This window comes from Myodes glareolus, chromosome 16 (assembly GCF_982192425.1).
Source record: "Myodes glareolus chromosome 16, mMyoGla1.1, whole genome shotgun sequence".
NCBI classification, from domain to species: Eukaryota; Metazoa; Chordata; class Mammalia; order Rodentia; family Cricetidae; genus Myodes; species Myodes glareolus.
This window is the reverse complement of record NC_142041.1, coordinates 26,569,577-26,641,665: the sequence shown is the minus strand read 5'-3', so window position 1 is coordinate 26,641,665 and position 72,089 is coordinate 26,569,577. Positions and strand designations below refer to the sequence as shown.

At 41.1% G+C, this 72,089-nt stretch overlaps 1 pseudogene; it reads right to left on the bottom strand.

Moving 5' to 3' along the window:
- Positions 1–30,930: 30,930 nt before the first annotated feature.
- LOC125391232 (replication factor C subunit 5 pseudogene) lies at positions 30,931–31,743 on the bottom strand (annotated as a pseudogene).
- Between the last annotated feature and the right edge of the window lie 40,346 nt (positions 31,744–72,089).

Below are 72,089 nucleotides of genomic sequence, written 5' to 3'. Positions count from 1 at the left end.
GAGCTCAACACAGGAGGAGCACAGGGAGACAGCAGGAGGCGGTGGGGGGCTATGGGAGAAACCAGGCTCCCTCAGGAAGGAGATAAGGCGATTCTACACCAGGAAACTTGAGCTACAGGCAGGCACAAAGGCAATATTATTAGACTTACCCTAAAGGAAGCCTGAAAATGAAGACTTTGGACAAAGATGTGCCTGGTATGTGTTTAGCAACAATGTTTGTGTGTACATCTTTATTCATATATGTAGCACATACATTTAACTGATACAAAGGGTTCATAGTATAATTACTTTAAAAAGAGCCAATACCCGGTGTGAGATAACATTCTTAGGTGCACTGTTAGTTTATATATTATTTATATAACTATATATATATATATACACTGTTAGTTTACATATATTTATATAACTATATATATATACATAAATATATATAGTTTTTATAGTTCTGTCACCAACAATAGGGCTGCATAACCCATTGTGAACAAAAGCTTGAATGTAGCTGTAGCTCCAACACAGGCCTCTGGTTGTTCAGCTTTCTTTTGATGAATGAAAGCGCCCAGCAACCTTCATGTAACTACACTCAGTTATGAACGACCCAGGCAGCCTCTTTTCTCCTGAGATGGATGATAGCTTTCAAACACCGGAAGTTCAACACACCTCTGAGTTTAGTAGGCATTGCTGACATCTCTCCCACTGCTTTCTTAAATCTGGACAGCCAAGCCAACAAGTGAGGGGCTGGAGAGGTGGCTAAGATGTTGGGAGAGCTTACTGTTCTTGCGCAGGACCTACGTTCAGTTCCTAGCACCCACATGGTGGCTTATAACCATCTATAACTCCAGTTCCAGGGGACCTGATGCCCTTTTCTGGCCTCTGTGGGTGCCAGGCATGCAAGTGTTACATATACAGATAACCAGGAAAATATTCACACACGTAAAACAACACTCCCCCACCCCCAGTAGTGACTCAACCCTTGATTTGGTAATGTTTATCTATTTCTGTGCTGTCTACTTCTCACCAGTAGGATATTATGTGGACAGAGAAGTACAGCAACCTTCTACTAGAGCAGGGTTTCTCAACTTTTCTAATGCTGCAACCCCTTAATACAGTTCCTCATGTTGTGCTGACCCCCAACCATACAATTATTTCATTGTCACTTTATAGTCATAATTTTGCTACTGTTATGAAATGTAATGCAAATGTATCACATGTAGGATATCTACTATGTGACCTCCAAAAAGTCGAGAACCATAGCTTGAGAACCAACGCACTAGACGGTATTTACAGTCAGACCACAATAGAAGTAAATGACTGCATAGTAATCACTAAAGAAATAACTAAGAAATACATTAAAACTGTGAGTTTTCTTGAGATACAATTTAGTATGTTGCAAATTTTACCCTTCATGCAGTCTCACTGAGTAGTTCAATAAATTTTGTTTATTTACCCAGTTGTATAATCATTGTTGGAATCTAATTATAACCTCTGTTTTAACAGAATTCATGTATTCTTTATGTCTGTAAAACATATGAAGTATATAAGACATGCAAGTTAACAGAACTTATACAATTCAAACTTTAATAATAGCTTTATCTAATATTCACTTACAAAATTTTTGAAGAGTTTGATATGTGGCTTTTGGAATCGATTCTTCAGCACATCAGTGATTTGATACGAAATCTAATTTAGAATGTTGAATTGATGTTAGAAAACAAAACAATAGAGACTGGAGAGATGGCTCAGAGGTTAAGAGCACTGACTGTTCTTCCACAGGTCCTGAGTTCAATTCCCAGTAGCCACATGATCCTCACAACCATCTCTAATGAGATCTGGTGCCCTCTTATGGCCTGTAGACATACATGCAGGCAGAAAATGATATATAATAAACAAATAAAGTCTTCTTTAAAATAGCATGATGAAGCAAACACAAAAAACAATACTCCCTTAACATGGTGAGCCTGGGAAATATCTGCTACGTGGATCTCATACATAGTACCAACCACCAACTTGAAACCTTGCTTGGCTGTGATTTTGTGGTCCTCCAAATAGCAACAGAGAACAACTGAGAAGACAAGATTTTGGAAGGAAGGCTTCTTGGGGTACTTGGCTTTGCTTCTGTCTAAGGCACAAGGAGATGTATGGGATTTTCCTTCTGTATGCAGAACAAGTGTCGATGCTGCCTTATGCTGTCTCAGTGCAGCACCCACAGGTGGTATCCTTAGAGATGGAGGCGGCTTCCAACAGAGACTTTGGTGCTATTATCAGCAGGATACCAGCTTCCAAGATTGGCTGACACTGTGTGATATTACAACTGGGAATCTCAAAATAGTTGGGGAGTTTTTGTTAGGAAGATCCTAGCAGTTCTTTAATCCTCAGTGAAGATGTGTTGAAGTTAGAGAAACTCTGAGAAGGATTGTATATGGGGTGACCACGAGACTTACATCCCAAGCTAGGGCACTCTGAGAGGGAAAGAAGAAGGGAGTAATTAAATAGCCAGGGTTTGATGCAAATTGGGTCCGTCCTGAGCAAACTAGATGCAGATTCCTCTGTTTAACAAGAATCTAAGCTGGTGGTTCAGTGTGTGTGTGGAGGGGAACAGGCCATGTCCGGGGAGGGTCTGTTTCAGAATAAGCATGCAGCTTCTGGGGTAGGTATTGAGAGTCACGTGAACAGGCTGCTGTGGAACTAAATGATAAGCCAGGGATTTAGTGTATTTCTCTATTGAGTGCCAAGAGGCCACCTAGTCTCACGTTGGCAGAGGCCAACTAAGGTGATGACTAGGTACTACTTAAAAGACTGCCTGGATGTCTTTCGGGGGGGGGGGTCTGTCAGTTTTGGGGACAAAGCAGTTGGAAACTTTTGTGTGCGTGTGTGTGTGTGTTTTATGTACACATAATCAACATACACATACACATATATTGTTTGAAATTGGTCTCCATTCCCTCTGCTTAGATGTTATATTGTTATGCTTCTGTACACACACACACACACACACACACACACACACACACACACACACACACACCAGAGAGAGGAAGAATGAGAGAAAGAATAGACATGGTTAAGAATAGACAGGGAGCAGGAAGATTCACTTCCAACAGCGACAAAATCTAATCTTGAGATGAATTGGTCTCTTATAAAACAACAGCTGGACTTAGCAGTCATAAAGAAAGGACTCCCGCTCCATAGATCAATCTGGAAAGGGCTTCATTCCAAAACAGCCCAGAGACATCAATCTCAGTTTTCAGGATTGATTGCATCTGATTCAAGCCACAGAATCATTACAGTGGCCCTGAAATTAGACTCCACCCCCTCTGATAGGTGTTATGTTTCTGTGTTTGCACACACACACACACACACACACACACAGAGACATACAAATGAGGGGGGGAGGGAACACTTGAAGAACTCTAAACTAGTGCCTTCCAGTCACAGCCTAATGGTCCACGTGATGCAGGGCAGTTTGCGATTCAGGGGCCATATTTTCTGGGTCTACTCTGTCAGTAAATAATATGACACAGATGTTGCTGAATATTTTATGATGAGTTTGCCCCAGGAGTCCCTAAATGTTTTATGATTTCTGGGGAAAGCAAGCAAGCAGCCAGAGCTGTGCACACTTAGTAGCAAGCTCCAAATCTTTAGTGTGTCTGAGGTAGGAGGGCTTCCTTTTTCTCACTTTTGAAAGAAGACGAAGGCTAAAAGTCCCAGATCATGTGACCAGGGCAAACAGGGGAACATAACACCTAGCAGGGTGGGGGGTAGTGGGGAGTGCTGGAGGTTGGAGTCTAATTTCAGGGCCACTGTAATGATCCTGTGGCTTGAATCAGATGCAATCAATCCTGAGAACTGAGATTGATGTCTCTGGGCTGTTTTGGAATGCAGTTCTTTCCAGATTGATCTGTGGAGCGGGAGTCCTTTCTTTAGAACTGTTAAACCCAGCTGTTGGCTTATAAGGGACCAATTCATCTCAAGATTAGATTTTGTCACTATTGGAAGTGAATCATCCTGTCTCCTCCTAACCATGACTGCCTTTTCTTAGACAGCAGAGGGCGCCCTGCGGACAGCAAATTAAACCCCCTTTCCCCCGCCCAGGTATTTCTTTACCTCCCTCTTTGCTTTTGCTACAGCATTTAGTGGGCTCAGTGAATAGGCTTGACTGATTGTACACTGATTTCTCCTTTATTTTCAAGGTGTAACTAAGTTTCTATATCTAGATGCAATGGTGTGAAACTCTAAACACAGGCATGAGAGAACTCCGCGCTACTCCAGGGAGAAGCTGGGCACACTTGATAAAATATAGTAAAGGAAGAGAGCTACGAACTACTTGGGGGGGCAATTTTCCAACTTTGCTTCAGATTTTAGTTTCCAAAAATACAAAGGAAGCTATTGCTTCTTTGTTCTTCCTCACTTTCGATGATCGGAGCTTCTTGATACTCAGAAGATGGAAAGGGCTTCTGGATAGTACACTTGCTTCCCTTGCTAGACTTGCCGGTGGTGGAGGCAGAAACTAACCGTTAGACAGTTGTTTGGGGGTGTTCCTGCCCCTGTCTCTGCTAAACACAACCTCAGGTCCAGTGATGTTCTTGCCTGGGACAAGGAAGGAGCAACAGAATCCCCAGCACACTTTCCTCCTGGCTCTCAGCCAGTTTGCAATGGAACCTTAGCTTCAACATCTGATTTACAGAATCTCTCTGCCAGTGTGTGAAATTGGCCCCTTAAGGATTTCTAAAATCCCAACTTCTTTTCCAGAAGAAAAGCGTTTGTTCACTCAGAACAAAACCACACACTGCAATGTTCAAATTGGCTTCCTACGTGGCAGAGATAGAGGGAACCATTTTCTCTGGTCTGGTAGATAGTGGCTGGACTGACTGGGTTCCCACAGCATCCTCGTTATGTTCGAGAGGGTTTTGTTCTGCCACATGGCCTCCCTGGGCCACTGGCCTTCTTTGGGAGTTGTGGTCCAACTTAAGGTGCAGAAGGGCACATGGTGCTGCTTTGAACTCCTCTGAACAGAGATGCTGCCAACTTCTGCTTCCTCTACACCTCAGACAGAGGGAAAGATAGCTTGCTGACTTCCTAAACAAGGCGCCTGCTGTTACAGGTAGAGGAAAGAATCACACAGGGCAGCCATCAATAGGAACAGGAAGGAGCTGACTCAAAAGCGAGGGTAGAAGGGGCGCGTGGTGTGTGGAAAAGCTTTACAGGCTTGAATTGAGCACCAGCAGAGCTAGCAGTGAGGGCCGTCTGCTGTTTGTTGAGATGACTTCTTCCTGTCCCCAGGAATAAAGCAGTGAACCTTGGATGGGAGATTTCCCATTTAGGCCCTGGACACTATGCATTCCTATCTTGGGTACCACAGATTTTTTTGAGATGCAGGCAATATCACTGACCAGTGCTGCTGAGCGGCTAAGCATGTCTCCTTCCCTGCTTTGGTCTCAGACAATGCAATCTTTGCAAAACAGGCAAACTTCAGTTTAAGGCAAACTCTGTAATTATTGCTTTCTCATTTTGAAAGAAAAAAAATTGAAGATGTAAAAAATATCTACAATAAAAAAGATGAAAACAATGCTGGAAAAACAGATGGTTATCTTTTTCTTACTTTGTAAAGGGAAGGATAGTTTATTTTAAAAGTTTACAAGTGTGTGTGTGTGTGTGTGTGTGTGTGTGTGTGCGTGTGTGTAAATCCAGAGAACAATTTGAGGTTGTTTTTTTCCTTTCCCCATGTAGGTTCTGGGATTGAACTCAGGTCCCTCAGACTTGGCCTCAAGTGCCTTTATCTGTTGAGCCATAACTCCTGTCCTATAGGCTTATTTTAAATAACACCTCCAGTAAGTTAGTAGGCAGCTTTGTGAGATACAATATTGTTATACACATCATCTATACTCTTTTAATAGTTCATTTTGGATACAAGCACACAAGGAGATACACAGTGGCCTAAGCTATTCTCAAAGATGAGAAGGTTTATCTTATGAAGACCTTCGTGCCAACCTTTCCTTGTGATAAAACATCTCACTCGAGCTTCTGTAGAGAAAAGAGTTCACTTTTGCTCAGTTTTGGCCATGGTCAACTGTCTCCATTGCTTCAGGACCACGCTGAGGAAAAAAAGTCATGGCAGGTAGGATGTGACAGAGCAGAGTGGTTCGTGGTGGTCAGGCAGCAGCAGAAGAGAAGGGACTGGGGACAGCAGTTTCTTTTGCAGGGCATCTCATGGTGACCCACATCCTCTAAGCTAGCTCCTATGTCCTTGGTTCTGCCACTTCCCAGTAATGCTACCAGATCCTGAATCCATCAGTGGACTTGCCTAGTGATGTGACAGAGTTCTCACGATCCAGTCTCTTCCTCAGATCCAATCAGCTGTTAACAACCTGCAAAGTATGATCTAAGGAGGACACTTCCGGTTCACATCATATCTACCTTAATTTCTAATTCGATCTCATGGTTTTCACAATAAGGGCTAAACTGAAATTTGTTATTTTGTGAGGCTCACAAATTTGGCTTGGATTTTCAGCTTACTAAATTAACATTGATATGCAGTACATTATGTCATGGTATGTCCTTGCGTTTTGGGCACTCTGGCACTGACCATCCATGAAGGGAGTACTGGAGATTCACTCTTCTTTAAGACATTGTACATAAGAAGTGAGCCTATTAAACACTCTGAAAGGAACATCATCTCTCTTGGGTATTTCTATGTTTGTGATGGTCTCTAAAATATACAGCTTTTCTTTGGCAATGTCATTTTGACTGTGGATGTTCACCCCATTGTAACATGAGGGGCTGGCTTGTTGGGGTTTCTGTCCCGCCCGGTACCCCACAGCCAGCAAGTCCCAGAGAAAATCAATCACACAGAGATCTCTATAAGTTATAAAGCTGATTGGCCCATTAGGTCAGGCTACTTATTAGTTCTTATAACTTATGTTACCCCATTATCCTTATCTACGTTAGCCACATGGCTCAGTACCTTTCTCAGCTGGGCAACTTACATCTTTCCTCTCCGGTGGTCTGGGCAGAACTGCGGAGGGAGCTTCCTGTTTTCCCAGAATACTCCCAGTCTCTTTGCTCCACCCCTACTTCCTGTCTGGCTTTCCCGCCTATACTGCCTGCCTGGCCAATCAGCATTTTATTAAAATATGATTGACAGAATACAGACAATTCTCCCACACCAGCTTTAGTGTGTGTGTGTGTGTGTGTGTGTGTGTGTGCTGGGGATGGAACTAGGTTCCTCATGGTTGCACAGCATGAACTTTAGAGATGGAGCCATTCCCAATCCTCTGGTAAACCTCCTAAATGTGTAAATCTTACACATTAAGTTAAGAGTTAAGGAATTTCTGCTTGCATTCATATGTTTGGGATTATTATTTGAGCACTCTGATACTGTGTTTCAGCCTGGATTTCCAATTACAAGCCTCCTGCTGACCGGAATGAAGCCACAACTGAGACTATTATTGCAGGCAATAGTCTTGTTCATTTCCTATCTTTGGTCCCACACAGCACCTGACATCTTACTGGCAGCCCTGGTATTCTATTAAGCTTTCATGATTGTTAAAACCCTTACTATAATCCTCCAAAGTCTGTATGATTCACATTTCACCAGAGATTAGTATAAGCTTACATTTAAGGTATAGAAAGAATTAAAATCAAAAGTCATTTGATCTGCTGTTTAAAATACACGTGCTTTTTCCTTCTGCCACACCTCCCATAGGAATGTGATGGTGGTTAGGAGTCAGGCCAGCTTATTTGCTGTCTTGGGTCTGCCACTCCCAGGCTAGTGTTCCTAAATAGGTTGGCTGTATAACTTTCTTCACCAGTAATAAGAACCCCCAACGCACGATGCTGTAACTATTGGTCAAGAAGGTCCAGAAAGCAAATGATACATAGTAACTTTTAACCCTAAAACCATCTAACAAAACAAAACAAAACAAACAAAACAAAACGCTGTACCAGGCATGAGAAACCCTCTTTTGAGCTGCTGGTCAGGGCAGTCTGATAGATTCTCAGAACATTATAGACTATTACTATTGTCCTTAGTTGTCCCCCAGAGGTGGAAAGTAAGTTACTATTGCTGAAGACACCTTTTAATTTACATTCAGGTCAGAGTTAGATCTGACCCAAAAGCTTCTTCCCTGAGGATTAGCTTTCATGGAACCAGATAATGGCATGCAAGCTGCCAAAAGAGGGAAGTAACCATCAGACCTACCCAGTTATGATTCCTATGAACCACAACAATGGCCAGTATGGCATGAAAACCCAAAAGGTGCAGCGGTGGCATGCTTTCCTTGGTAGAACCAACAGCTCTATAAATGAATGGAAGATCCTCAACAAGAGGGAAATCATGGTTGGTGCTGAAGCCTAGCCAACTGCCTAGTGCCAGCAAAGTCATGGATCTTGGAGAACGTGCAACCAGGACTTTATTAAACCAAAATAAACCCTAACTACACTCAAGATATTTGTCCATGTGTCAACCAAGGAGAGCATTACAGAAAACTACAGTCAGTCAAAATACAGAGTTATGGATCCTGGTCCCAAGGAATACATCAACAAAACAACTGCCTCGTTTAATACTCAGAGATCATTGAAGAAGAAGATTGTAAGGGCCAGAGATCAGGAAGCTTGCTGTGGGACTGACCCTTAGGAATCTCCCACAAAGTTTGGCCAGCATGACTGCCAAATCATGAGCTGAACAATGGCAATATCAATAGGCATGCTAAAGTGGATGGGGGGAAGATCATGAGGGCTCAGCCATGCACAAAGAACTACAGGCACCAAGGACTGCTGAAAGTGGGAGAAATAGTCTCCGGGGAAGAGCAACCCAATTGGTTATATAGTACCAAATGGCCATGAGTGAAAGCATGCGTACAGGTGACATTGTAGACACTAGTCAGGAAGCATTTGTATATATAAGAATGTGTGTGTGTGTGTGTGTGTGTGTGTGTGTGTGTGTGTAACAACAACTAATGAAGAAAGGGTCATGAACTTGAAAGCGAGTGAAGAAAGATTTATAGGAGGGTTTGGAAGGAGGATAAAGGAGGGAGAAATGTAATTATGTTATAATCTCAAAATAAAAAAAGACAAAACAAATAATAGCTCTTCTGTTTTCTGGTACTCCAGCTCCCAAGGGGGTCTTGAAGGCCTCCTTCATTTTGCCAGTAGGGGGCAGTAGAGACCATAAAGCCTATGGTCAAATCTTGGGACAGCCTTAACCTTGGAATACTCTGGTCTTTAGGAAATAAAAGAAGTAAGAATTCCAATACTACACATTGTAATCAAAACCATGATAAGAATAGCTTGTGTTTGTATAAGATCACAAATAGGTGAATTATATTATACAGAAAACCCTTCACGGTTGGCTGGTGTTAATGGTTTCATTAACTTCATGAAGACATTAATATCATTGGGAAAACAGAAGGAGAATGCCTCCAACTCCTCCATTAGACCCAATTAGCAGAGCATTGCCGCACAAAAGAGGTTGGCATGCATCTGTCTGTTCATGCTAGCGGCCGCTGTCAGCCCCATTAGATTGCCACTCACTGGAGTCATTAAAGTGGTCTCATTTGGGGGAGGAAGTGATCGCTCCCCAAATAGGTTGCTTTCAAGAAATGAATATTGGTAAGTGATAATGATGACAAATGACCACAAGATGATAAAATAGATGCAGCTGCAGACTGGAGCAAATATTGATAGACTGGGTGGGGCCATATAGCTTTCTTGCTTCGTTCAGTCTCGGTTTCTTGCCGCAAAACCCCTGAGACCCTTGTTTGAATTTTCATTTCTCTGGCTCTACTTGCATTTTCTGTTGCAAGTCCCTGCAAAGTCCTTCTGTCCTGGCCATCTTCTATAGTACTAGAGGTGTGGCGTCGCAAATGCATTGACAACAAACACAGTCAGTTTCTACATGGCGTAGGCGCTGCCCTTCCTGCTCCAGGCCATTTTGTTCTGCTGTCTGACTGCTACCTCTGCTGCTGATTTCTTTGTGTGCTCTGTAGCTGTAAAGGTGCCACACTTTAAAAACAAGATTTACTTTCTTTTTAAATTATGCATGTGTCTGTGTGAGAGTAGGTGCATGGGAGTTTAAACACCTGGAGAAGTTAGAAGAGGGTGTTGGATCCCCTACAGTCAGGGTTATTATAGGAGGTTGTGAGTTTCTTGACATGGGTGCTGGGAGCCAAAGGACTCCTTTGAGGAACAGTGTACGGCCTTCACCTGTGCAATCGCTTTAGTCCTTGTGCCACGTTTTTGATGTGTTATGTGCAGTCCTTTAAATGCATGTCCTGTTAGACACAGTCTTGTGACAAGAAACCACCAGCTTCTTTTAGAAAATAATTATCTCCTAGCGCATCTTGTTAGTTTGTCGGTCTTTGCAATGTCAGACACCACATTCTCCAGGAAGACTTTCCTAATCTTCTAGATTCCTTTGAGCACCTGTCACACCCTCCTGCTTGAAAACACCCTATGGCTCTGTGTTTATAAGTCAGCCTAACCTCTGCTTGGACACCGCAGCCTCGGCTTTCAGTCCTTTAATGTTCTTTGCTCATGCCTGTCTGGGGTGTGTCTTTTTTTTTTTTTTTGACATTATAGCTCCTAGTTTTCTTTACTTATACCCCGAGTCTTGTTTTGAACTTTATACCAAGTTTTAAACCAATACTTTCCTTTTACTTTTGTGCTAATATTGGACCTAGGGAATTGTACCTGCTCAGGATATGCCCTTTGAGATAAACACACAGCACTGTTATTTTGATGGTGTCTTAGTCTCCCAGGACTATGATAACAACACACAATAAGGTGATTGGTTTATGATGTGGGATTCCTCTCTGTATGCTGTGAATATCATTAGTTAATAAAGGAACTGCTTTGGGCCTATAGCAGAGCTATAGGAGAACAGAGCTAGGCAGGGAAAACTAAACTGAATGCTGGGAGGAAGAAGGCAGAGTCAGAGAGAAGCCATGCAGCTGCCAGAGACAGACACTGGAATTTTACCCAGTAAGTCACAGCCATGTGGCGATACACATATTGATGGAAATGGATTAAATTAATATGTAAGAATTAGACAATAAGAAATTAGAGCTAATGGGCCAAGCAGTGATTTAAATAACATAGTTTCTGTGTGATTATTTTGGGGCTAAGCAGCTGGGGCAAACAAGCATCCTCCTTATTACAGATTTAGACACCAGAATTTAGTGCCTCCCAGTTTTAGCATCTGGAAGTCTGAACTCAGGGAGCATACAGGGTCATTTCTTTTTGAAGGCTCTGATCATGGATTTGCTTCAGGACTTTCCACCAGTGTCTAGTATCTCAGGCATTCCTTACGTATGTGACGTCCTCCTCATGGTCTTCCTCTGCACATGTCTGGCTCTGGGCCCAAGTTTCTCCAAGTTTCAGCCAATTTGGATTAGGGCCTATCCAAAAGACCCCATTTAACTTGATCTGTAAACATTTGATTTCTAAATAAGATCATATCCATTCATTCAGAGGACTTCATCTTTTAGGGGGACATATTCAACCCACAATGTGCCTCTTCTGGTATAACCTCCAAGGTGTACCACACAGCTGGTCTACATTTAGCCAAAGCTTCCCAGAGCAGCTCCTGTTATGCATGTAACACGAAGGGGTCTTCTTGTTGGGGTTTCTATCCCACCCAGTACCCCACAGACGCAAGCCCCCAAAGAAAAACACACAGAGATTTCCATAAGTTATAAAACTGATTGGCCCATTAGCTCAGGCTACTTATTAGCTCTTGTAACTTATATTAACCCATTGCTCTTATCTATGTTAGCCACATGGCTCAGTACCTTTCTCAGCCAGGCAGATTGCACCTTGCTTCTCTGTGGTCTGGGCAGGAATGGGGAGGGAGCTTCCTGCTTCCCAGAATATTCCTGTTCTCATTGCCCCACCTCTACTTCCTGCCTGGTTGACCCACCTATACTTCCTGCCTGGCCAATCAGCTTTTATTTAAAACATGATTGACAGAATACAGACAATTCTCCTGCACCATATGTGGACAGAATTTCACATAGCAACCAATAGTGTTAGTTCATTTTCTCCTTTCTCTTTCTCAGAAAGAGCAAAATTCAGATGAGAACCCATTTTTTTTAAATGGTTCACACGGTGAAGCTGTATTTTCATTTTGAAAAGAGGAGAAGACCTATCTCCTCAGCACTGGCACTCATCTGAATTCAAGCTCTGCAATGTCTTATTGGAGACAATAAGTTACTAATGTGCTGAAACCATATTCCGATATTTGATGTTTTTACTATATTTTTATTTACTTATACTTTTGTGTGTAAATGTGTGTGGGCATAGGTGTATCAGATGTACTCACATGTGGGAGCCCAAAGCTAACTCTGGATGTTTTAATCACTCTCCACTTTATTTATTGAGACAGAGTCTCAGTTGGACCTAGAGTTCTCCAATCAGCTAGTTTAGCTACCCAGCTTGCCCTATGACCCCATGCCTGCCTCCAGAATTAGGGGACTCTTGGTAGCTACCATGTCTACCATTTCTCACTTCCCTTTCCTTCCTGCAAACCCTCCCACATGCTCCTCTTTTCTCCTTTCCAAATTCATAGACTCATTTTTTATTATTGTTGTTACTTGTACACACATACACACACACATATATACAGATATACCTATCTATCTATCTATCTATCTATCTATCTATCTATCTATCTATCTACCTTCCTAAATAATTCCTGATTAGTCTATATAATGTTACGTGCATGTATGTTTTCAGAGTTGACTATTTGGTATTATATAACCAACTGGTGTACTCGTCCCTGGGGAATTTTATTTTCCCCATTCTCAGCATTCTTAAACTGCCTGTGGTTCTCTGTGCAGAGCTGAGGTCTTGTGGGCTTTTCTCTGTTCACCTTGTCATGCCCATGGTTGTTACCCTTGTTCAGCTGTTAGGCAGTCATGCTGGTGAGATCTTTATTCTGTATGTTTTGTGTTTTGATTATTATATGGCAAGGGGATTTTTTTGATCCATCTATTTGGTGTTCTGTAAGCTTTTTGTACCTTCATAGGGATATCCTTCTTTAGGTTGGGAAAGTTTTCTTTTATGATTTTGTTGAGTATATTTTCTGTGCGTTTGAGATGGAGTTCTTCTCCCTCTTCTACCCCTATTATTCTTAGGTTTGGTCTTTTCATGGTGTCCCATATTTCCTGGATGTTTTGTGTCAAGAATTTGTTGGATTTAATGTTTTCTTTGACCAATGAATCTATTTCCTCTATAATGTCTTCAGCGTCTGAGATTATTTTTTCTATCTCTTGTATTCTGTTGGTTATACTTGTCTCTGTAGTTTCTGTTCATTTACTCGGATTTTCCATATCCAGCCATCCCTCGGTTTGTGTTTTCTTTTTTACCTCTATTTTAATCTTCAAGTCTTGAACTGTTTCCTTCACCTGTTTGATTGCTTCTTCTTGGTTTTCTTTGAGGGATTTCTCAATTTCCAATTTTTTGTTTGTCTTCTCCTCCATTCTATATTGGAATTTCCCATTTCCTCCATAAAGGTCTCCATCGTTTTCATAAAGTTATATTTAAAGTCATTTTTTTCTACTTCTTCTGGGTTAGGGTGATCATTCCTATTCTTCCTGTTGTGTGACTGCTGTGTTATGGTGTTACCATGTTGCTTTTTAGGTTGTTGGAGGAATTCTTGCATTGGTGCCTCCCCATCTCTTCCTTCAAATGAGGCCTGCAGTGTCTTTGCGTCTTGGTCCAATCCTTGCAGTGACTGTCTGAGTGTTTGGAAATTTTTCTTGATCTGCTCTGTATTGTCAATGTCTGTCTTAGAAAGCCTCGGAGGTCTCTATATGCCCGCTCTCCCTTAATCCCCTCAGTGTTGTAGCACGTTCGTTGTCCCCTCAGTATTATAACAAGCTCTCAGCTCTTAGGCAGGGTGTGGCTGGTAGCTTGGCAGGTCTAGTGGATGGGTTTGGGTTTTGGGGGAGCAGAGCCATAGGAAACTCCCTGCTGGCTGGCTAGAATAGCCAAGGGAGTTGGTGGAGGAGCCCGGGGTTTTGTCCCACGTGGAGGTGTTAGAGAGTGGGGCATCCTGCCCTGTGGCTGTTCACTCACCTTTTAAGCCCCCTCAGTATAGGAGTAAGCCATGTCTCAGAGTTCCATAGAGGTTGCAGGAGGATAGGCAGGTTTGGGGGCCGGGTGTGGCTCCATTACTCTGCATTTTGAGTGGTTGTGGTTTCCTGTAGAGGTCTTTGTCTGTGAAAAGGAGAAGTTTCCTGAGGGGTAAGGACCACACTTTATTGGTTCTGTAGGAGGATCTCATTCTTATTTGGAGGATGCTCATTGAAAGACATAGGGAATCTTCTAGTTAAGGTGTCTGAGCATGTCAAGAGGAACATATTCTGATTCCTCAGGTTCTCTTCAATTGTTTGACTTTGCTGATTTCCATGGTAATTTTGATCCTTTGTTTTCTCATCTTATAAAGGAATACTGTTTTTTTTTCTTAGAATTTGAGATGGATCTGATGAAGAAAATGTGGATTCTTGTTTGAACATTTTTGACATATTTAAAGAAGAAAGAGAAAAGGAACAGGTTTTGTGGACTGAAGTTTTCCACAGTTTCCAGCGTCTTGGCCTGAGGACTAGTTCCCATGCTTATTTCTACAGGAGCTGAGGCTTTAGTAAGGGCAATCCCACTTCCTCTGATAGGCAGATGCTCTCAAGGCCATGTCCATGTTCTTGTACTAATCTGAGCCTGGCAGCCTTCCCTAAATGTGAGTTGGGAGGGTGAGTATCTTTGCTAGGTGTGATCGCTATTGCTGTGTTTTCCTAAAGGCTTAGATGGAAGTTAGCCAGGACCTACGAGTACCTCACAGAGCCCCTTGACTTCTTCAATCACTTGTGTGTCTCAGTGAATTATATTGGCTTCTTTCCCACTGCCTTCTTAGATACATTTGTGCAGTACAGGAGAGGACTGGGGGAGTAGTTATCTCTATTATTATCTGGCTCCCTCTGTGCGATGCTTTGTGAATATCTTAGAGTTTCTTAACTGAAGATGTCATATAAACTTCTAGGCCACATATTTCTTCTTTCTGGGCCTTTGCTGGGTCCCATGGGTCTTCTTGACTTTGAATCAGGATGTAGGATTTGGAGAATCAGGTTCTTCTCTCTTGAAATGCTCAATGTGAAAATTAGTTCCTCTCCTCTTCACCCCTGGACACCTCTTTTGCCGATAGGTATTGTGAGGTTTGATCTGGTGTGGAAGAAAAATGTACAAATGTTTCCAAGGTCTTCTGTAAGAGCGAAGATGCTTGCTTTTCTTTATAAGAGAGATCATGCAAATGACTGTCTGATGGACCAGAGGAAGGCACCCCTGTGCTGCTGTCTATATTGGAAAATAGCAGGCAGAGATGCTCAATAAAAATGTAGGTCAACTTTGACCTTTCTGGGTTTTCTGTTTCATCATAATGCCAGTTCTACGATGAGAGCTGCAATGAGGATTCATAACAATGGAAAAGGCACTGGGGAAGCGTAGAGGTGGTCTTTTGCTTCATGGACCTGACTCTGAGCCACGGTCCATCTAGGGAGACGGTGCTGGCAGTTTGCTCTGTGTCAGACACTGGGCTTGGCAGGTATGAGGATATCAGCCTGGAAGACTTGGAGAAGGTCAAGCTGATCGTTGAAGGCAAAATTGGCTAAGGCAGGCAGGGAAACAGTGAGTGGGTTCGTTATATGAAGCAGCAAGCGGTAACTCCAGATCTTGCCCTGATCACTAGTCCGTGCTTGACCATGATGACCACGGGGAAGCTTTCTGAACCACTCTTAGTGTCTTTAATTCTTTCCCTTAAAAAATCTTTATTGGATGATATATGAAAACCCGGCAATATTGGTATTTGCCATTTGGTGAGACTGGACCAAATGAAGTCATCATCACAGTCAAGATGATGAACATGTCCATCACTTCCAAAATTTTCCTGTGATATTTTTGTCAGTGCAAGAATGCTAACATGAGCTCTGTGTTTTCAATGACTATTTCAAGTGCACATTACAATATTTCTATCTGTAGGAAGAATATGTACACAAGACCCCCAGATTCATTCTTTTTATATAAATGAAATTCTGGGCCCAGTAAACTCTTCATTTCTCATTTTTATAGTCCTGACAACCATTATCTTACTCTCTGCTTCTACTGCACATTTTCTAAACAAGGAGAATTTTGCGATGTTTCATATGGCCACATTTATAACAAAGGGAAACCAACTTGTAGCTAATTACAACTGAACTTAAGGGAAAAGCCAGTCTGTGTAAAACAAAACCCTTGTGTCTTTTCATTTCATTGTTGCTTGAGTTTTCTATTTCTACCCTTTAAGTGTAAGTTGGTATAAATTATATTCATTTAAGCATTTTAAAAGAATGTTTACAAAGTAACTAAAGTTGTCTGAATACAACACACACACACACACATTCTCATGGCTTTGTGTTTATACTTATGGAATATGCATTATTATCTTTGTTGATGGCTAGGTTGAGGACTTAGAGAGATTTAATGCAGCAAACTAAAGATTGAACAACTAACAAGTATAACATTTGGAGCAAAAATTAGTCTTGGCTCATTTTGAGGCAAATTCCTAGCTTTATCACTAGCTCTGTATTGCTGAAAGTTTGAGTTTCTGGCAGACTATTAATCCTATGTACATGAAAATGATGGAGGAACACTAGGCAGGTAGGACCACGAAAGATGCTCTTGTTCACCAGATTTAATTCGTTCCCACTCAGAATTAATTCAGAATTGTTTCTGAATGCACTGGTATAAAGTAATCAGAGAACTGAATGAATTGGGCAGTTGTGAATGGAATCACAGGTCCCAATTAGGCTGGCACAGAAGAGAATGCAGTCATTGTTGTTAATAGGCCAAATATTTCTCTCTTGTTCCCTAGGAGGCAATTGGAGGAGACATGATGATAGCTTCCCTTGGGGCATTAACTGGAATCACATTTGTGAAGTGAAGCGTCAGTTGGTCATTTTATCCCCGGCTGGCAAAAACAAGGATTGAATGCTAGCGTGAGCAAAGGCCATTTTCTAGTTCATCAGAGAGCAACACTTTGATTAGTGTGGTGCTTTCCGTGTAGTTTTTGTTTAGTGGGCATAGTAATATATCAACATCACTTCAGAAAATACTCCACCTTTCTAACATGGTAGGTTAACCGTACTCCAGCTAATGGATCCTCATCCAGGGGTATATGAGTAGCATACTTGGACTCAATGGGATATTAACAAAAGAAGTCATGAAGTTGGAGGCAGAAGGAAGTAAGAGTGGGTGTAGAGGAAAGAGTAAAAGATGAATATGATCAAAATACATTGTATGAAATTCTCAAAGCATTGATAAAACTATTTTTAAGAGATTCTGAAAAAGAAAAGAAAAAATTCTTTATCAGAAGAGAAATTAATGGGCATCAGCAAATAGTTTTAGGTTACTTTGGTTCTGGGGTTCAGATATGTGGATGTTTCCTTGAGGATCAGGTGACCCTATAAGGACCCAGGCAAACAAGTCTGGAAAGAGGAAGAAGACAGGCTTTAGAGCATCAGCACTTGTGATCTTCTCTTCAGCCATTTAATGAGAATTTAACGAAGTTACCGAGGTTCCTATGAAGTCAAATCAGATTACCCAAGCTGACTATTGATTGACATGTGCAGTGTTTAGTTTACTTCTGCTTATGTAATTTGGTCATTCACCAGGAAACCAGAACAATGGATTTGGTTGCATTTTTTTTAGAGTGATGGAGTCATCTGAAAATAAAAACAAAGATTTTCAACAAAATGGATCTTTGACCCACTGGACAAGAGTGAAATTGTGCATGGTACTGCAAGTTCAGCCAGTCATGGATTTGGAGGAGAATATACACTACTGCTTTATTAAACCAATACAGTCCCTAATGACACTCTAGATATTTATCCTTACACCCACATCAATGAGAATAATTATATAAACAAATCAAAATGCAGAGAAGAATAGCCCAGTCCCAGTGGATACATCTACAAAACACTCCTTACCTATGGCTCAGGAAATGTTATGGAAGAGGGGTGGAAATATTGTAAGAGATAGAGGACTAGGGAGTTGACTATGGGATTGGGTTTCCTAGTAATGTCACAAACTACACCCTTAAAGTCTCATCAACGTGACCACCCAAATGTGAACTGGACAAGGACAAGGACAACAGGCACTGGTAAAGTGGACAGGGGAAAGTCCAGGAGACCTCATCCCCACACAAGGAACAACTAAGAAAGGCAGAGAGTAGGAGAAAGTCTTCTCCAGGGAAGATCACACCAGTTGGTTACTCAGTACCAAACAGTCAGTCCTGAAAACACACACACAGAAACATTACACAGAGCAGGAATTATTTGTACATTTAGGAATGTGTGTGTATATTCATACATGTATGTAACAGCAATTAATGAAAAAAGTCATAAATTTGAATGAAAGGACAAGCACAGATAGGTACATGGGAAGGTTGGAGAGAGGAAAGGGAAGTGGGAACTGTTGTAATTATATTATCTCAAAATAAAATAAAATAAAATAAAAAAGAGACAACCCTCCCAACTCTTTGCTGTGTACATATTCTTTTTAAAAAACTGTTTTTGTTTCTAATAAAAAAGTAGATGCTAATTGTCATCAGAAAGCTATCTCTCTCTCTCTCTCTCTCTCTCTCTCTCTCTCTCTCTCTCTCCTGTTTAACTGAACAGGTTTTTATCTGAAGCTATTAATCTGTTCCTGGAACTCTGCAAGGATCTGGGGTTATGTGATAAGCAAATAGTTTTCAATAAAAGCTGATAGATTTTTTTATTGAAAGTTTGAATTACATTTGATGAGTTGGGGGTGATTTTTAAATTACTTTTGTTTGCGTGTGCATGAACGTGCATGTGTGTGCCATTGAATGCGTGTGAATGGAGGTCAGAGAACAATGTGTAGGAACTCGGGGAACGAACTCCAGTTGTCCAGCCTTTTAGAGTTGTGCATTTAATCACCAAGCCATCTTGTCAGATCTTGAAATGTTTTTAAAATATTAACTTACTCAATGAATTAAGGTTCCTCATGGTAGGTTAGTTTGTAAATAATTACCCTGTGATAAGAATGGTTGCTATAAATTAGCCTTTTCAGATTTTTTTTCTTTGTGTGGCTAGAGCTAATGAGGCTGCCTTTTACAACAGACATTTTAAGGGCTGAGGAGGGGGTTCCGTGAGGACTACTTGCCTAACGTGTGTGAAACCCTGGGTTCAATCACCAGCACCTTGAAAATTCAAAAACAGAACAAACTTGAGTTTTGTGCATGGGGATAAACATAGATCTAGTTGCATTCTTCTACGTGTTAACATCCAGTTATGCCATTACCATTTGTTGACAATGCTTTCTTTTGTCCATTGTATACTTTTAACTTTGTCAAAAATCAGATGTTCATAGGTGTGTAAGTTAATATCAGGGTCTTCAATTAGATTCCATGGTTTCATCTGTCTTTTTTCATTAGCTCTATAGTGGCGCTATATAGTAGAGCTATATAGTATAGCTCTATAGTGGAGCTTTAGGTCAGGGATGGTGATGCCTCTGGAAGTTCCTTTCTTGTACCAGATTGTTTTGGATATCCTGGATTTATTGTTTTTCCATATGAAGTTGTGTGCTGTTCTTTCATGGCCTGTAAAGAATTGTGTTGGGATTTTGATGGGTATTACATTGAATCTGTAGATTGCTTTTGGTAAGAGTGCCATTTTTATTATGTTGATCCTACCTATCCAAGAGCATGGGAGATCTTTCTATTTTCTGATATCTTCAATTTCTTACTTCAAAGACTTAAAGTTCTTGTTATACAGGTCTTTTGCTTGTTTGGTTAGGGTTATCCTAAGATATTTTATGTTATTTGTGACTATGGTAAAGGGTGATGTTTCTCTGATTTCTTTCTCTTTTATTGTTTGTATATAGGAGGGCTACTGATTTTTTTTTTGGAGTTTATCTTATATCCTGCAACATTACTGAAGATGCTTATCAGCTGTAGGAGTTCCCTGGTAATATTTTTGGGGTCACTTATATATATGATCTTATTATCTTCAAATAGTGAAAATTTCACTTCTTCCTTTCCAATATATAGCCCCTCAATCTCCTTTTGTTGTTTTATTGCTCTAGCTAGAACTTTGAGTATTGTATTGAATAGCTATGGAGAAAGGGACAGCCTTGTCTTGTTACTGATTTTAGTGGAGTCTCTTTGAGTTTCTCTCCATTTATTTGATTTTGGATGTTGGCTTGCTATATATTGTCTTTATTATGTTTAGATATGTTCCCTGGACCCCCATTCTCTCCAAGATCTTTATCAAGAAGGGGTGTTGGATTTTGTCAAATGCTTTTTCAGCATTTAATGATCATATGTTTTTTCTCTTTCAGTTTATTTATATGGTAGATTATACTGACAGATTTTTGCGTGTTGAATTATCCCTCCATCTCTGAGACGAAGTCTACTTGATCATGGTGAATGATGTTTCTGATGAGTTCTTGGATTCAGTTTGTCAGTATTTTTTTGAGTATTTTTGCATCAGTGTTCGTGAGGGAGACTGGTCTATAATTTTCTTTCTTAGTTGAGTTTTCATATGGTTTGAGTATCAGTGCAACTGTAACTTCATAAAAAGAGTTTGGCAATATCCCTTCTTTTTTATTGTGTGGAACAATTTGAGGAGTGTTGGTATCAACTCTTTGAAGTTCTGGTGGAACTCTATGCTGAAATCACCAATCCTGGACTGTTTTTGACTGGGAGACTATTGATGACTGCTTCTACTCCTTTGGGGGTTATAGGTCTATTTAAATTGTTTATCTGGTCTTAGTTTGATTTTGGAAAGTGGTATCTATCCAGAAAGTTGTTCATTTCTTTTAGATTTTCCAGTTTTGTGGAGTACAGGTTTTTGAAGTATGACTTGATTTTTTGGATTTCCTCAGTGTGTGTTGTTATGCCCCCATTTTCATTTCTGATTTTATTAGTTTGGATATTCTCTCTCTGCCTTTTGGTTAGTTGAAATAAAGGCTTGTCTATCTTGTTTATTTTCTTGAAGAATCAGTTCTGTGTTTCATTGATTCTTTGTATTGTTTTCTTTGTTTCTATTTTATTGATTTCAGCCCTCAATTTGATTATTTCCTATCATCTACTCCTCCTGGGTGAGTCTGTTTTTGTTCTAGAACTTTCAGGGTCACTGTTAAGTCTCTAGTGTGGGATTTCTCAACTTTCTTTATGTCAGCATTTAGTGCTATAAACTTTCCTCTTAGCACTGCTTTCATAGTGTCCCATAGGTTTGAGGATGTTGTGCATTCATTTTTCTTGAGTTCTAGGAAGTCTTTAATTTCTTTTCTTATTTATTCCTTGACCCAAGGGTTACTCAGCTGAGCAGTGTTAAATTTCTATGAGTTTGTAGCCTTTTTGTAATTAGTGTTGTTGAATTCTAACTTTAAGTTAGATTATCTGATAAGATACAGGGGGTTATTCCAAATTTTCTTTGTATCTGTTGAGGTTTTCTTTGTTACCTAGTATGTGATCAGTTTTAGAGAATGTTTTGTGAAGTGCCAAGAAGAAGGTATAATCTTTTGTGTTTTGGTGGAATGTTCTATAGATGTCTGTTAAGTCAATTTGAGTCATGACATCTGTTAGTTCTCTTATTTCTCTGTTAAGTTTCTGTCTGTCTGTCTGTCAGACCTATCCATTGGTGAGAGTGGGGCTTTGAAGTCTCCTACTATTAGTGGGTGGAGTTTGATGTGTTATTTAAGTTTTAGTAATGTTTCTTTTACAAATGTGAGTGCTCTTGTATTTGGGGCATAGATTTCAGAATTGAGTGATGTGGGATTCCTGTCTGTAAGCTGTGAATATGTTTTATTATCATTGGTTGATAAAGAGTTTTGGCTCATGACAGGGCAGAATATTAGCAAGGTGGGAAATCCAAGCAGACATAGAGGAAAGAAGGAGGAGTCAGACAGATGTCATATAGCTGCCCAAGAAGCAAGAGGTAACAAATCATGAGCTTCATGGCAAAATATAAAATAATAGAAATGGGTTAATTTTAGATGTAAGACTTAGCTAATAAGAAGCATGAACTAATCGGCCAAAGAGTATATAATTAATATTGAGCCTCAGAATGATTATTTCATTAGCAACTACAGAAGCTAGTGAGCAGGAATTGTGGGTAGAAAGAAACTGGTCCAGGGGGCCAGCAGATTGGAGAATATTTGTAGCTACAATGAGATTTCATCTTGATATTTTTCCTGTGATGAGTATGAAGTGTCCTTCTCCATCTCTTTTGATTGATTTCAGTTCGAAGTTTATTTTGTTAAATATTAGGATAGCTTACATCCACTTTTTTCTTGGTCCATTTGATTGAAAAATCTTCCAATCCTTTACTATGAGGTAATGTCTGTTTTTGAGGTTGAGGTGTTTCTTGTATTCATTCTGTTATCTTGTGTCTTTTTATAGGTGAGTTGAGTCCATTGATATTAAGAGATATTAATGATCAGTGATTGTTAATTCCTGTTTTTTTTTTGTAGTAGTGTTTGTGTGTTTCCGTTCTTTGGGGTTTGCTGGTGTGAGGTTATCTATTGAGTGTGTTTTTGTGGGTGCAGATAATTCCCTTGGGTTGGAGTTTATCTTTTAGTACTTTTTGTGAGATTGGATTCATGGATAGGTAATGTTTAAATCTGTTTTTGTCATGGAATATTTTATTTTCTCCAAATATGGTGATTAAAGCTTTGCTGGGTATAGTAGTATGGTCTTGCCCCCATGGTCTCATAGTATGTGCTGCACAGCTGTCCAGGACCTTCTGGCTTTTAGAGTTTCCATTGAGAAGTCATGTGCAATTCTGATAAATCTGACTTTATATGTTACTTGGCTTTTTTCCTTTGCAACTCTTAATATTATTTTTTTGTCTTGTATGTTTAGTGTTTTGATTATTAGATGGTGAGGGGACTTTTTTGGTCCAGTCTATTTGGTATTCTGTAAGCTTTTTTCTTTTACCTTCGTAGGTATATTCTTCTTTAGGTTGGAAAAGTTTTCTTCTATGATTTTGTTGAATATAAAAATTTTCTGTGTCTTTGAACTGGAATTCTTCTCCTTCTTCTATTCTTATTATTCTTATGTTTGATCTTTTCATGGTGTCCCAATTTTTCTGGATGTTTTGTGTTAAGAATTTTCTAGATTTGTCATTTTCTTTGGTCAATGAATCTATTTCCTTTATTGTATCTTCAACTCCTGAGATTCTCTCTTCCATCTCTTGTATTCTGTTGGTTATGCTTGCATCTGTAGTTCCTGTTCATTTACCCAGATTTTCCATTTCCAGAATTTCCTCTGTTTGTGTTTTCTTTTTGTCTCTACTTCAATTTTCAAGTATTGAACTGTTTCCTTCACCTGTTTGGTTGTTTTTTCTTGGCTTTCTATAACAGATTTACTATTTTTTTCCACTTTTTCTTTTTCTTTTCCTCCATTTCTTTAAGGGATTTTTTTATTTCTTCTTTGAGGGCCTTTATCATCTTCACAAAGTTATTTTTAAGGCCATTTTCTTTCCACTTCATCTGTGTTTGGATGTTCAGGTCTTGCTGTTGTAGGACTACTAGATCTGGTGGAATCTATTGCTCTTTGTGTTGGTGAGTGTATCCTTACACTGTTGCATACCCATCTCTTCCTCCAATCCACACAGGTGCAGCCTATAATTCAGGCCATCACTTTTCTTCCAGGTGCATTTGGAGTCTCTTTCTCTGGTTGCAGTTGGGACCTGTGGCTCCAGTAGTCACTGGTGCTGTCTCTCCAGGTGCTGTTGGGGTCAGTGGGGCTGGTGGTCATTGTTGGTTTGGTGCAGCTGGAACTGGTGGGACCGGTAGGGCTGGTGGTTGTTGTAGGTCCAGGTGTAGTTGAAGCTGGTGGGGTTGAGTTTATTTTTTATTCAGTCACTTTGTTAAAGGTGTTTATCAGCTGTAGGAGTTCCCTGTTATGATTTATGGGATTTTTTTTTTATGTACTATCAAGTCATCTGCAAATAGCGATACTTTGACTTGTTCCTGATTTTAGTGGGATTGAATTTGAGTTTCTCTCCATTTAATTTGAAGTTGGCTATTGACTTGCTGTGTATTGCTTTTATTATGTTTAGGTATATTCATTGTATCCCCGATCTCTCCAAGACCTATATCATGAAGGTGTGATGAATTTTTTCAAAGGCTTTTTCAGTACCTAATGAGATGATCATGTGACTTTTTCTCTCAGTTTGTTTATATGGTGGATTATATTGACAGATTTTCATATGTTGATCTAGTGGCATTTTATTTATATTTTAATAAATAAAGCTTTCCTGAAGATCAGAAAAGTAAAACAGCCACACTGGCCGGCCTTACAGATCAGGGAGCAATGACACACACCTTTAATCCCAGTAGTCATGCTAGTTTGCCGTAGAAACCAGGGGGTAGTGGTGTATGCCCTTAATCCCAGAGCTAGAGAGGAATATAAGATGGGAGGAGACAGCTCTCAATCTCAGTCACACTCTGAGATTCCTGGAGGCAGGATCACCATTTTTCAGACTGAAGTCGAGGTAAGAGCCAGTGACTGGCTGCTTTGCTTTTCTGGTCTTCAGGTTGAACTCCAATATCTGTCTCTGAGTTCTTATTAATTTGGCTTCATGTTGAACCATTCTTGAGTTTCTGGGATGAAGCTCATTTGATCATGTTGAATGACCTTTTTGGTGTGTTATTGGATTTGGTTTTTGAGTGTTTTACTGAGTATCTTTACATCAAAGTTCATCAGGGATATTGTTCTGTAATTCTCTTCCTTTGTGGCATCATTGTGTGTTTTTGGTATCAGAGTAACTGTGGTCTTGTAAAATAAATTTGACACTGTTCCTTCTGTTTCTGCTTTGTGGAATAATTTGATGAGTACTGGTGCTATCTCTTCTTTGAAAGTCTGGTAGAATGCTGTACTAAAACCATTAAATGGTAGTGGTGGCACATGCCTTTAATTTCAGCACTCAGGAGGAAGAGGTAGACGGATCTCTGAGAATTTGAGGCCAGTCTGAGCTACTGGTTTTAGGACAACTAGGACTGTTACACAGAGAAATCTTCCTCAGAAAAGCCAAAAATAATAAATAAACAAATAAATAAATAAATAAAAAACCAACCTCCAGCCCCCCAAAACACAAAATTAAAAAAGCCAAAACCAAGCAAACAAACAACACCCTCCAAAAAAACCCCATCAGACTACCTCTTAATCTAAGCTCCCACAGCTCCAAAGGGCTGGATCTTGAGTCAAACCCTACTCTGAGACTCGAAGCAGGATCTCTCACTCCCTGGGTTTTCCCAGTGTGTGTGGTCTTTGGACTCTGTGTATTAGAGCTACCTAGAGGTGCTGGCAAAATATAGATTACTGTGTAAATGCACTACACAGTCATTATTGGGATTCATCAACTGATGAATGCCTGGGCCATTTCCACTTCCAAGTTTTTGTGAATAGACCAGCAATAAACATGGATGGCAGGTATCTTTGTAGTAGGATACAGAGTTCTTCATATGGATCCAAGAGGGGTATAGCTGAGTCATGTAGTAGATCTATTTTTAGTGTTTTTGAGGAGTGTCCATTGTGGTTTCCATGGCGACTGCACCAGTTTGCCTTCCTACCACCAATGAAAAGGTGTTCCTCTATCCCCATATCTGGACCAGCATTTGTCTTCCTTTCTGTATCTTAATCAGTTTGACTGGGGTAAGATGAAATCTCAAAGTAATTTTAATTGAGTGAATATGATCAAAACACATGGTACAGAATTCCCAAAGAGCTAATAAAAGTGCAGATAGCTGTGTGGACCCCAGATCTGTCTGTAACTGGGTGGGTCCAAGTTTGTATCCTTCCTGGGTTTCCCGAGTTGTTCTGCACACTGTATTTAGGAATCACTGTGCACACTTGGCTGACTTTTCTATCCTCATCTTTGTAACGAGACTATAAACTTCAGTTTACTTAAGTTCATGTTATAATATGAGCAGAGGTGTTGGCACCGTCCACAAATGGAATTAGAGTACAGGATTTGAAAGTAACCATATGAATGTGTTACTTAGAACCGTAAGACAGCGAATGAACGTAAGTTATGGATGGACAATAACAAGGGACAGAAAGGGCTTTTCCTACTCCACTGTGACAAGGCTTTCCTAGCAAACAATGAGATGGCTGTAAGGCATCACACAGAAGCTTCTGTGTGCCCTGTGACTTCCACTGACATCTTCAGGGTAAACCACAAATGATTTTGTGTTTTCCCCTGTGATGGGGCATCCTCCCAGACCGTCTCATAATCCAGTTTCTTATATTTAGAATAAGATAAGTAATTTCTTAAATTCAGACTGGAGTTTCAACCTGGCTATTCCAAATTAAATGTTTCTCCTGCTGCATTGTCCTGCTGTGGCTAGACCATTGTTATAAAATATGAATCAAAGAGAAGCTTATTACAAGTAAATACGGCCAGAGAAGGGACATGTTCTGCTCATTAATTCCTATTACTAACCAATCTCTTTTATGGCATCATCTTCTGAAGGCTTTAAGGTAGCATATTAGTCACTTAACTCTTGCTACTTTTATTATGAATACCAACAATACTTTACCATTTCTTACTACTTTTGTTAGGATTAACAACATACTTTACCTAGCTATTCATCACTTACAATTGCAAAACCCTGTGGCTTGATATCCTGCCTAACTGTACTGCCAATTTTCATAACAATTGTTTAAATTTTTTTTCTGAAGTTAACAAGAGAATGTGAACCCCATCTTGAAGATGGGACAGATATTTTGCTTGTTTACAGCTCTGTTAGAGCTGGGAATGGACTGTTGTTGGTAGAGTAAGCACTTATGTGTACCCCTCTTATTTTGTTTTCTAGAAAATTCATTTGTTAGGGTTTTGCTCTGACATGTCTGTCTATCATCTGACTGTAAGTAAGTTTTTAGGTGGTCCTGGCAGGAACACTTTACATATTGTCGAAATTGTAATTAAATAATTTCTTAAGGTGATAGTCCAAGAAGTTATCTTCCTGTTAGAGACATCAATGGGATGAATCAGCTGGTTGTAATTGGGTTATTGAAACCAATTCAAGTGAAAGATGAATTTGGCCGTCTCAGTCCTTTAATGGCCTGCCCAAAATAAAACCTGCTAGCCTGCAACATTTACCCTAGTGACACTGCCATTTTATATCATAATGTGACGAAGTAGCCTTGTAAACATTGTCCTTCAAATGATGACTTTCACAGCCATTTCAGGGTCTTCCCTTGCTCCTGTGTTACAGTTTGGTGTGAAATGCTGATGTCGTGACATTGGTAGAATCATTTTAACGCAATAGCAAGAACGCTACAACTAATTCATGTCCATACGCTTCCTCTGCAGAATCCTTTAGTAGTTGGCTGGAATGGGAAGAAGTATTTATTTTTTCAGATCTAATAATTTTGTTCTCAGGTGGAATTGCATACCATTATTTTGGGGCAGTTTTCTTCCAACTTGAATGGAGGTAAATCCACAGACAGAATGTGTTGTCTCAAATCTGATCTCATTTGCCTGGCAGCCCCCACTTAATGTGATCCATGCCTAGCAAAGAGAAGCCTGCTTCACTTGAGAAATACGGCTGTTTTTCCTTTAAGTGCTTAGGAGTAAATAAGCATGCATTTCAGCAACTAAAAAATGGGCTCACGTGACAGAAACAAAACCAAGAAAAACATTTGTGTTTAAAAATTATCCCGTGGTCACATAAGAAAACAACTGAGATTTATTCTTGTCCTGGTACCATGTTTCCTTGCTAACCGGCGTCCCACTCAGTTTGGGTTATCATATTAGGCCTCTGTAGAAAGAAATGGCTGCAAAGCTCCTGGAAATACTGAGTGCTGTGAGCAGGAGGGCTGGTCTACGCTCCTATTCTTCATCCCTTCTGTAATACTTCACATCTTTCCTGTTAGGTGGGAATGATTGCCTCTGTCTCTCTGTTTCTTCTCATGCTTTCGTACCAAACACCTAATAATAGACAGTGCTTTCTCAAACCAAGAATTCCGTCAAGAAATCATATTCCTGTTCTCAAATACTTAGGGTGTGTGTAAAGTTGAGTTCACTGTCAACCGTCCCATTTCCACTCCTGACTTTGAAATGTGAGAGCTGACATCTACTTTCCTTCCTCTGACTGCTGTGTTTTTCCCCCCCTTCATTCCTCACCTTCTTTGGAACTTGCTAGTTTCACCATCATTTCCTTCATGGGTTAGAAGGCCTTGATGTTAAAATGTTTAAACATTCAGCCAATTCTTTCCCCCTTCCTTTTCTCCCGAGCTCCACTCAGACACAGATCCGAAGTATTGCAGAGCGATGATGACTTTTCTCCCTCATGGCTAGTGGGCTTTATTAAGGCCAGTGTCTGGAACAAGTTTTAACCAGTGAAAAGTTTTTATTTACAGCCCAATAAATCTCTCCACCAACGCAACAATCCAAATCAGAACAAATCAAACCGAATTAGAAAAATCCCAGGTTTAATGAATAACCCCTGTGAAAGGGTTGTTTAACCCACAAGGGGGTCCGGACACACAGGTTGAGAACTAACGGCTTATGGAAACAACATCAAACTCTCACTATATTTATGGGGGTGTCACCTTTAATGTGTATAATTTTTTTAAATTTTAAATACTTTCCGCATAGCTCATTGAAATACAAGCTTTGTCTGCTACAATGTTTTGCATTTCTTCCAGTTAATTTCCTACTTGTTTTGTGAGTGAAGGTGAAAATGAGGCAAAATCACTTCGCCATTAAATCATGACTCATGGACCACAAAACAAGCTCCAGAGACTTGATATACCTAATGATGGTTAACAGTTATGACAATTAAAAACATACAGAATACATCTGCAGTTATTTGATCTCAGCTTTATTACTGCAGACAATGAGGTTTTAGAGACCATGGTCAAATCCAAGTCTTCTATCAGGATCGTTTACTCTGTAACTGAGCAGCCTGAGAAATTACTTCTGAAGTGAGAGGAATCTCAAGAATCCAAAGGCCTGATTTGCATGGGGGGCTTCGACCACGGCAGAATAGATGACTGTCCAGGAGGCTGTTGTCCAGGTCTGACGCATGGTGTCAATGGCAGACTGATTGCCTTGCAGAGATGCATTTTAGGGAGTGACTTCATGACTGACTGAATCAGGCCGCGAAAAGACCAACGTTCTGTGGATAAGGTGTAAGTTAGAGGGGGAGCAGGTGTTTGTAGGAGGGCAGTGGCATAGAACTGCAGACCAACCGCTTGAGAAGGCCAGGTTTCCTTTCACATTAAGCTCTTATCCTTCCTCATTCTCTCAGGAAGGCTTGATCAGGCAAGGTGGCTTTGTCAGTGTGGGAGGATGTGCATGCCAAGACACTCTGGATTTGCACAGATTTCCCTCAGGTAAAACTGCTTCCCCTTTCCTGCTCCTGTTTTAAATTTAGCAATCTGTTGGCTAATACTCATTCAAATGTCTGTGCCGTTAAATCTGTAGTCTTGTCCTAACATCCTGTGTCATCAAATTTAGCATTTCACAGGTTCTGTTCTTTCCCTTACCCTTTTTCAGGCATTTTGCGAGGGTGAATTTGTGTCTTCTTAAATATCCAGCTATCATTGATAAATAGATTCTCAAATATTTAGTGTAATCTCAGTTTCAGAGGACCTTCCACAAACTTGAATCTAATCATACCATCTTTTCTTTCTCTTTTTGACTTAGTTAATAGTATTTCCGTCCCATCCATCACTAGTTGCCTGTGTTAAGAAGGCTGATGTTCCTCTTCCTCTGTGTCATTAAGGCACTAAGTATGCTGACTTTGTCCCTCAAAGTCTCCTGAAGATGCTCCGCCCTCCCCATTTATGGGCTATTGTCCTGCCATTTGTTGCATGGATTTTTGTGTGGTCTCTAATGTTCTCATATCTGTGCACTCTCTGCCTTGTATTTTTATAACTGCTTTGAAAAACTGATTATGTTTACCTGCCTAACTAGAATCCCTGAATACATTTCCTGAAGACAAAATTTTATTTCTCAGGATTGTGCACATATGCAAACTGTTAATTTGTGATCAAATTGTAAAATTATTTGAATATATATTTGTGTATACATATATATGCATGAATGTAAACATATGTGTGTGTATGTTTCATTGCATATGATGTCTTCCACAGATTGATCCTAGTCCCTTATAGATATAAACATTCATGGATGCTCAAGTTCCTGATTTTGAATGGCATACTATTTGCATATAATTTAGGCATATCCTCCTGTAGACTCTACATAACTTCTAGATTACTTATAATACTTAATACAATGTAAATAGTTGTTACTTTACATTCTTTAGGAAATGATGACAAGAACAGTGTATGTATATATTTAACACGCAATATTTGTACAGCTTTTGACACATGATTGGTTGTATCTTTTTACTATGGAAAACCCATTGAAGAGAATGGCTATGTGAATGTGTATAAATTGGTGTGATGACTATTCTTGGCTTTTCAACTTGACTACGTCTGGAATTAACTGAAACCCAAGCAGCTGGGCACACCTGTGAGAGAGTTTTCTTAATTTAATCATTTGCAGTAGAAAGACCTGCCTTTAATCTAAATCTTTTGAGGTGGGAAGATCCACTTTTTTAAAAAAAATTATTGATTTTATTGAGCTTGCATTTTTCTCTGCTCCCCTCCCTTCTCCCCGCCCCCCCAAAAGATTTTTTTTTTATATTTTTTTATTATTTATCCACAAATAGTGTGGATAGTTACAGATTAAAGTTGCTTGGTAGGTCCTGCTCTAAACAGCCACAGATAGCACTGCCCAAATGCCTGGGGAGAGACTTCTGTGACTACCTTTATCCAGTAGTCCAGGACAGTACTTCACCAGTAAGCAAGTCCTCTGTCCTCTGTCACTGAAGGGCCTGAGGCACGGTCAGCGGGCCTTGGAGTGGTTAGGCCTCTGAGAATATCAGGTCTTTGGTGACTTGAAAAGTAGCAATGAGGGAGCTCAGCTGTATCTACTTATTGGTGCCAATGGAAAGTCTATACTCAGTGTCTGCCATCTTGGTCAATAAATGTATCCGAACTGAAGATGGAAAGTCAACTCTGCACAAACAGGTGAACCCCGGTCAGGATGTCATGCAAAGCCAGGCTCTTCAGAGTCTTCAGTTCCATGATGTTTCTGTAGGCAGTGGTGAAGTCTTGATCCAGCATCCAGTCCAGAATGTTGGCAATGTCTGTCTTAAGGAGATGCCTGGTGCAGGTGTAGACAGTCTCTTCTGTCACCTTTCCAAAGGCCATATTGGTACTTGGCAGAATGTTCAAAGTCCTTCGCATATCTCCACTGGACTGAGTGACAAGGGCCTTCATTCCATCTTCACTTATATCAACATTCTTCTCTTCTACTGTATGCTCCAGATGAGGAACCGTGAGTTCAGGCGTCAGAGGGCCAAATCGGAACCTTGTGCACCTTACCTGCAAGGCAGGGATAATCTTGGACAGATGAGGCAAAACCTGGTGTTCTCTATGAACTTCTCGATCACTTGTCTCAAGGCATTATGGGCATCTTGAGTTATGGCATCAGCTTCATCCAGGATCACAAGCTTAAATCCTTTCTTGAAGATTGTCCTTGTGCTGGCAAAGCTGAGGATTGGCCCCCAAGCGATATCAATTCCTCGGTCATTGGAAGCATTCAGCTCCAAGACCATGGAGCCATATTCTTTATCTTTGTACAGCTGCTTGGCACAGGCCAGGATGGTGAATGTCTTTCCTGTCCCCGGAGGGCCATAAAGAAGAAGGTGTGGCAGGTGGTCTTCACTGATAAACTTCTGAATGGTACTCAGAATGTCCAGGGCAAGTTTTGGGCCTGAATATAGCAGGCCGCTGCTGCGGAGGCACCACCACCACCGTGAGTGACAGATGCTATGGGACTCCCCTCCCTTTCTTTCCCCTCCCTTTCTCTCATGGTCCCCATGCTCCCAATTTACCGAGGGGAGAAGATCGACTTTTAATCTGTGCCACACCTTCTGCTGGAAACCTGTATAAAGGACAAGGAAGAAGGAAGCTTGCTGTCTTTGCCCGCTTGTTCTTACTCTCACTGGCAAGTTCACTTCTTTGCTGGCATTAGAGCCTACTACTTTGGGACTTTGCACATACTGAAGACTAACCAAGATATCCAGCCTCATGGACTGAATAGCTACTGGATTTTGGTACTACCTTCTATTGATAGACAGCCATTGTTGGACTAGCTGGACCACAGCCTGTAAGCTGCTCTACTAAATCCCCCTCTCTGTATCTATCTACCTCTTTATCTATCTATCTATCTATTGGAAATATATTCATTCTACCACTTCTGTTCCTCCAGAAAACTATGACTAATGCGGCATGTAAACATATATCTATAGATATGTAAATATGTATAGATATATAACCATGTATGTACAGATATCACATGCATATATGTATAACATAAAGTTTAATTTCTTTCTCCTATATTATCTCTGTTTAAATCACAATGGATAGTGCACAGTTGCTAGGTGCAGTGAGTGTATTTTCATGCTCCTTGCCTTTACCCACACTGCACCCTTCCTTGGCACGTTCTTCCCACATGACCGTATTCTCTTTGTGCTGTGTTAACAAGCTCTACTATAATCTCCTTTGAGCAGTTTCTCTTGGCCATCTTTTTCCATTCCTTGTTCAAGTTTGTGCTGCAAGGTGATATTCTCTGCACCTCACCCTTGTGCAATGGAATTGTGCTTGAGTTTAGCAGGGGTTCAGTCATTGTCGTTCTTGCTGTGTTATAAATGCATCTCCTTTTGGAGAAGATGGAAAGGTGTAACTTGCTCATGGGCTTCAGCCCCTTGTGGTTCCAGTCACTTTAGCCCTTCAGACATTGCCCCACATCTTTTCTTTTAAATTTATCCCAACCTTTTTGTCCTTGGGATTTCTATTGTTATCCACACCAGGGAAAGGCTCTAGAAACTAGGGAGGGATGTGATTCAGTAATCTAGCCTTTCACAGTGACTTACTCAGTTCTGTGGATTCCTTCTCTCCTTGGTTTTCTGACCCTGTGCCTGACCTCACTTCAGTTGGCCGAGTCTACGCTACTAGCCACCTGCCTGGTTGTTTTCTCCTGTCAATTAGCTGACAGCGGAATCCCCGGGTGTTGGATTGCCGCCATCTGTACCTGCCATGTCATCTGGCCATTTGCCAAGCTTTGCTTCTTCTGAGCTTCTGGGGTCACTTGACAGGGTACTTTCATTCTCCTTCTGACCAGTGACTTCTACTCCAGTTTTGGAAGACAAGCTGATCATTTGCTACCTTTGAAAAGAAATAACTAAGGCATTTGTAGTTGGGCCATTTAGCAGATGTGATTATTGTGAAGTAGAGACGGAGCATGTGACTCTGGGAAATGAGACTCTGAAAATGGGTAATTATGACCTAGGCAGAATGAGAAGTAAGAGCAGCCTGGAGTTTATCAGGCTTCTATGGGCGTGTCTGGATGACACATGGCAGTGATAGGGTGTTGGGGACAGGTACCATGAAAGGGGAGAAGAAATTAAAGGCACCTTCACCAATTGCAGTATTTGGAAAAGTCTCCTACTAACTTCCTGTGCCCTAATTATACACCATAAACTGAAGGTCTCTCATAGTTGTGGCCAACAGGAACTTACTCTCCAGTTTGCTCAAACAGGATTTGGGAGCAGGGATTGTGATTTTACCGCATAATTACAGCTCAGTGTGCTTGCTTGTGTAAAGCACAGTGCCTTCTAGGATCTAGCGCTCAAAAGAAATGATTAAAAAAGAGAGAAAAATTGCTTGGAATGTTCTGTTTCATGGAAATAAATGCCTTTAATTGCACGAAAATCTTACCATACAATTAATCCTTATTTTTTTTTTAAAGATGTGGGCAATGCTCTTTTCACTGGCAGGATGACACATTAAAAAATATAATCATGGGCTGGAGAGATGGCTCAGTGATTAAAAGTATTCAGTGTTCTTCCAGAGACCCTGAGTTCTGTCCTCAGTACCCATTTCAGGCACCCACAACAAACTGTAGTTAGTAGACCCAGTGTTTTGGCTTCTGTAGGTATTTGTGCACACGCATGTGTGTAAGCAGACATATACACACAGGGGAGAGAGACAGAATAAAAAGCAAATATTAAAAGATTATAGTGTAATAAACTGAGTAGATTAGATATGTTTTGAATCTTCAGGATATCGAGAGATACTGGGATGCCATGAAGGAGTTACACGGTTTCACCAGGATATGGGAACAGGATGGAGAGACACTGCCCATAGATAAGAGGCTTGGTCTGGGACAAGCTGCTGGGCTGATCAAAAGCGATGTTCTCCAGACTCATCCTGGCAAGGAAAAGGCTGGTGTAAAGACAGGAGCTCTGAAGTTAACACTCAGAGGTCAAATCCATTGCCAGATGCTGACTGCTCAGGGAGCTCCTCCCAGGTCCGTTCCGTACTGTGACTTAAGCTGAACCCTGAGCGGAGGAGCTAGAGAGAACTGGAATTGAGAAGGCAGAATAGGGCAATGGAAGGAATCTCACCTCTTTATCAGCAATGGGAATTTGGTGAAGTTCTTTAAACACTCTCAGTTTCAGATTTTATCTGTCAAACTGTTACATCTAATATGTGTCACGATTGAGAGTGATAGCAGTATGAAGTAAGATATTAAAGCCATGAAGATTTTGCATAGTGCTGCTATCCGCCGAGGCTGCCGGTAAAACCTTCACTACCCACAATGCCTAGTCACCATAGTCCTTTTCTTGATCCCAGTAATCGAAGTCACCTTCACATAATAGGACTCTAGCCAAAAATAATGGGATTACGGGCAGGACTCCAGTTCCAAAGGGCATTGTGCCAGGGCGACATGGGCAGGAAGTCAGAAGAACAGGGCAGGAGTGGGTGGGCTGACTCTAGTGGGGCTTATTCATGACACACTGGTTTCTCTTTCTCATAGGGCCAAAGTCTAATGGAGAGATGAGTAGAGCAGCATCCAGCAGCTGCTCGGTGACTTCAAAACCAGTGAGAGCGTAGTGACAGCTATTTCAGAGAAAATCGCCCGTGCCTATTTCCTGGATACCCTACAGCATCGTGCTTTTGATATTGTACAGCAGGGCTAATAGTCACACACATTTGGGGAGGAAATATATATTTCATCATCTTAGTGACTTCTGCAAAGCAATTAAACTATTATTATTATTATTATTATTATTATTATTATTATTATTATTATTATTATTACCAAAACATTAAACCAGGACCAGGTTTGAAAAATGTTGATTTGTTTCCATTTTAACTTTTATTTTACAATAAAAACACAAATCACAGACTGTTGGAGCAGGAAGGGGGGCTTCCTCAGGTTAGTCCACAGACTTTATCTGTGATTCAGAGCGGATCTCGCTGTGCCAGCCCTGTGCGCTGTGCCAGCCCTGTGCGCTGTGCCAACCCTGTGCGCCTGTGTCTGTGTTGTACCCAGGATGGCAGGGCAGATCAGCTGTTACTGTGGCTTTCATCCTGCTGCTGGTTTGGTGTCCAGTCCACAGACTGGTCCTTTCCCTTTCAGATCACCTCCTAGGAACGAGGCACCAGATTTTCTTCCCCGAGTTCTTGATTGTCCTTTTTCTTTGTGATGTGATAGGGGAGTTCAGCCAATCACTTTCTGTTTGTGGGGCGTGTCACCCTTAGGCTAAATCTTGCCTAAAAACCTGCAAGTGCGCTCCCGCTAGCTCTCTCGCCTGGTTCCTGTGTCCGGATGGATCGTTTGGATTCTGGTGTAAGCTGGTGTAAGTCTTACTTCTGTTTATTAAAGCTGTATACTTTGTATTAAGATAGTCTGGGGACTTTTCATTACCAATCGCCCTGCGGCTTCGGTGATGGTGGGTGATTCAACTGTGCCCAGATGTCTTCCCACGACTCTGAAGTCAGAATCCGGTGAAAAAAACGGCTTTTTGTGTTGCCCACGTTCTGATTCCCAGAAAATCACAGATGTCAAAAAGATTTAAGAGGTGATCAGTAGTTTGGTGGAGATGGTTCAGCTGGCAAGTGAGGACCTGGGTTTGGATCCCCAACATCCATATAAAAACCAGGTAAGGGAGTGTGTACCTGTCATCTTAGCAGTGGGTAGGCAGAGACAGTGAATCCTTGTGTCTCTGGCTAGTAGGTAGGGTTGACCTGGTGAGCTCCAGGCTCAATGAGAGACCCTGGCTCAGAAAACAGGGTGAAGAAACAACTGAGGAAAACATCAGTCATTGATCTCTGGTCTCCACATGCATAGACACACCTGTATGCACATTCATGCACATGCACACACATTGTATAAACATACATACATATGTATACATACATATGTAAACATACATAGTTGCAAAAAAAGTTCTGCAGTCAAACCTCATGTAGGGGGAACTGAAAACCTGAGTACATGAATGCTTCAGTAATGTGCCCAGGGCTGTAAGGCACACAGTGACAATTTAAACTTCTGGTTTTGATTTTTTTCTTAGCCAGGGCTGTTTTCACTTTTCCAGGTGACACACGTGTTATCTGGGATTATTCAGAGCATGTTATCGCTATTACACAGAGGTAGAGGCAACCAAAGATGGGACGTTAAGATCTGAGATCAAGATGAACAAATGTTCCTGTCTTTGACCTGCCCCTTAGAATCCTCCTGCATTTCAGTCAGGCATGGTGGTACGTGCCTCACATGCCTGTATGATTGGCATTCAAAGGCAGAGGCAGGAGGACTGAAAGTAGGAGGAAATCCAGCCTGGGCTCCATGGTGAGACACTATCTTCAGGAACTGACAGTGTAGTTTAGTTGTTGAAGGACTGCCTAGGATGTGTAAGTTGCTATATTTGATCCTGAATTCCACAAAAGTAATATCTCTTCCTTTCCAGTTTTCAAACACACACATCACTGCAAGAACTTTTTAGGGCATTTTGATTTCTTTCAAAAATGATTTTGGGCAAGTGGGATAACTCAGTGGATAAAATGTTATTAACAGCATGGATGACTTGGGTTACACCCATGGAATTCACATGATGGAAGGAATGACCCAATCCTGCAGGCTGTCCTCTGATCTCCACACACACGCTGTCCCATGAGCAGGCCTGTAGCAAAGAAATGATTGTAAAAAAGCAACATCATGTAATTTTTACTGCTATTCTACAGACTTACAGTATTCAATTTCATCATTTTTGTGCCTTGATATAATTGTTCACGTGTTTTGCATGCTGTTATTGACTTCCTTGGATTTGTGCTTGATAACCTTCATCAAATTTGGAAATATCTGAGTTGTAATTTTTAAAAATTACCATTCTCTATTAATCTTATTTGTTTTCAGGAACTCTGAGAATATAATAACCCACCTAAATACATCCACAGCTCACTGATGCTATGCCATTCTCAAAAATTCTCAAAAAATACTTTTTGTTTCCCTGACATTTTCTAGTGCTCTATTTTCTTCTTCAACTCTCTGACATTGGCTCCACTGGCATTTTCCATTTTCATCTTATGTGTTATAGATAAGTGTTAAAATGCAATTTGAACTTTTAAATATAGTCAGCATCTTCTTAAATTTGAATATGCAGATGATGCTTATTTTGATGTCTTTCTCTACTAATTGATAACCTTTATGTCAGCTTTGATATATTTTTCTCCTCACAGTGTACCACATTTTCCTATGTTGGGGAGCAAGGTGAGTTTTGGCAGGTATCAGAGGGTGAATGTTCTGCTGTAGGTTCTGGTTTGCAGAATGCCATGTGTGCAGGTGTGCTGGCTAAGAAACCCTCAAAACATAAAGCCTACGTATGACGTACACACCCGGGTTCACGGCATGTGAAACCCCAATGGTAACTGTAAAACACTGAACACATACATAACCAACAAAACATCTTTTTTTTTCATTGAAAACAGATGAATGCACGTTATCCATTTTAATTAGTATTAAATCGGTGTCTTCCTTTGTAATTAGCAATGCGTCTTTATCTAGTTTTGTGTGATCTGAACATGATGATGATGTGGGAAGTCAGGGTAATTTTTCTTTCTAATTACCATCCAGCATGATGAACACAGAAATGTACCGAACTGTGGAGAATTACATCATCAACAAATAAGCTTCGAGGTTTCAGTTTTGCACAGGGAACTTCTGATTGTGCATCTGTGCTGGAAAAATCATACGCTTTAGTTAGCCAAGTTCTGTGACTCTAACCTTGTACATATATTTAGTCCTCAGACTTGCTAGCATTGCACTGTACTTACTTGGTCTCTCTCTTATACACGTGTTCAAATGTGTATGTGGCTGGGTATGCACATAGGCGAGTGTTTGTTGGGCCAGAGACGGACGTTAAGTGTCTGGCTTGACTGAATATCTTTTGAGACAGGGCCTCTTACTGAACCTGGGCTTACTAATTGTATCAGTCACTGTTCTATAGCTGTGAAGAGATGCCATGATCAAAGCAACTTATCAAATGAGATGTTTAATTGGGGGTTTGCTTACAGTTTCAGAGGATTAGCCCATGATAATCATGGTGGAGAGTGTGTCAGCAGGTTTCCATGGCTGTGGAGCAGCAGCTGAGAGCTCACAGCTGATCTTCAGCTTTCAGCCAGAGAGAGTGAGACTGGGACTGGCACGGAGCTCCAAAACCACAAAGTCAATACCCAATGACACACCTCCTCCAAAAAGGCCACACCTCCAGTCCTTCCCAAACAATTCCACTAACTGGAGACCAAGCCTTGAAACATGTTTGCCTATGGGGGCCATTCTCCTTCAAACCACCACACCAATTTAGCTATGCTGCCTGGCAAGTAAGCCCTGAGGATTCATCTGTGTCCCTGTCCTAGTGCTACAGTTGCAGACATGTGTGACCATGCTTAGCTTTTTCCTGGATGCCAGGGATCTGAGCTCATGTCCTCATAGTTGTCCAGTGGGACCTTTACTGACAGAGCCATCTCCATAGCCCATGGATCTTTACTGTTTTTCTTGCACTGGTCACAAAATAATAAACAATTAACAATATAATCTTGGTATCTTTCTTTTCTGCCACAGTTTATGAGTATTGGATATTATTCCACTGTAGATTCTATCTTGTGTATCCACTAGTTTTGCACTGACAGAAAAATTGAATCCTTTAGTTTGAACATCTATCTCTCATTGCTTTCTTCCCAGTTTATTACGTTGGGGTAGTTTCTGTAATAGGGAATGAAGCCAAAAGACATGCTATCTACATATTCCAAATTGGGTCTGCAAACTCTCTAAAATAATGAATAATAGTTTAATCTTAGTTGTTTCATCCTCAATGTGATGACTCGATGCTGTAACATGTGGAGCCTCTGCCATCCAAGAAGTTACTTTTCATGTTTTTTGAGTTTACTGTCTTGTGAACTGGCTAATCATACTCTTGTTTTTCTCTTTGGATCCATCTATACAAGTCCTTAAATTATTTCCCCATCATTTGCATACTGACAATGATTTCTAAGTTTCCTTTTGTTGTTTGAGAAACACACACACACACACACACACCACACCACACGAGTTACTAAACCACACCCCATTCCCTCCCCTATTCCTACCCCTGCTTTCCCCTCCCAACTTCAGGTGTTTTCTCCCTTTCTCTCCCCCAACCCCTCAAACTCCTGAGTCCACATAGTCCTGCTGCTACCTGTATAGGTGTAGAACCATCTATTGGACCTTGGGTAACCTTTTGGGGACCACATTCCTGAGGAAAAAACTTTCTGTCCTTTCCCTATCAGCCATCAATTTCCAATGATTTGTTGTCTAGGGGTGAGACTTCATGGACCCCTCCCCATCCATGCTGGGGTTTTGGCAGTCAACTAAATTTTAAAATTAGTGTTAAATCAATGTTTTTCCTCAGTATTTTTATGTTTAAAAATATCTCTCCTACTCAAAATATTCAAACTTCCCATTATACTTCATCATCTCTTCTCATTTTATTTTTATATCTATCTTTAAATGAATATGGAATCTAAATATGTAACTTGTTAGATATTGTGTTCATTTTCCAGGGCAGCCAGACCACACAGAGAAACACACAATGCTTGGTTCCAATCATTGGAAGTGAATTTGTTCACATTTCAGGAGGGTGGAAATTCAAGGAGCTGTTGGGTCCTGTTTCTGGTGAGGCTTCTTTTGCGGGTTTGTAGGAGCTTTTTTTTTTTCTTGCTCTGGTTTTATAAGGGTTTTGTTTTTTATCCACTCAGAGAGACAGAGGTCCCTGGGGTTCCTCCTTTCACAAGAATACCAGTTTTATTTGATCAAGCTATTGTAATCCAAGAGACTAGCTCTGAAGTCTACACCCGGGTTCAAGGAGAAAGTCCACAACACAGAGAGACTGAACTTAAAGTTTTTCTATCTGAGGAGTAAGGAATAAAATCACACACATACTATTTGAATCATGTTTTTTTTTATTATTCTGCCTATTCTTCTGTTATAGCTCTAATTCTAACTCCATAGCTTCAATTCTACCTGTTATATTTCCTGTTAGTTTCTAATTAATTCTAAGTTTGAATTCTTTTCTCTTTTCCTTTGTTCTACAAAGCTATATACATATTTAACAAGAGGCTTTTTGTAATAATAATCAGAATTGCAAAGCTACCTCTGAATGTCATAGCACATTCTTTGAATAAACAAGAAGGGGCAGAGCTATTTACCATGGCAACGCAAAGTAACAAGGTTCATGATGGAAGACTGTTACCAGAGGCCAGGGCCGCAGTGCCCAGTGAGATAAGCTGAAGAGAGATCTGCACTGAGAGCCAGGTCTTTATCAGCCAGACTTTAGCAAACAAATAATTGGCATAGTCTCTTGGGTTGCTTTATGTTAATAAACTTGGTTAGACATCTGTGACTTTGTCCTCGTGTATATCTATAAAGTTTTTATCTTTTGATCCATTTACAAGAACATTTAGTCTAGTTTGAACTTGCTCTGAAGTAAAAATGAGTTAATTGTGTGTAGTTTGTCGTAGACTTGGGAGAAATTGTTGTTTTCTATGTTAGTTGAGTTAAAGAAACAAAACAGGGTTTTAAGTGTCTTACAGTTCTCATGGAACAATAAATCTAGTTATGAAGCATATCCTAGTATATTTTCTTCTCTCTCTTTCTCTTTCTTTCTTTCTTTCTTTCTTTCTTTCTTTCTTTCTTTCTTTCTTTCTTTCTTTCTTCTTTTGGTTTTTAGAGACAGGGTTTCTCTGTAGCGTTAGAGCCTGTCCTGGATCTAGCTCTTGTAGACCAGGCTGGCCTCGAACTCACAGAGATCTGCTTGCCTCTGCCCCCCAAGTGCTGGGATTAAAGGTGTGCACCACCACCACCTGACTTTTATTTTCTATATATCAAAATTATACAGCTTAATGAGAAGTCATCTTCCTGACCATTTATGGATTTGTGTGCATATATGATATGGGATTCCCCCTGTATGCTATGATTACAATTAATAAAGAAACTACTTTGGACCCTATAGAAAGGCAGAACTTAGCTAGGCGGGGAAGACTAAATTGAATGCTGGGAGAAAGAAGGTAGAGTTAGTAAGAAGCCATATAGCCCCACCGGAGACAGATTCTGAGCTTTATATGGTAAGCCACAGCCTCATGGCAATACACAGATTAATGGAGATGGGCTAGTGTAGGATGTAAGACCTACCTGATAAGAAGATAGACCTAATAGGCCAAGCAGTGATTTAAATAATAGAGTTTCTGTGTGCTTATTTTGGGAGTCTGGATGGCTGGGAAACAAACAAATAGTCTCCTTACAACAAATTGGCACTTCAACGTATGCTTGCTAAATCCACATAAAACCCGAGAGAGCTTGAAAAGGAATTCTAGACGCACAAAAAAACCCCAGATTTTAACACAGCTTCTTGATGTTTGCTACTGGCGTGCTGCAGCTTCTTTAAGAGAGGTCTTTCTGATTCAGCAGTAGTAGCCAAAGGGGGGGGCATGTAGTTTCAAAATGGTGGCTTCCTGGGCTGTGCTACCAGAACAAACTCTGGCTCTTTCAGGAGACCGAGCATTTAAATGGGGTCTGTGAGCAGAGTGCTACAACTTGCTTAATGGAGATATAGACCCACTGTGTGCCTAAAAGTGGGGCAATATGCATGGCTTTCAGAGGCAACAAGCATGTCTCTGGCATGTTGGACTGGGCTGAGCAAGCAGGCAGGATCATGTTGTCCCATTAAATAAAAAAGCAGTTCTGGTCAGAAAAGGATTACAGATACGCAATAAGGACAGATTCAGACATAAAAGGTGTGAGGTGTGAGAGACAGTGTAGTGCCACAGTGTGAGGAGTGAGAGACAGGGTAGCATCATGGTGTGAGGAGTGAGAGACAGGTAGTATCACAGTATGAGACTGTGAGGGACAGGGTAGCTTCACAGTGTGAGGTGTGAGAGAGACAGGGTAGTGTCACAGAGTGTTTAAAAAATGTACGTAGACTTGGGAGAGAGAGAAAAAAGAGTAAGGATTAAAAGAGTAAAAAAGTAATAGAGTAAGAAAAATAAGCCATGTAAAGATGGAATATTCACAGAGAATCTGGATTATGTATATTATTGTGGTTTCTTTGAATTTTTTGACTGTGAAGGAACTAAGTAAAGAAAGACATTTCATTGTATGGGCTGCTAAGATAGACCAACATAAAGGTATTTTGACTTCAGAATTTGAGTCTAAGGATTTGTTGCTTTGGAATAGAGATTCTTTTGTTTCCACAGAAGATGAGAACCTATGGATTCCTTACAGACTAATGTGTTTTGATGGACCAAGACCCCCTGAAAGGTTGCTGCAAATACCCCTAAAAAATTACTTTGCCCAACAAAAAACAGAAAGCAGTTTGTAGAGAACTATGCCCAAATTCCCTAAATGATTGTTTACAAATGTTTGTTTACATTTAAACGGAGATATGCTATAGAGATTTGCATTGGTATGGATCTTAGTTTATTGATACAAATTTAAGGTCAATTTTGTTATGTATGTATATTTCTGCTCTTGATTAAGATATTGTGTTTATGCAGCTCATTAAAAAATATAATGTATAATTAAGAAATATAGGTTAGTAGATAATCATCTATAATAGTTAAGCTTATAGTCATGTCAGTTAGGTTTTTGAGATATATAGAGATATATTTCAGTTAATTAGGTATTTTTCAAATCTTTCAGAGACCTTCAGAATATGGCATTTAAAATGTTTTAAGAACTTAAGACGTTTCATGTCAACGAGACACATCTGCTTTTGAAAGCACCAATCTACTTCAAGAGGAAGATGGGCCTAGAAGAGGCTCCTTATGGAGTTTGCTAGCTATTTGGGCAAGAAATTGCTCTTGCCTGGACTGCTTGATGTTATGCTGTATGAACGGATATGCAGGACCAACAGAAAAATGATTGTTGAACCTGCCTAAAGATGAGACCATCCTTTGGGTTCCTGCTTCATGAAAGAGTCTGCCATACATTCAGCAGGACACAGAAAAATGTTACTGACAAACTGCCAATATAGGCAGAACTGTCTTTGATACTTCCTGCTTCATGGAAAAGTCTGCTGGATACTATGGGCCTGTAGGCTGAAGATGGATGCCCCAATGGTACAGAAGAACTTTAGGTGACTGTCATGGCAGAAAGATGTCTCTGTAAATTCTAGAGTTTTGCAAGTTTCTTACAATGTACTTGCTGTTAACTTAGGTAATATATCCTTCTGGAGTCTTTGATGGAGTTGAAGAATAGATAGTTATAATTATAGTTTTCCTTAGTTATGATAAAAGATAAAGTATATATAAATATTATAGCTATAATTCTTTCTTGATTTGTAATTTTACTATGCTAAATTTAAAATCTTTTTTTTTATTTAAACAGAAAAAAGGAAATGGTATGAGTAGTCCTCTGCTTATGTGTTGCTTTTGCTGATTAATGAATAAATCTGTTTTGGCCAGTGGCTTAGCAGACTAGAGCTAGGCAGGAAAACTAAACTGAATGCTGGGAGAAAGAAGGCAGAGTCAAGGAGACGCCATGTAGCCACCAGAGGGGAAAGACGTGAGCTGTCGGTTGGAACCTTGCTGGTAGGCCACGAACCTCATAGTAAGATATAAAATAATGGAAATGGGTTAATTCTAGATGTAAGAGCTAGCTACCAATATGCTTACGTGATTGACCAAGCAATGATTCAATTAATATAGTTTCTGTGTAATTATTTTGGGAGGCTGTGCAGCTGGAAAATGAACAAGCAGCCTCCCACAACAGACAAAGACTTGAAATACCACTCTACCATAACGTACATTTCGTATGTCATCTGGCTAAACACTCTCCTTTAAATCATCCACATTTGCATTTTGCATTCTTTTTCACAGCTATCTTGTTTGAACTGGTATCTGAACAAGGTTCACATATCACAGTTAGTTGCTATCTTTCTGGAACCTCTTCTCTTTTTAGTAGTTAGCCTCTCACCTTATTTCCATACCACTTATTTCTTAAAGAAATTAGGATATTTTTCCTGTGTAATTTTTTTTCTGTTGTCTGATTTCATCCTCATGGTAGCATTTAATGTAACCGTCAATTGACGTTTTTCTTGAAGACCAGTAACTTGATCTAGAGGCTCAACTCTGTTAACATTCAATTGCTGGGGCAAGAACACTTCACAGGTGGCAAGTTACAGTATGACTAGTCATTTCACCTTTCGTGGTGTTTTAAAGTTAATTGCTCAGTTCAGGCAGTGTTCATCAGAATCTTATGAAGTTCAGCATCAACTTGTTGATTAACTGTCTTATCTTCTGTCGTGGCTCAGATCCTTTGTTCGTTACGGCTTATAGAGGGAGCAGTTTTCAGTTTTACCCACGTATTTTTCACTATTAGCTTCTTTTTTGGCTGCCCAGGTTATAAGATATCTGAAAATCGAGATGTGACATGATTCCAAGTGCCACTCAGAATCAGTGCAGAGGGAAGTTTGGAGTTCATGAGCTTTATGGGGCACACTGGCTGCTTCAAGGTATCACATCACTGGACCAGTGACCCGCCCATCACCACCACATCCTGTTCCCATCCAATCTATATTTGCATCCAACAGATACTCAAGGAAAAACATAGAGCCCTTTGCAAAAGAGGCTGTCCTTGGCAAAATTAATGAGGTTGGACTTACAAGCACGTTCTTTACCCACGAAGGTTACCTGCTTTTGTTCAATTGTCTCCAAAGTCTTGATGCAAGGTGGCGTTTGGTACTGCTGTGAATTTTGAGGGAGTTGTTGTGTTAAATAGGCAGGGGTAAATTTTGTGCTGTTGCTCTATATTGTCTAAAAAGCTCTGTGCTCAGGAACCTTGGAGCCGAGCCTGTCAACCTGCCACTTTGTGATGTCTCTATGTAGGAGGATGCCTCGTGCTGCAGGCTCCTGAAAGTGACTTGATCTTTGTTAAAGAGAAAATTTGCTGTTCTATTAATGAATAAATGTGACTCAGGGACTCACATCCTGTATTGGTGGAAGGAAAAGAAAGAGAACAAAGAATCTGCAGCTAGAATTTTTTAGTTGCTCATTTCCTGAGTTCCCTGTGGGAGAATTTTTTTTTTCTGTTTGGAATGGGAGCAGTTAACAAGGTGTTATTTCTGAAATTAGCCAAAGATTTATCTAAATTCTTCCCTAGCACACTGAAAAGCCCCATCAAGTACGATGCCAGTTATTCAGACATGAACGCTTCCTTTACACTGCTGCCTTAGGCTGGAGGTGGACCAGAGATTCTCCGACATCCTCTTTCCTTCCACTGAGTGAGTTTCACAGATACATCAGTCCGGTTCCACCGTGACATCTCCAATCTAGCTTTTTTTTTCCCCTAGATACTGTTTTCCTGTGTAGCTTTGGAGCCTGTCCTGGCACTAGCTCTTGTAGACCAGGCTGGCCTTAAACTCAAAGAGACCTGCTTGCCTCTCCCTCCTGAGTGCTGAGATTAAAGGCATGCATCACCACTGCCCAGCTCCAGTCTGGCTTTTAAACTAGGAGCCCTGACATTCTCAGCACTTTTGTCAATTGATACTTGCATTGAGTCTCCAGAAATACCTAAAAAATTTCATTTTCATGTCTGCTTTAGTAGTTTTCTATGTATTTCTTTAGGTCAGAATTTAACAATATGTTGACTGAACTGTTAGTTATATACCTTGAAGACCTCTTGAGCAAGAGAAACAGTATCTTTTCCAGTTATCCCCACAGGTCAGTGTCTCCTCATCTGGGGAGTAGGAAAGGGCTTGAGAAAGAAAGCGAGAACTGTGACAGCAAACAGCCCTCGAATCCCAAATGCTAATGTTCTAGAACCACTGGGGAATCATCTAAGTAGAGTCACTGGCAAGAAGGGCCTGCTGCTGCTAACACAGCCAATGGAGCAAAGTCTTGGAAACACTGAAATCAATGCTTTCTGTTAGAATATTTTTTACCTACTAATTAACTAATAGATAAGTGTTTCTTTTGTTCCTTATTGGGCTAGAAGGAACGTGAAGTTCAAAACTGATGTCTGTCATTACATCTGGCTCATGCTCATTCACAAAACCCTAAGGATAGATATCCTGAAAAACCCTCAACATTTCCTGGGTGTTTCTAGGAAACTTTGTACCATCTTAGAAGTATTTATCTGCTCTTCTGTAGCCAATTCTGTGAAGAACTAATAAGTTACCCTTCCTTTTCAGGAACTTTCACACATCAATATCTGTGGCGTTTTCTGGGCCTATGCAGGACAACACAGATCTCTGCCTGGAGACCTGGAGTCATGTGATTTTTCCCCAGTGTTCTTGAGTCTTAGCAGTACAAGGAGGCTCAAGGAAACTCATTTGTTTAGAATGACAACTTTACCTATTTTAAGCTGACACTTTTTATTCATGGTAACCAGTATCCACAGACTTGGCAAATCTCTGTTTTAATTTCTTTCTGTGCTTCCTCTGTGAAGAAGAATGGATAGTGTTCTGGCTGTGCTGAGGGAGGAAAGTGGTCCTGACCCTGGCTGCTCCCTGCAGAAACAGCCAGCCAATGCTGTGTTCTCACATCATCTGTTCTTCTTGCACACTTGCTGCTCCTAGATCCCAAGGCTCTTTGGACCTTATGCTTAGGTTTGTCTTTCATTTCCTTATCTCTTTCTCTTCCAGGCATTTGGCATCCAGAGATCTCCCCTATGACAGAGTCTCCATCTGTTTTCCATCTTCCAGAAGCATGTCAGCATCTTCCATCTAGCGTAGTTGTCTCTTTTCAGTTAGTTTGATGATGATTTCTACACAGCTCTCTCAGCCTTTATGCTTGCTTTTTAATGTCTGTTTTCTTGTCAGGAGAGATCCAGAAAGGAATCGAGATGAACATATACTCAGTGTGCTGCACTAAGGAGATGTCCTTCATCAGAAGTATAAAATCCTTTCCCCTTGAGGAGTAAATCATAAACACGGTGGTGGATGCCTCTTAAAAATGTAACGAGGCAGCCAAAAGATATTTAGACTTAGGCTCAACCCAGAGGTGGGAAATTGGCAACATGCAGGTCAAAAAAAATCATGTTTTATATTGTATTATTATTATATGAATATGAAAGTTTTATATTTAATTAGTATTACATTCTAATGGGAGAGATTTCATATTATAACCGTGAATGAAGGCATACTTAAAGCAGATCTGGTTACTCAGTACCACCTGGCAACAGTTGGCCTGATGACCATCATTTGCTTACTGGCATGCTTTAATTGTTCCCAAGTCTACTTTGTTCTCAGCCCTGGATCATTTGCTTTCTGCTGCTTCTCCACAGAGATTTAGGAAATTTGGAACAGACTATAAATTTGTTGTTCTGTTCTTTGTCTACCTAAGATATCACCACTACTCTTTTTTTTTTAAATTAAAACTGTTTTATTCTTCTCATTTATTTTGCTTAGATTCCTTTTCATGCTTCCCTTTTTTTCCCTAAAAGAACACTTTACTCACCTGAATATCTTTTGTACTAATTTGACTCCCTAAATGAGACACTAAAATACCATACTTTCACATGACAGGACGTAGGTATAAACAAATACATAGAAATGCTTAATCTTGCTAATAATCTATTATGTATAACTTTGTGCCTTGGTAAACATTTCCACCCTTCTCCCCCACTCCACCTATAGAAAGCTGAAGGAAAAACAAGCTGAAGTTAGTATGATAATTATGACACTACAGAAAGCCAGTAGAACCATCCATAGTTGCAGGAAGTAGAAGAGGAAGAAGAACAGGGCAGTAGTGCTCATTTGAATCCTCAGTGATAAAGAATGAGAAGGTAAATTGCGATCTAGCGCCCACTTTAGTTACTTTTCTCATAGAGGAAAGATTTGTCTTTTTGTTTATTTTTTTCTTTTTGTTGTTCAGGCATTCTTTTCAAATGAGTTTGCATTGTTAAACTGCACATTTTGTGTAAAAGGAGCAGCGGGCCGCTTCCTGCCGCCCAGCTCACTTTACCCGAAATAATTACACAGAAACTGTATTCATTTAAACACTACCTGGCCCATTATCTCCAGCCTCTTACTGGCTAACTCTCACCTCTTGATTAACACATATCTAGTAATCTGTGTATCACCACAGGGTTGTGACTTATCGGGAAGATTCTAACCTATGCCCATCTTGGACCGGAGCTTCATGGCGTCTGCCTGACTCTGCTTTCTTTCTCCCAGTATCCTGTTCTGTCTACTCCACCCACCTAAGGGCTGGTCTATCAAAAGGCTAAGACAGCTTCTTTATTTAACCAATGAAAGTAACATGTAGACAGAAGGCCCACCTACTCCAATTTTGCTAGGTGAGGTTTCTGTCCTTAAGGTGGTGTCCCTATTGTTATAGCAAATCCTGCGAGCTTTTTCCTTCATGTTTATATTAGTTGCTTTTTTTTTCTTAGTGGAGGACAAATACCTGACAAGAAATAATTGAAGAAAGAAAGAGTTTATTTTAGTTTACAGTTTCAGGAGTCTACAATCCATCTTGGCGGGGAAGGACTGGTGCAAAGAACAGGAAGTTTGAATGGTCCCAGGGCATCACCTGTCAGGAAGTAGAAAAATATGAGTTACTATCTTCAGTTTTCTTATGCAGCTCAGGACCCAAGCCTGGGGAATGGCGACACTCACCTCACTTAATGTGATTCAGATAACTCCCTGTCTTAGTTATGGTTCCACTGCTGTGAAGAGACACTATGACCACGATAGTTCTTAGAAAGGAAAAAAACATTGAATACGAATGGCTTACCTTTACAGAGGCTTAGCCTTTTAACATTATGGTGGAGCATGGTGGCATACAGGTAGACACAGTGCTGGAGGAGGAGCTGAACTGAAAGTCCTACTTCTTTGATCCTTAGGCAACAGGAAGTAGTCTGAGACACTGGGTGGTATCTTGAGCATATATGAGATCTTAAAGACTGCCTTTACAGTGACACACTTCCTCCAACAAGGCCACATTTACTCCAACAAGACCACACCTACTCCACCAAGGCTATGCCTCCCAGTTGTGCCATTCCCTTTGGGGGCCACCTTCTTTCAAACTACCATATTCCCTTACAGGTGTGCCTATAGGCTTGTTTCCTAGGTGACCAAAGATCTTATTAAGTTGATTATTAATTACCCAATGGTTTAAATTTCTTTAACAATTATAGCTGCTTTGTAAGAACCCTGCCTTGTTCACCCTGTCTACAAATTAGTCATCAAGGAGTGGAACTATTTGAGAAGGATTAAGAGGTGTGGCTTTGTTGGGGTGGGTGTAACCTTGTTGGAGGAGATGTCTCACTGGGGGTGGGCTTTGAGGTTTCAGATACTCATGCCAGGCCCAGTCTTTATCTACTTCTGCTTGTGGATCAGGATGAAGCTCCTAGCTACTGCTCTGTGGTCATTTGTGCTACCATGCTCCCTGCCATGATGATAATGGACTTAAGCTCTGAAACTGTAAGCAAGCCCCATATCAGATGCTTTTCTTTTGTAAGAATTGCCTTGATCATGGTGTCTCTTCACAGCAATAGAACAATAAGGCACCAGCCATATGTGTGTGTTTATTACTAGGCTCTAAGCTGTTTCTTCTAATTGTTTTTGTTGATACTCATCAAACTCTCAATTACTATAGCTTAGTAATAAATCATAAAGTCAGATAATTCAAGTCCCCAGTTGTTCTTAAACAGCTGTAATTAATCTAGGTCACTTGGAATTTCCATAGGAATTATGTAATTGATTTGTCAACTTTGGTGAAAATGTCTTCCAGAATTTTTATTGTATTGAATATGTGTGCTGTAATTATGTCACACACATTCCACACGACCCTCTCCCACCCCTGCCGACATCCTTCTTTCTCAGTAGTTTTCTCCTACTCTCGTGTCTTTCCTTTCCTTTTTTTCTTCTCTATTTTGTGGCCCTGGGCAGGCCTGTGACCCACTAAACACCCCCAATCCTTTGGTTTCTATGGTCCTTCCACTTCCTGATCTGTGAGGCTCTCTGTACCTTGGAGGGGGTGACATAGCTGTCCTGTCTGGGAATAAGCAGTCGTCAGTCTCTGATTCTCAGTGTGTGACCAGTTATGTGTCCTGACTCTGATGTCACTTGCTGCTGAAAGGGACTTCTCTGACTATGGCCTGTGGCATAAACACAAACATTTAGAAGGCAGTTTAGCTGCATGACCATTTGGCAAAATATCACTATTTCCCCGCTTGGGCCTGTGACTTTTCTGGATAAAGTTTCTCCACCAGGTAGGTCTATAGTGTCAGGCAAGTATTCCCTTCCATGGAGAGGGCCCAAACCCAATTAGGAAGTTGTCTGATATCCTCGAGGTGTTCATGCTTCTATTGTAGTAATGGCATGTCTTGCAAGGTGGTTTGGCCCAGCACAGATGGTCTACAACTGAGTGTGATTGTTTTCTGCTCTGACAGCCTGTGTAGCACATCCAGTTTCTCACCAGGAATGCTGGCCAGAATAGAAGCAGCTTCCAGACTCAATTTTAACTCAATTTTAACCTGTTTTTCTGAGTCCTGCCTCCAGAGTGTTTGGTGTTTTCAGCAATAGGGCCTTACTCTCTAGTTCTGGAGGGCATCTAAGAGCAATGACAGCAGCCTGGATTGTTTTGGGAGCCTCTGGGCTTGACCTGACCAATAGTTCACAAGGAAGTATCCCAGTCTTTGCACTGAGATTTTAATATAAAAACCTATGACTGCTGCAACCGGAACTAAGTAGTCATGCTGAGTGCTTCCAATCAAGCTTCCTTTTTGGTGGTAGTGGAGTTTAATCATATTTTTCAGTTGGATAAACCTAGATGTCTATATGGCTTTACCCCACATACTTAGTTTTGGTGATCCTGCTCTGCATTTCTGCTGATATAATAATGGTATTGTGAGAGATTCTTGTTTGTTTCTAATTATTCTAGCTTCATTCTGTTGCTGTAATAAGACAGTATGGCCAAAGGCAACTTGAAGAGGAAAGGACTATTTCTCTTGGCAATTTCCAGGTCAAAGAGAGAGAGGGGTCCTGGAAGGAAGTCAAGGCAGGCAGCTGGGGGCAGGAACCAAAGAGGAATGCTACTTACTGTCTTGTTCATTTGCTTTCTCTCTGGCTCCCCTAACTAGCACTTTATACATCCCAGGTCCATCTGCCTGGGGATAATGCTGCCTACAGTGGGCTTTCCCTCTCAACTCCAAATCAATCACCAATCAAGACAGTATCTTACAGATATGCCACAGGCTAATTTGAATTGAGCAATTACTCAATTAAGTTTCCCTCTTTTTCTGGTGACTCTAGGGCGTGTAAAGCTCACTATCAAAATTAACCAGACCACCAAATGTTGTTTTATAAAATTATGATTGGTTTTGAATGTTGATCTTTTTTAAATTCACTTAGTGGTAGCCTGTCTACCTTCCACTATCCCTCATGTCTTCCTCTCATCTTTCTTTTCTTAGGGTCTTCTGCAAGATCAGTCACGCTGTCCTTGGATAAAGATAGATCTTTTTGCTTCCTCAGGAAGTTTTGTATGATGTTCACAGAAATGGTAAAGGCAGAAACTCTCATTTTTGTTTGCTATGTATTTTCCTCATGTTGCTTTTCCCCCTGAAGATCAACAGGTATATCATTTCCAGCAATCAATATATCATGTTTAACAAAATTTAAATTAAAAAGTTATTTTGGAACCAAATCATCTTTCTATAGGAATAATGTTGGAATTTATTTCCTTTCAAGGTGCAGCCTGCATATACATATTTAAAGTAGGAAAAATAAGGGCATCATAGTAACTACTGTTTCTCTTAACAAACATCCTTTTAATTTAAATTTTAAGCAGTGCTCAAAGAGGCCTAGGATCAACATGTCTACAAAGCAGTATTTGTTGTAGCTAAAATCACAGAGCTGGCCAGAAGTCCTGGTTCTCAGGAGATTACTAAAAAAATGTGTGCTTTGTATTATTCACATTCTCCTGGACAAAAGCTAGGAAGATTTCTCCAGCTCTGTAGAGTTGCTATTTTCTCTGCTGCATACTTCAAGTGTAGACCATGGCAGCAGACTCTGATTTGAGCCTAAGAAAATTTAGTCAGTCATGAGCATTGGTGGGAAAGGCTCACAACAGGATGTTGATCTTTGTGTTTGGGGGTTGACTGTCAGACTCAGTAGAGTTCAAACATTTACCAAGGACCAGAACAATGTCCTCTTTATATATGTTTTTCTCATCCTTGGAGCCATGGGGCTGTCATCTAACAAGCAGGCTTGCTGAAGCAAAGCCTTGAAGGGACTTCAGCTCCCAAGGGTAAAGAGAGTCTTAAACACACTCTACCCAGAATTCATCACAAACGCTGGAAACTTCTGTTAGTTCTGAAAGGATAATTTCAAATATTGTCAAAATTCTTAGGATTCATGAAATATGACCTATAATGTTCAATCTGACCCAACCAGCATAGCTCCCTACTCTTGGAAGCTTGTCTGTTGGGTTGTTGACCATGAAAGAAAAAATTAGGAAGCAGAGTCATTCTCTTTCCTCTTTTCCAGACCCTGTTTTCTTTAAAGACTCACTCAATCTTCAGGTCTCTCTGTACACCACTACTCAAGTTGGCTCAGATGACTCTGTCTTCTACAGTGGTGCCTGATAGTTTCTTTCGCACCCACATGTATGGACTGTATTCTAATTGTTTCAACTTGTTTGACTCTCCTGTTGAACTGTAAACACCTGTGTGGGTTCTTACTTTCTCCAATTTGGCATCCAGATGGCATCAGTAACCTATGTCTGGTCCCTGGTTTGGAATGAATAAACAGTTGTTGGGTGAGTATGAATGGATGAATGTATGATATCGACCTTTTAAGAGCCTGAGTGGGTAGCAGTTGTTCCGTTCCTAAACAAATGTAAAACAGCACACATTTCTTATTCATGGATTGGATTAATCTATGGAAGATCAGGATTTGGCAAACAAGTGAAGAAATAAGCAAAATAACAACCCGGAGGTTTAGGAAGAGAGGAAGACAACTGCTTCCCCATAGATGAGGAACTTGGAAATAGGTCTCTGGAAGGTTACTGGTTACCTATTTGGAACCATGGCGTCTGGAAAATGACTTAGTTAAGGCTTCCATAACTCTATAGATTGATGCATGGATGTGGGAAACTGTGATAAAGATTAATCTGTAATAGAAATTAATCTGCGATAAAGATTAATCCATGACAAATCTTTAGAGTATTCTAGAAAGGCATGCCATTCATTTCTTATTTACGAAGAACCATTTATTCACATAAGTGTACTTTTCTTTTTTTCTTTTGAAATGATCCTCACCTTTTCTCAACTTTGCCATTGCAGTTTCCAAAGTCAGAAGTTTGAGAACTCATATTTTTTTAAAAAATTTTTCTGCAATATTCATATGTCTGTATTTCTCTTATCCTCATTTTCTTTGGATTTTTTTTGTTCAAAATGCATGAACTCCATGTTAGATATTAACAATACATGGTTGAAGTTTGTGGAGAAAGAAGTTTTCACTGTTTTATAGAGATGTCTATCAATACATTTCCTCCTCCTCCTTCTATTTTTTGAGACTGGGTTTCTCTGTAGCCTATTTTTTGAGCCTTTCTTGGAACTAACTCTTGTAGACCAAGTTTTCCTTGAACTCACAGAGATCCACCTACCCTGCCTCCCGAGTGCTGGGATTAAAGGCATGCACCACCACCACCCGGCTTAATATATACACACTTCTAAAAAATTAAAATTCTATTTAATTGTTTTATACACGCACAATGTATTTGGAGCCACTCCATCCTCATGCACTTCCCTCTAATTCTTCTCCTGTTCCCCACCTGGCCATTCCCAACCTCATGGTCTCTCTTTCTCTTTTAAGAACACGTGATACACACTGAGTTCATTTGGTGCTGCCTGTAAGGACACATATATGGGATCCCTCATTTCCTGGTGCATAGATAGCTTCTTGGGCTGGAATCTCCAAAGAAAAGTGACTGACCCTCACCTAGTAGCCGTCAACTGTCAATAGTTTCTCAGATGGGTGGGACTTCTTAAGTCTCTCCCTCAATTTGTTGGAATTTGGCTGGCCTGATCTTGTGGAAGTCTCAGTTGTGCTGAATTCAAGACACAAGTTTCGCTTTTTATTGATAAAGTTTCTGACTTTTTTCTATTAATCTCAACATTTATTTCTTTTGGGAAATAGCAAAGTATTGCAATGTTTTGTTTTGCACTTTTTTCAGGTGGATATTTTTATTGAATATAAGTAGGTATACAATTGCTTCTTACTTCCTGATATATTTGATTTCTTTTACTTTTATGGTCCCATGTTATCGTCTGGAATTTTCAGGAAAGTGTTAAGATATTAGTTGTGATATTGGATATTTTTGCTTCTTTCTCTATATTAAAAATACTGAGAGAGTTTTAGATTTAAGCATTTGTTGTTAATTGATTGGATTATAGGCATAGCATCTTAAAGGATGTTCTTCTATTTCTAGGCCATATACTTAAAATTTTATCAACTTTTCAAAAACATCTATTGAAACAATTAGATGGTTTTTCTCCTCACCTCTCAATGTGATAAATCATAGATTTCCCAATGTCAGACCATAATCACATTCATTCCTAGATACATTATGCTCTGCCATGGCGCATTATTCTAACATCTGACAGATTGGATTTTGAATGTTTTATTTATAATATATGTATTTATAGTTATAATTGAGATTGCTTGAAGATTGGGTACTTATTTCACAGTTCTTCTTCTATGGCCACTGATGAGTGCGTGTGTGTGTGTGTGTGTGTGTGTGTATGTGTGTGTCTACACTCACATGTGTGCATTCATTCTTGCATTTCTAGGCTAGAGAAAAACTTCAGACATCTTTCTTTAGGCACTCTCCTCCTTGTCTTTTGAGGCAGGCTCTATTACTGAGACCTGGAACTTACTGATTTAGTTAGGATGGCCGGCATGGAGTCTAGGTAATCCACCTGCATCCACCTCATCATCACTGGGATTGCCCAGCCATGGGGCCCAGGGATCCACCGCCTTCCACCTCCTCATCACCAGGATTATCCAGCCATGGGGCCCAGGGACCCACCTGCTCCCCACTCCTCATCACTAGGATTGCCCACCCATGGGGCCCAGGGACCCACATGCTCCCACCTCCTCATCACTGGGATTGCAAGCATAGATCACTACATCTTTATTTTTGACATGATTTTTAAAATTTTACTTTTCTCTATTTATTTATTTGTTTATTTTTGGTGGGGGGGGGTCTGAGGATCAAATTCGTGTCTATGCTCACACAGAAATCATTTCTACTAACTGAGCTATCCTCCCAGGCTCCTCTTGTGACCAGATCTTGCTGAATTCCTGAAGCCCTGGACTGAACTTTGGAGCCTGCCTCATATACTTCCAGAAGCTGTGGTCACTTTCCTTCAAGTTGGATTGTGCTGTGCCTTTTAGAAGTTTGGTTTCTTTGGCTCCTCTGCAGGATCCCCTGAGCTTTGCCCCATGTTTGTCTGTGGGTCTCTGTATATGTTTCCATCAGTTGTTGGATGACGCCTCTCTGAGTAACAGTTGGGCTAGGCACCAATCTGGTCACAGGAGAAAGTCAGTTCAGCCTACATATCTGTGACTGCTAGGAGTTTTAGCTGGGGTCATCCTTGTAGATCCCTGGGAGATTCCCTGGTGCCAGGTTTCTTCCTGACCCTGAAATGCACCCCTTCTTTCCAGTAATCTCTTTCAGTACTGTTGTCTGGGTTTTCTGTCCTGCCCGGTTCCCACAGTTGTTAGGTCTCAAAAAAAATCACACAGAGGTCTACATTAATCATAAACTGATTGGCCCATTAGCTCAGGCTTCTTATTAACTCTTACATTTTATATTAGCCCATTATTTCTTGTCTCTGTTAGCCATGTGGCTCAGTATCTTATTCAGTGGGGCAATCACATCTTCTGTGTCTGGGAGAGGACTGGGGGAGGAATGGGCTTTCTCCTTCCCAGAATTCTCCTGTTCTCTTTGACCTACCTCTACTTCCTGTCTGATTGTCCCACCTCTACTTCCTGCCTGGCTACTGGTCAATCAGCATTTATTTAGAACATAATTGACAGAATATAGACAATTGTTCTGTACCACAGTATTCTCAGCCCTTGTCTCTGCCCCAACACGACTGATTGCTCATGTCCAGGACACCACCAGAAAACCCACAGAATCCACTAACCAGGCCTCATAGGAGCTCAAAGAGACTGAACCCATAACAACCAGCCAGCCTGCATGGGACTGACCTAGAACCCTCGGCAACTCTGTTGTGGTAGTGTAGCTTGGTCCCCTCATGGGATTCCTAACAGTGGGAGCAGGGGCTGTCTTTGACTCTTGGACCAGCTTTTGGGACCCTATTCCTCATAATGGGTCACCTTGCTTGTCTTAATATATGGAGAGGTGTTTAGTCTTAGTGTAACTTTATACACCATATTTTGTTGATACCCATGGGAGTTCTGCCGTTTCCTGAGCAGAAACTGAGGAGGAGTTGATGTGGGGGGAGATCAGAGACTGGGAGGAAAGTAGGGATGAGAAATTGTGGCTGAAATGTAAAATAAACAAACAAATAAATAAGATAGTCGTAATTAAAAAAATTGATCTCTTCTATTGTGATGACCCTGCTTCCCTCAATTGAGATTGCTTCTTTCCACCTCCTTTTCTATTGCCCTTTGGACTTTGTTCATTGAAAAGGGGGAAGCAGTGGGGTAAACCAATGCCAATTTTGTCAATGTGAAAGCCTCTGATCTCCCTTAATAAACCTAGCACCAATAAGGAGAAATAACATAGGGTTTTCATCAAATTAATTATATTTGAATCTGTAGAACTCCCCAACTCACACACCATAAAGTTTCCCTAACAGCCACCCTCTGGTCTCAGGGAGGAGCTGGCGCCCCTGAACTTCTCTAGGAGCCGAGAAGAGCTTGGTGATTAGCTCACCATCACAGTCAGCTCTGCTGGAGCAGTAGATCTCCAGCGTCAAGTCTGGCGCTCACAGTAGCATTTTTAACTGCAAAGTCATATATACAAGTGCAATAACTCTGGTAACTGGAGCAAGACTCACATTTTAGTTTAAGGCCACATCGACTTTCACCTTTGTTTTACAGCGACTGGTGTTAGGCTTTTAGATGGGTTTTTAGGGAAACCCTGCGGAAACAACTTGTTATGACTGCAAGAATCTGTAAGATCAACAAATTTAGCCCTTGAATACAATCACGCCATCCATGATGACAAACGCCAAGGGGTGCCAGGCTTGTGCAGTACTTTCGGAACAGTAGGTTTCTTTGGGCATGGTCTGTACAGTCTACCCTGGGTGTCCCTTGCAAGTCCCTTCTCAGCAAGGCCTCTCTTGGTTTTTCTTTCTTTCATGCTTTCTTTGGTTGGTGGTCTCGAGGCTAGTAAGCCTCTTGGGAACATCCTTGAGGATCTCCCTGGTCAGAACTTTGAGGCTCTTCAGTTTGATAATCAACTTGGCCAATACATCTTCATCTGGCATAGATGGATTATTTTTCAATAACATAAATGTGCTGTTTACCACATGGAAGAATCTCCCTGCAACATCAGTGACGGCCTGGAAGGATGGCGGACAGAGATGTCGTGGATGGAGAAATTGGATGGGGTGTTGGGAGGCTGGCTGAGTCTGCTGGCTGCCCCACGAGTCTCTGGTCCTTGCATTGCCTTTGCCACTGTCAAGGGTGAGCAGCCTGAGTAGTGGTCTGAAGGGTTCTGCCTTTTCAGTTCCTATCGACATTGGGCAATGCTGCAGTATCTTTGTTTGTAAACAGGAGGTAATTCGTGGCGTCTGCTCTGTTCCAGAGCTGTTGAGAAGAAAAATGTGACTAAATTGCCACAGAGCTCAGAGCCTTCCTGAGAGAGTGCTGTGGAGTTATCAGCAGTCAGTCTCACCCAGTCTGTTAGGTGAACTGAGACTTCCATAACTGGGGCTAAATCAACATCGATGCTTCAACTTCAGCTTTAATGCTTCCTGTTTCCCATACAATCCACCAGTGCATTAATACTGTTGCCAAGTCATGTGCCCTCCACACGAATCAGGGTAGACTCTAGTCCTGTCTGTATTGTTGAGCCTGACCTCTTTCAGCACATGTAGTGGAGTGAATTTTTAACACGATTAGGAAATCTCAGGCCTTACCAATTTTCGGCAGGGTGATCTCAGGCCTATAAAAGTTTCTAAGATTCTGGACCTTGACCTGTAATATTTGATTATTTATAGCTGGGCCATAGAGGAAATTCAATCTATTTCTCCAAGCTACTGGCCAACAGAAGGTACTCGGTAAATGCCAATATTTTGAAATTTATTTATTTATTTATTTATTTTATTCTGTTACTTTTTGGCCCTGACATTCATATGACACGAGCATTTTTATTTCAGCATCTTGCAGAAAGGTGACATTAACGTTTTGGCTGTATGAGATAGGAAGCTATTTTGAGAAGACTTCATTTAGAATTATGGGTTTTCATTCTCAGCGTACTCAGTAATTTAAACTAACCCAACACATACAAGCATTTACTCTATGACATTTCCAATAGCCTAGGAGCCCTCCCACGCTCTTTATAGGAAGCCAAAGTCTTGAAATCTAGCCTGGCTATTAGGAGGTGCTATTTATGGTCTCAGCAGGACAGAAGCAATCATGTTGATTCGGGCTGTGGAGTGGAAGATGCTAAGGGCTAGCCCACGGCCATGTCAGTCACGTTCTATCCAAAATCACCAGTGAGTTTAGAAGAGATTTTCTCGGAGGAAGCTTTTTGAATCCTCGTCTCTAGATTTCACTTGAGCTGCAGAGGGAGCCTTGCAGCAGCAGCAGGGAAATCTTAAGCTGCAGGCTGTTGCTGGCGAGGCAGGGCTTCCCCCACACAGAGATGTCGCGCAAGGAGCAGGTGTTTCATTGGGAAGTGGCTCTCTGTGTACCACCTTGCACTACCTCTGAGCAGCTAGGGATCGCTGCCTGGGAATGGCTTGTAACTCAGCTCCTGACCCTCCCTTTCACTACCTATGAAATGGAGATGGACACTGGCTTTGTCCTATTCTTAAAAAAGGTTTTAGTACTGTGTAGAGAGTGCCTCCATCAGTGTTTAGACTTTGGAAGGCACAGTAATACACTTAAGTTGTTATTGCCATTTTAAAGAAAATGGGCTGAAAACAATGAACATGGCAGACAGAATGATTCCGCCTTCATAAAAACAGAAGAGGTCACCGGGCTCCTAATCCCCGGAATCTGTGACTATTACTTTTCATGGCAAAGGGGACTTCAAAGATGTGGCTCAGTTAAGAAAGAAAAAAAACTCAGCTATCCTGGGCTCTCTGGGTGTCCATAAATTTAATTATATAGGGCTTTGAGAGGAAAGGACCTTTCACTGGAGGTCAGGGGAGAAGCTCTGTGGACCAGCAGCATGCTACAGCACTTAGTTGAAGCTGGAGACAGGAAGCCACAACCCCAAGAAACGTGTCTGGCCAGTAAAAGCTGTGAGAAACAGAGAGAGAGAGTCTACACCAGCGACTCCAGAAGGAGTCAGCCTTGCTGTCACCTTGACTTTTAGTTTTATAACGCCAATGTTACACTTCTGATATTCAAAAATATAATATTTTTTTTTACAATTTTAAGACAAATTTGGGGTGATCTGTTATAGCAATATCAGACCTAAGTTCATTACTAAGAAATGTTTTCTAACACCTTTGGTCACTCATCACTGCACCGAAAAGAACATTTTGCTTAGGAATTCAGAGCTTATTGAAGGGCTGAACCTTCTAGTTAGGGCAGAATTCCATCCACCCAGAGCACTTTCGGGACGATAGGTTGTGTTGTCTGCTACTGTGGACGATCAGGCAGAACTTTAATCTCAGCATATTCTTCAGTGGAATTTGGAAATGGCTCTTCAGACAGTAACTACTGAGCTAGCATGTGGCCTTGAGGATCTGACCAGTGCTGAGAATTCTTGAATCTTTGATTTTGCATCTCCGAATACTGAAGTACTGATAATTCACTTTTAAGACTGCCCCCTTCACCAGCAGGTTGGTACTAAGCACTGGGCTAATGAGTCTGACCCTGGTGGCATGTCACCATCCCCTGTGCAGTTCAGTGTGTTCGGCTTCTTCCAGCAAGGTTTTCCTTCAGAGGAATAGTTCCAGGCAGTTTTCTGCCTCTGAGACATTGTAGTCTTTCCACTAATTTAGAAACACACCGCAAAATTAAATAAGAGAGCTGACACCGGGCAGAAACACCTTGCCAACAGGAATCCTCCATGAATGGAATAAATGGGGAGAGAAAGTCTGAAAAATACGTGTTGGTGCGGCCTCTGCTCTGACTTCTCTCAATTCTTCCTGGAGTAAAGCTGAGGATGCCTGACACCCAGGGTCCATTGAGGTGTATCAGAAAATGCTGACACATAAAACATAGCCTGGGGCTGGAGAGATGCTAGTACGGTTGCCAGCCCTTGGCCCCCAGCAAATGGCTTTCACTGGCTGCCCACATCACCCACACTGCGCATTTGAGGCTCCAGTTACAGCTCAGAGAGCTGAGGGGGGAAATGTCTTAACTTGAATCGATTCTTCCTTTTGACACCACGGCAATCTCCTACGCCTTCTTCATAACAAACCAAGTGTAAAATACCACAGAGAATTCGGGGTGATATGCAGCTCAGGATCTAACCGATATGTGGGCTTCAAAATAAAATATCCCTTTTATCCCGACAACTTCACTTCTGGGGCTGTCTCTGAAGAGAGCACTGAAAACGATGCTCACACAGGCTCAGCAGCAGGGCTTCTCAACATCCCAATGCTGGGCTCCAGGTAAGAAGCTCTAAGGTGGCTCAGAGCATGAAGTGCTTGATATGCGAGCATGAGGACCTGCGTTTGAATCCTCAGCACCCCGGTGAAAAGCTAGACACGGTGGTGTACACATAACCCTAGCACTTGTGCGACAAAGAGGTAGTCTGGAGGCCCGCTGGCAACTACACTGAGATGCAGGTTCCCTGGGAGACCCTGTCTCAACATATAAGGTAGGGAGTGATGAGGGTGACTCTCCACATCTGCCTGACCTTCATGCACACACGCGTGGCTGAGTGCCCCCGCGGACATGTATATACAGATGAACATGTACATGTGTATCATACATACACGTACACAGAAAACGCAATTATTTAAACAATGTAGATATGTATCATAAAGGGTCATGTAAAAGATTTAGCAGTGTGAGGATGTTTATGATATGCTGGGCTCTCTGGCTGAAAGGGCAGGGGGGCAGAGCCAGACCTGTGGGACTTTTCCTGGGGCTGAGCAGGACGGGGAGTGTCGATGACTCAGACCTCCCCCCTGGTCACCAGGGAGAAACATACACTGAGTCGGGAGTCTGTGGAAGCAGGATTTCGTTTAATTGTATTAGGCAGGAACTCATATAGGTTGTGACATGGGGGTGGGAAGCCTGGAATGGTGGAGCAAGGAACAAGGGCCAGTAATATTCTGCCATGTTAGCGGTGCCTGGGCAGAGGCAGGCCTAGGTAGGGTTGTGCTGAGTCACTTTCTGTGTGGAAGTTATAGCCAGGGACAGGTCTTCAAACTTGAGTTAGGCTCAGAAAGTTACACTAGGCCTCAGGCCAACTCAGATTAGGCTCAGGAAGTTATACTGGGCCTCATGTAGCCCAACAATGATATATCACTATATAACAGAACCAGGCTATTAAACAATAAGCAATATTTTGTCTAAAATGCATATTATCTTTAAAGAGTGACTTTGGTATCAGTATCACAGCACTAGTTATTAAAAATTGACTACATCTTATCTGTTAGGCACTTTCCACAGTGCTTAACATGTTGGACATAAGTATTTACTAATTAATTGTTAACAATATTAGGCAAAGGAATATTAATCTTGTTTTGTTTTGTTGATACCGGATCTCACATAGCCCACGATGTCCTTGAACTAATTATGTAGCTGAAGATAGCCTTGACCTTGTGCTCCCACCCTGCCACCTCTCAAGGGCTGGAATTACAGGCAGGAGTTATGTCCTGGTAAGGTGTTGTTATTGTTCCTATATTATCGATGCAGAAACTGAGGCATAGGAAACTTAGATAAACTTGTTTCAGGTCACTTGGCAAAACACCGGTTCAGTTGGAGAAAAGAACTCCAAAGCTTGGGCTGTTGACCCCAATGGACACTGCTTTGACATGTGGTGCGGGAGAATTGTCTGTATTCTGTCAATATGTATTTTAATAAAATGCTGATTGGCCAGGCAGGAAGTATAGGCGGGTCAACCAGACAGGAAGTAGAGGCGGGGCAATGAGAATATGCACGACAGAATAGGAGAAGACTAGAGAGGAGGAAGCTCCCTCCACCATTCCTGCCCAGATCACCGAAGAGGGAACATGTGAGCTGCACACTGAGAAAGGTACTGAGCCGTGTGGCTAACATAGATAATGATAATGGATTAATATAAGTTACAAGGACTAATAAGAAGCCTGACCTAATGGACCAATCAGCTTTATAACTTATAGAGATCTCTGTGTGATTCATTTTCTCTGGGACTTGCCAGCTGTAGGATACCGGGCAGGAACAGATATCCCAACAAGCCGGCCCTCATGTTACAGACATGTGTGAGATGGCTTCCAGAAGCTGATAGTGAGGAGGTCTATGTTTGTTATAGAGTTTGTGTATTTATACATGTGCCATATATGTATGCTGTATATCTAGAAATGTTGATCATATAAATGCAATTGTGTCTGTGTCAAGATTGAAGGAGATTTATGCTCTTAGCCTTTACAAATAGGACAACAGTATTGCAAAACCCCATCGTAAGTAGTAGCTCTCTGATTAACTTGTCTGCTCAACCATCAGTGATTTCACCAGAAAACTAAATGAAGCACAGCTTGGCCGTGTGGATCAACAACTCTCTGGTATTCGCTACTTAGCTTTGGGCCAGTCAGCTCATTGTCTCCCACAGAAGACAGGACCCAGAAATAAATCTTCTCACTTTTTATTCTTGGTTCAGTCCTTAATTGTCTTCAGACTAATGTTGACCCAGGCTGTTTCTATTCGTCAGTTAATTCTTGTCTGTGTGCAGAATTGTGAAGTGTTGGCCCTGGCAGGGTTTCTCAAGGAAGACTGATTTTGTTTCCTTGTGAACATTACCCTCACAGACATTTTTGTTTGTAGCAACTGGTGTGGGCAGGCTGCCACTGGCATCTGGTGGGTAGTGGGAAGCCAAGAATGCTGATCCACTACCACAATGCTCCCAACAAAGGGTTGCAGGCCTGGTGTATTAGCTTGTACTGAGATTGACATCCTTATTTGGATGTCAGAGGTTTTATTCCCACCTTTGTGCTAAGAGACTTCGTAGCAGCTTTGACATCCTCCAACTCACAGTTCTCTTCCTGGCAGACTTTGGCCACATCCAGGGTTTCACGGGGAGATGTGGATTATGAAAAGACCACAGGCTTTGGTATCAGAAGGCCAGGTAGATGTGCTCTGAGAAGACAGTGCGGCCTCTCACTAAGCCTTGCTATGTTGGATTAATTATTTTCTCTCTCTTAACCTCACTTTTACATAAAACCAGAGATACCAACTTTTAACACTAACTTCCAGGACGTGGTGGATGCTCCGTAATGTTTGTTTCTGTTCCAGTGTAACCCAGGGAAGGACTTTGATGATCAAGTAGTCCCTAGATTACTAAACATCGAGAAGCTATCCATTGGGTGCACGTTTGCTTCTTAAAAGTTGATATCGCACCTCAAGTTTTCTGTGTTGGGCTGGGCGAGCAATCACTGGCCTCTCACTTGCCTGGAGAATTACCAGCTTCAAGTGAAACACAGATTCACTGCTGCAAGGATCACAGCCACGAGCCTCACCTGCTTTTTGCTGGGAGAAAAAATCAGCAATGATAGCAGCAATTAACTTTGCCGCTAGAATTGCTTCTGTGTCCGTCCTACATTTCTGTTAGCTGACTGACTTGGGCCAGACTGAGAGCTGCGGTAATAGCAGCCATAGCAAGAATAGCTAGCGCTCACGCTGTGCACTCTACGTGCCGGGCACTGTTTCAGATGCTTTCCGTGTGTTAGCCTCTCATCTTAAAACCAGCGTCATTATCACAGTATAACCCACGTATGACAACTGCATACAATCGCGTACAATTTGCTGAGAACGCTACACTAAGTGGAACGGCATAGAAGGGCATAAACTGCGACACTCTACCTACGTGGAGAATCCACTTGGTCAGCACCACAGAGAGCTTGCTAGAAGCTGGGAGAAAGGACAAATAAGGAGCTTCTGTTTAAAGTAGAGATAAACTTTCAGGGACACAGTGTGATTTCTGGAGATCGGCTGTTTACAATTACACCTATAGCTACTCATCCTCTTAAAATGTATTTTCTTTATGATAGCTATGTAGCAGTTGTGCGTGTTTGTGGATTATATCATGGTATTTAAATACTTTCATATAATATGTATTGGCGAAATCATAGCAATGAACGTTTCTACATCTGTATTACTTCATTTTATTTATTTACGGTTTTGCTTTTATAAAATATATTTATTATTTTATTTTGTGTCTATGAGGGTTTTGTCTGCACATCTGAATGCACATCACATGTGTTCCTGCTGTCCAGGGAGGTCAGAAAAGGGCATCGGGTCCACTGGAACTGGGGTTGCAGATTTTGTGACCTTTTTCGTGATGACTGGGAACAGAATTGGGGTCCTCTATGAGAGTGGCAGCATTTGCACAATTTCAAAAGGAAAAAGTAAAAGAAACTGTCTCGACTTATGGCTGATCAAAGACACCCGTGTGAAATGTATTCCCCTGCCTTCCCTTCAGTCTAGGAAATCAGGCTTGGAACCAGAAAGATGACAACCCCACCCAGATGCTCATCCTCCCTCCAGGCTGAAATTTTGCTGAAAAATCTCATTTTCTGATTCTGTTTGTTTTGACCGGGTTCGTTTTCTCTTGTCTCCTTGTAACCGAGTCAGTTACAGGCTCACCAGGATTCTTTCTTCTAGTAAGTTCAAGAGTAACTTCCAGATGCTCTCAGGTCAGGCTTCCTGAGGAAAAAAGAGACTGAGGCCTCAGACATTACCTGTGGGAAGACAAGACTGAGCAGAACTGGGCTGTGATATTGCCGTGGGAATCACATGGGAGCCCTGGGCCTGAAAGGAGCCTTCAGAAACGGCTCTAGACGAGGAAAGGATATGGTCCTGTGAACCCCCATCTGGGCCTGCCGTTTTACCCTGGGGAAAGGCTGTAACTTTGGTTCTCTAGACTTCTACGAAAGAACCATCCTGGGAGAGACATTGCTGTGGGTATCTCTAATTGTTTATGGTGGCAGCAGGGCCAGTGAATGCCTCAGATCTTAAGGGGAGCTTGAGAAAGTACGCCTGGATGAATCCAGACACAAATAAACGTTCGTATGTAAGAGAAGTGGAAATCATGAACAAGCATGAGGTCAGGTCTCTATTCACTGGAAGCTTTTCAGCTATATCCTGGGATTCAGTCAAGATGGAAGCAGGGACCTGAACAGGCAGGCCCAGGCCTTTTCTACTAGATCTACCTTGCTAACTCCCTCTTTTTTTTTTAAAGTTTTTATTGAGCCATACATTTTTTTCTCTGCTCCCCTTCCTTCCTCCCCTCTTCCCTTCTACCCTCGTCCATGACCCCCATGCTCTCAAAGTTATTTATTTTTTATGTGTAATATCTTTTTTCAGCATGGGTATATTTGCACTATGTGTATGAAGTGCCCTTGGAGGCCAGTGTAGGCATCTGAACCCCTGGGACCAGAGTTACAGATGATCGTGAGTGACTGTGTGGGTACTGGGGACTGAACCCAGATCTCCTTACAGCAAATACTTCAAACATGGAACCATTTCTCTAGTCTCCATATTCTCTCTCTCTCTCTCTCTCTCTCTCTCTCTCTCTCTCTCTCTCTCACCAGGGATGAACTTAGAACCTTATGAGACACAAGAGCCATAAAAGTAGCATCTCCTTACCTGCTGTCATTAGAGAGAAAGGCAAGGCTGGACTAGGACCACAAATACTTTGCTACTGGTTTCAAGTTGAAGGATGAACAGGGCAAGAAAATGTGAGCAGTCTCTAAATGCAGTCCAAAGCAGGGGATGCATTCTGTCTGTGTGCCCTAAAGAGGTACAACCCTGGTCACATCTTGACTTCAAAGGATAGTGTGCAAGGTAAGCAAAGGTGACACATGAGTCACTTACTGTACCACACTCATGTTGGGCTTCTTTTCCAGGCTTTTCTCAATGTTGGTCATAGAAACTTAAAAAAAAGAAAAAGTTGAGGGGCTGGATAGATGATTGGTGCTTAACTATGCTGGCTGCTCTTTTAGGGCGTCTGACTATAGTTCCCAGCACCGATGCTGGGCTGCTCACAACTACCTATAACTCCAGCTTCAGGGGGTCCAATGCCTCTGGTCTCTGAGTGCAGGTACCACATTCCCACAGTAAAGAGAGAATGGTACCGAGTAAAGACAATTAACTAATTGATATGCCTTTAAGGGGTTAAGAATGGGTTAAAGATGAAGAAAAGCCACTGAGTCATTTACCATATTTTTTCTGGGTTAACAGTAACTGGTAAAACACACTTCCCTGCCATTTGAGGGAGACTTAAGAGTGATCTGGGATACAGCCAGAGAGTAAGCCATCCCACACTTCCTCTGCTGTCTTGGGAACCAAACACCGGACACCAGCCCCAGGAACCAGGCAGCTACCACATCAAGCACAGGCTCGGAGCACAGAAAGGCTTTGTATCCAGAAGATGACTCAAGATGGAGACCTGGGAGGCCCAAGCCATGTTACTGTTGTCGATGCTGGGCTTGGGATAAGAGCAAGCTGGACTCAGCCATGCTTCTGGACATGGGGACAAACACACGGAGTTTCCATGCTCCTGTGACTGTCGTTTCCCTGAACTGGAATGTAAAGGAACTTAGAGCCACACTGATGGGTAAGATGGGGGTAATACTACGCCCAGACAGATGGTGAGTGAAATCCTAGGCCTTGGTAGACCTCCACTGACTCCAGTGAGGCGGGGAGTCCACTATGGGACTTTAAAAGCCAGGATGCCAAAACAAGGGTATTGAGATACAGAAGTACAACAGTGGTTTTAGTAAAGATTTGCGGGAGGGATTTTAGGTATTTTGACTGCGTCTTTAATGAGATTAACTAAATTCTTAGCATTTCAGCAGCTCTGTGATAAAAGGTCAAAGATAATATAGTGATGTATTGTATCAAGGTGATAAGGAGATTCTTGCAAGGCATAAAAAATAAAGACCTGGTTTAGTGTTTAATTAAACTCAAAGCATAATTTTAAATTTAAAATCAGAAAGTGAAGGTAGGGGGATTCATAGGATACACAGCTAAATAAATTTCAGTTAAAGTCAGGAAAACGAGGAGCTGCTATCATTACAGGGAGCTCACAGTATAGTGAAGTATTAGTGCAATGAGCAGGGAGGCAAAACCAGGGGTGTGGTTAAAATATTGAGTGTAGTAGGTCTACCTGCTAAATGCAAGGCTGGACAAGATGTAAGCCTATAATCTCAGCACTTAGGAGGTCGAGGTAGAGAGATGGATGTGAGTTTGAGGATAGTTTGGGGTGATAATGAGTTCTAGGCAAGCCTAGGCTACAGAATGTTCCAAATTGAAATACTCAAACACGCATATGGGACAGGGGAGGAGAGAGAATTAGAATAACATAAATCAAACGAGGTTTTTTATTAGTATCTGGGAGATGCAGAAGAATATTTCCAGTACCTTATTGGAATACAGATAAAAAAGGACACAAGCCATGAAGATGATGGGAAACCGAGAAACTTGAAAAAAAAATGATACTAAAGTATGAATAAATATAAGCAAAAGCGATCAGTACCAGCCTGGGAGCACAGTACAGACAAAGGTCAGGGTTTGATCTCTATGTGTGTGCACATACACACACATACACACCCTTCACAAATAAACAAGCTGAAATAAGGACAAACGGAAAATAAGTTTCATTAAACTTTTTTTTTAATGCAATGAAAATGCACCTGAGTCTAAGGTCTAAAGGACTCTCGTATCCAACATGAAAATCCTGCTGGTAGGAATCCATTTTGTGAGCAAAGGAGGAATGGGTGGTGAGGAACATGCCCCCAGAACTGTTTGTTCATAATAGAGCAGTAGGGTATGGCTGTGATGGACCTACAAGAATGACCAGGCCATGCTAAATGGACAGGCTGACAGATATGAGATCTTTGCTTGACATGATTTCTCACTAATGAGATGAGCTTAGGTCCCAGATCAGAGGTAGTGACATCAGGAACAGAAGCCCCCTTGGTCTTGCTGAGCTCAGTGAAGGGAGAAGCAAACTGTGATTTGGCTGCTCAACAAAAGGGTAGATCCAAAAATGTAATTGCTGAGGCTTCCCAGCCCAAACCTGTCCCTGAAGACTGCAAGGGTATGCAAAGGGTATGCAGATTTCCTTCTTGTTGGAATTCAGGAGCGATTTGAGGGAGGAGTCCAGGAATTTAACTAAATCACCGCAGGATAGCTAGCAGTCCAGGTTAAAGTCATCCTTTTCTAAGGTGAAACAGAAAAAAATAAAAAAAAAGCAAAATGGATTCTAACATAGAGGTTATGAAGTGATTCTGAAGATAAAATAAAAATAAAAGAGAGACAAAAAGCATAGTTTTAAGAACAATTTTCAGGTGAATCAGGAGCCCACAGCATGGGAAAAGGTTTTCACTAGCTCCACATTTGACACAGGGCTAATAGATAAAATATATGAAGAATCCAAGAAACTAGATATCAACAAACTAAACAATCCAATTTTTAGTTGGATTATTGGTGTGGGAAGTCCTTCTGTATATGTGTTGCTTTTATTGGTTAATGAATAAAGAATCTTCATTGGCCTGTGATAGGGCAGAGTAGAGCTAGACGGGGAAAACTAAACTGAATGCTGGGAGAAAGAAGGCAGAGTCAGGGAGAAGCCATGTAGCACCGCCAGGGACAGATGCACTGGATCTTTGCTGCTAAGTCACTAGACTTGTGGTAAATATAAAATAATAGAAATGGGTTAATTTAATATGTAAAAGCTTCTCAGAATATTCTAGACTCATTGGCTAAGCAGTGTTTTAAATAATATAGTTTCTGTGTGATTATTTCAGTTCTGGGCAGCTGTAAATGAACAATAGGCCTCCTTACAACAGGTTACAAATTGAAACAGAGAATTCTCAACAGAGGAATCTCAAATAGACAAAAAATTACTTAACCATAAGGAAAATTCAAATAAAAACTTTGTTAAGATTCTATCTTATACCTATCAGAATGGCTAAGATCAAAAGCACAAGTGACAGCTCATGCTGGTAGGGATGTAAAGCAAGAGAAACACTCCTCAGTTGCTGGTGGGAATGCAAACTTGTACAACCACTTTGAAAATCAATATGACAGTTTCTCAGAAAGTTGGGACTTGATCAACCTCAAGATCTAGCTATACCACTTCTGGGCATATACCCAAAGGATGCTCAACCATACCGCTAGGACATGTGCTCAACTATGTTCATAGCAGCATTATTAATAACAATGAAGAACTGGAAGCAAACTAGGTGTCCCTCAATCAAAGAATGGATAAAGAAAATGTGGTACATTTACACAGTGGAATACTACTCAAGTGTTAAAAACAATGACATTAGAAAATTTGAAGGCAAATAGATGGAATTAGAAAAAAAATCATCCTGGGTCAGCTAATCCATACCCAGAAAGATGACCATGGTATGCACTCAATCAGAAGTGGATATTAGCTATAAAGTAAAAGATAACCATGCTGCAGTCCACAGATCCAGAGTGGCTAAGTAAAGAGGGCTTAAGGGGGATGCAAGGATCTCCCTGGGAATGGAAAATAGAAGAGATTTTGTGGGTGGACTGGGGGTTGTGGGGGTTGGGAACAGGAGGGATGGCAGAGGGAGGTAGAAAATACTGGGAGAAAAGACTGGAATTGGAACACTGGCGGGGTAGGGGCAACGTGGAAACCTAGTGCAATAGGCATGCCCTGGAATCTATAAAGGTGATCTTAGCAAAGACTCCTAGCAATGGGGGACACAGCCTGAACCAGCCATCTTCTGTAACCAGGTAAGGTCTCAAATAGAAGAATTGGTACAACAATCCAGTCACAAAACCTTTAACCCTCAGTTTGTCCTGCCTGTGGTGTTCTGAGACTGGAGCCTAGCAGAATCTTCATTAAAGATACCAAAGAGACTTCTTCCAGCAACTAATGGGAATAGATGCAAAATTCCATAGCCAAACATTAGGAGGCCATAGGGGAACCCCATGGAGAAGTGGGAGGAAGGATTGTAGGAGACAGAGGGGTCAGGGACACTGTGAGAACAGGGCCCCAGAAGGTGGGGGTAAATCTCCTGGAGAGGGGAGCGAGGGGAAACTGAAGTAGGGATGTAATATATGAGAGAAGAGTGAAATAAGAAAAATCCCAAATATATAGTAAAACAATAGTTTCAGCATGAAACAACAATGCACTTCTGCTGTATTATCAAAGAAGGCAGAAGGGAAAGTAAAATTGTTTGAATATGTAAAAGAAAATGAATAATCCTAACCAAGTTGAGGAATAATGATGAGATCACATCTTAAAATTTATTAGAAGTTATTAAATGAAAGTTACAGTGGATGACACTATACACACAGTAAGATGGCAGCCATCAAATATACCAATAATATTGTGCTGGTACATAGGAGAGACCCTACAATCCTTATGTGTTACTATTGGTGTCAAGATGTGGGACAGCCATTCTAGGAAATGGTTCCACAATTTATTAAAACTTTTTAAGCATATCTTTTTCAGATGTTACTGCATGTTACTAAACCTTGGTACCAAAGAAAAGATTTGTATGAAAATGTTCATAGTAACATTATTAATAACAGTTCCAAGAGCCCCCAGAGTATAGAGAGTATCTGTCAGCTGGTATATGAATAAACACATCTTCCATAGAGCATGGAATGATACTCAGCATGGGTGATCCTGAATATATTATGCTCTCCTGTTTCTTCATTGTGTGATTTATCTGCCTGGTGTCAGGTATTAGCCTGGAATAGACCAGCTGTCTGTCTTTGCTTTGCCTGCACCCAGATATCTGCTGTCAGTAAAACCTCATCCAACCACATTCACTCTAAATCCGTGACTGTGGGTCCCAGCTGGTCTATACTCAGTTTCCTTGGCAGATTGCACACCAAGTCCACAGTTGCTTTTTATCTTTCTTCTCCTTGGTTCCTGCTATGCTCTTTTCTTATTTTCCTATCCCCCACCCCCAACTCTCGGAGGTTTTGCAAGCTTCTTCCAACTCAGGACAAGTTTACATGCTCCATACGCTTCTGCAAAAGCCCTTGTTAAGTCCACTCAACTTTCCCTTCTATTTTTCAACACCTCACCTCTTCAGAGTGATATTTCCTTTTGCCTAATGTTCCGCCTGTTTTTATCTGTCCATTTTTCTTCTCATGCCATTAGGGACCAATGATTTATACCTCCGTGCTATGAGCCTTCAACATGACCTCTTGCTACAACTTGACATACATGTGTAAGATGATAATGTCTTTCCCGTCTTAAAAAACATCCCACCCTGCCTTGAATTTCTCTGTGCAGATGTCTACCACTCATAATAAAACTTCTCAAATCAATCCTA